This window comes from Sprattus sprattus, assembly GCF_963457725.1.
Source record: "Sprattus sprattus genome assembly, chromosome: 2".
NCBI lineage: Eukaryota > Metazoa > Chordata > Actinopteri > Clupeiformes > Clupeidae > Sprattus > Sprattus sprattus.
The window spans coordinates 18,980,814-19,052,902 of NC_137921.1; the positions used below are offsets into that span (position 1 = coordinate 18,980,814).

The 72,089-nt window shown below is 42.6% G+C and overlaps 3 protein-coding genes across 4 annotated transcripts; all 3 read left to right on the forward strand.

The window, feature by feature from the left end:
* Positions 1–13,332: 13,332 nt before the first annotated feature.
* Positions 13,333–14,703, forward strand: LOC308383113 (inactive serine protease 35-like; the record flags this gene model as incomplete). The annotated part of the gene is made up of 1 exon (XM_080860709.1): positions 13,333–14,703. One exon carries the CDS (start codon positions 13,333–13,335, stop codon positions 14,701–14,703), a length of 1,371 nt encoding a protein of 456 aa, XP_080716835.1.
* Positions 14,704–15,710: 1,007 nt separating this feature from the next.
* On the forward strand, positions 15,711–19,852 carry erh (ERH mRNA splicing and mitosis factor). Its single transcript, XM_080860535.1, has 4 exons — positions 15,711–15,829; positions 17,075–17,162; positions 17,495–17,615; positions 18,095–19,852. The coding sequence occupies exons 1-4, from the start codon at positions 15,827–15,829 to the stop codon at positions 18,195–18,197; spliced, it is 315 nt and encodes a 104-aa protein (XP_080716661.1). The 5' UTR covers positions 15,711–15,826; the 3' UTR covers positions 18,198–19,852.
* A 1,372-nt stretch (positions 19,853–21,224) lies between these two features.
* Positions 21,225–39,449, forward strand: smek1 (SMEK homolog 1, suppressor of mek1 (Dictyostelium)). 2 transcript variants are annotated; one of them, XM_080831897.1, is made up of 15 exons: positions 21,225–22,430; positions 22,962–23,017; positions 23,489–23,587; positions 24,133–24,750; positions 26,972–27,049; positions 28,938–29,054; positions 29,617–29,733; positions 30,116–30,247; positions 30,683–30,785; positions 31,199–31,357; positions 31,768–31,937; positions 32,597–32,739; positions 32,945–33,135; positions 33,398–33,651; positions 37,860–39,449. In XM_080831897.1, exons 1-15 carry the CDS (start codon positions 22,289–22,291, stop codon positions 37,977–37,979), a joined length of 2,499 nt encoding a protein of 832 aa, XP_080688023.1. In that variant the 5' UTR covers positions 21,225–22,288; the 3' UTR covers positions 37,980–39,449. The 2 variants fall into 2 exon arrangements, with proteins under 2 accessions (XP_080688023.1, XP_080688024.1); XM_080831898.1 differs by having other exon boundaries at positions 32,600–32,739.
* Positions 39,450–72,089: the final 32,640 nt, after the last annotated feature.

Consider the following 72,089-nt stretch of genomic DNA (forward strand, 5'->3'; position numbering starts at 1 on the left):
TGTAGAATCATGACTATAAATGTATCCATCATTGTTTATGATACAAATATTCTCGTATTCATTATTATTATACTTGTTTAAATCCTAGGATGTCTGTAGAATTGATGTGAACGCAATCATCTGATTTCTGCCCAAAGTCTTCATTTGCCTCTCCCTCCCTTCCATTGTTTCTCTTCTCCAGGGTGCGATTTGTCCAAAAACCAGAGGGGGGGATATTTTTTTTTTAATTTTTTTATCATGAAAAAAAAACAAGCAATACATAGGCCTAATTCTCTTCATATACATGCATCATGTCTATCATGATATGATAATCGCTGCTAGACGCTCAGTTCTTGTGCTCCCTCTCATTCACGTTGAAATACTGAAACCGAAACTGAAACTTTGAAACTGAAACTCAACTGTTTTGGACAGAACTCGCTAATTCAGTGAACAAATATTTTCATTTTCATTGTACATTAGCCTATACACGGAAATTAGCAAAGCCAGGGACTTCTGAGAATGCCGACAGTTCGGGAAAGGTGAACGTTAGTGCCAGCGATGTAAGCAAGTGTAAGAAAACGCTGTCACAACCTGTCTGTTTCTTCATTGTTTTTTTTAATAATTGAGGGTTATCCCCCCATGTATGAAATTCATCCAGCTGAGGTGGGGATGTAAAAACCAGAGGGGGGGTAAATCCCCCCCCATCCCCCCCGGCAAATCGCACCCTGCTCTTCTCCCTCCCTCTTTCCTTTAGTCTATTCATTCCTTCCTTCTTCTCTTTACTTCTTTTTTTTTCAATTATATTTTGTCTTTCTTTCACTATGTCTCTTTTTTTCTCTTTCTTTCTTTCTCTATCTGTTTCTTTTTTTTTTGTAATTCAGTAATTGTCTCTTTATAATTGTCTGTATAATTAAGACGGCTAATGACTGTAGCGAATGGTGCATGTTGCACAGCACTGGCTGTATCCATGTTTCATCTCTGTGTTGCCAGATTCCAGCGGCGCCCTCACTGGCTCATTACTTCCTGAACAAACAAACTCATTAGTGTAATTGGGCACTGCTAGTGCCGCTCATCAAGGTGTGAAACATATGCAATTGGTACTCTCTCTCTCTCACTTTCTGTCTGTGTGTTTGTGTGTTTGTATGTGTGTGTGTGTGAGAGAGCGAGAGAGAGAGAGAGAAAGAGGATGAGAAAGAAAGCGAGGGAGACAGAGAGAGAGAGAGTATGTATTCAGCTGTGGCATACACCCATCCGTTGGCTTGATGGGCTATGACGCCTTTTCATGATTCTGATCCACATCATGTGTGTAGCCTCAACTAAACCTGATTCATTTGATTTTTTTTTCATGGTGTAATTGGCTTCAGACAGCCACTGTGCATCTGGTTCCATGACTGTAAATCATCCAGACGTCCTTATTGAATTCACCTTTGGATGAAACATAACGATAGGGACGTGTTTACCATTTGAGGTTTTGCAGGATGCTGAACTTTACACACTCTTTCTCTCACAGACACACACACACACACACACACACACACACACACACACACACACACACACACACACACACACACACACACACACATTTACCCATTGCCACTGAACATCTGTTTCCTAAATGGTTATCAGCTGCTTTTGCTGAGTAAGAAAAAGAAGGGATCACAACCTTGAGACAGACAGAGTGAGAGAGCATTAGCAATAAAACAAAGAAAAAAACATATTGAACTTACAGAAGCAGAGGAGGCAGACTTGCAAGCTTGCAAAACAATGGGTCAGAGGGATACTGAGTAAACAAAACAAAACTGGAGAACGAGTGAATGTTGGAAAGAAAAATAGTGAGGGAGAGAGAGATAGATAGAGAGATAGATAGATAGATAGATAGAGAGAGAGAAAGAGAGAGAGATAATAACCACTGCCACCACTGTTTACTAGCTTTCATACAGAAATGAAACATCTGTGGGGTCTCCTGCCATGTAATTGGGACAATATCTGTAACATGTGCCTATGCTCAAAGCAGATGCAGAAAACAAAGCAGTGTGTTTCACTCAAGACCTGCCACACAGTTGGGTTTGGTTCTCTTAAGGAACTGACTGATAACATCACCCTCTTTCTTTCTTTCTTTCTTTCTTTCTATCTTATTTATTTCTTTCAATGTGAGGTAACTTGTAGATGGTTCATTGAAAGTGCTAGTTATTTAGCATTAGTCACAGCCCACAGGGTACCAAACTCTGTGCCACATCCAACTGAGCCAAGCTGTTTTCCAGCCTCTAAACACTCAAATAGCTTGCAAAAGATTGTACATGAAAATGACAAGTTAATCAAAGCCAACACCTTTTTGACTTGAGAGCTTAGTGGATTATGTATCTGGGATCCTCTGTACAGTACAGAAGTTAGCAATGTAGAAATATCGAAAATGCTAAAAAGGAAAAAAAGTCACAGGCAGATCAGGTGAGTTGGACTCGTAGGTGAACATGCAGAGTTCAGACAACCAAGTAGTAATAAGCCACTATATCATCTTTCCACTCCGAGCTGTCTCTTGTTCAGTCAGAGATTTGTCTATAGATTAAAGGGAAGACCACAGATGTGACAACTACTTTGAGAGGAGAAATAACGGCTTTGATTGCGGAAAATGACTTCGCTATTGTTGCATAGAATAGAATCTAAATAAATAAAATGTTGAAGGGGCAGGTAGAATAGGTGACTTGCACCTTGGGGACTGTTGTGGGATTGGAAACCAAGGTGACTTTGTAGCACAACTGCTTAAAGATGCTAAATCTGAATGTAAAAGCAATGACAGACCAGGGGCCGTATTCACAAAGAATCTTAGGGCTAAAAGTAGCTCATAAGTGGCGAATTTAGGAGAAACTCCTAAAAATAATGGGCGTGTCAGTCTTAAATGTAGGACTCCTAATTTTTTTTACTAAGAGCAATTCACAAAATATTTTATCCCTAAAAGTAGCACCTAAGTCTAGGACAGCTTAAAACTCCTCATGAGGACTCCTAAATCACTAAGACCTATTCACAAAAAATCGTAAGATGGCTGCAGCCGACTTGGAATTGATAAAAGACATTGCTTAAACCGTGAAGGTATTAATATTGTCGTAGAATTAGCGCGGGATGCAATGACGCCTTTAAACAACGATGTGTCCCGAAGTGAAATGTTTGGAAACATAAAGTCAGCCGTTTAATTCATCAAACTATCAACGCACTGTAGACCCCACATCATCCAACAGTTTATCCAGTTGCTTTTGGACAATCGCCGTTTACACAATATCAAAGTAAATTCCATGGCGATCGCAGGAATGTCCAGTGACGGGACACACATTACAATAATTCGTCCACCGTGGCCTGGATGTACCGATGACTAGTGCATTTCAACGGAGAGCGGTCGCAGGTTTTTGAGAACTTACCAGCTGGATGCCGCTGGGGTGACAGTGGCTATTGGTCCTGGGACCAGTAGGCTTTCGCCTAGGCTACGGTTCACGTTCGTTTCGCTTTGATCAATTAAGATTGGAGGGCTTGAAGGGCCGTATGTGCTGATATTTGAAGTGGTCAAGGGCTGGAAATATAGGCTAATAGCCTAACAGTTTGCTGGGTGCTTTAATTATTACTGCCTTGATTACATGCAATTGCCATATTATATATTGATCGCTTTCTAATTATCTTATCGTGCAAAGTGTCATTCCCGTTGGATGCACAAACTTGTCATCATGCGTGTGCATTCTGCTAACTGCACTGTCCATAACTATTTAATATGACTTAATTTGAAGCCTAGGTTATTCTCTTATTTTCAGTTGATATAGTGGGATTGTTAGAGGGACGTCACGAATGAGTTTTTAATGAGAGAGCCTGTCAACAACCAATCACCGTCCTCACCCCTTCTAAACTCGTGCATGAGAAGCGACGTCATCCATAGCAACGGAGTTTTTATCTTAAGCTTAGGAGTTGGTATTTTCCTTAGTATGAGTAGGTCTCAGAGCCGTTGTGAATCACTTTTAAGAAATTACTCCTACGTAAAAGGTTTTAGCGCGAGTTAGGAGTACTCCTAGTGGTAAGATAAAAGGCTTTGTGAATACGGCCCCAGGCCTACAAACCAACACAACATTTGATTCGGAGGATACACTACTGCCATGTCCTTGAGGAAATACTACATAAAGTATCAAGGATCCAAATCAGATCCAAATCTTCAGAAATGTCCTGCCTGCAGAGGTACTTTCTCCCCCAGAGTGAAGTTCGGACTCCTGCATCCAGCCAAACAGTGAGTGGTGGGACACAGCGGGACTTCAACTACATTTCATGGATCCAGAAGAGGCCAATCTCTGCACTTTGGACTTGGAAATAACCAACTGAAGGCTCTCTTATGGAGACACTCACATAATGAAGTGGGTCCAAATACTGGTGATAGAGAGATGCAGAGAGATAGATGCCAGTAGATGTGAGAAGGTACACAGACTCCCCTGTCAGACTGTCTTATCTTCCAGCAGCTGTCATAGCTCTGGTTTCCCACAGTCTCATTCTGTTGTATAGAGAGTGTGAGAGTGAGAGGAAAATACATTTCAGAAAATCTCAGTCGCTCTGACTTGTGTTTCAACGTAGTCATTGCCAATTGCCTGTTTTTTGAACTGCTTGTCTTGGCTTCATTTTTTATACAGAGCACTTACGCTGAGTAAATCCAACCAGCACTGATACACTCTTATCACAGTTCTTTATTATGATTCTGTTGCCAAGCATTTCTGTTGTTCTATCCTAGCCAATAGCAGGCACTGTGGCATACACTGACATAAGAGGCATCTGATACGTTAATTACATTTAATTGGGTTTGGATTGATCACTTGAGTTGTGCCAGCCAAAGTGAGTACGCTGAGAGCAGAGTAGACCCATAGGAGCCACCATTGCAGACGCTTTTATCCAAACCAGCTTACAGTACATTTTCATCAGTAGCCAAATGTGCTATCAGGGAATCAAACCCGTGATCTAGGTGTGGGTAGCACCTTACTCTACCAGTTGCTTTTCTAGTAAAGCCACAGGAACACAATAAAAAGGATCTTGTTTTAATATATGTAATTTATAATGCCTATATCAGGTGAGATGAGTGAGAGAAATCACATCAAGGTGTCTGATAGATCTTACGATCCCCAGAGCGGACGATGTAATTTTGGGTCATTGAGTTTACGTCAGTCAGGAGCACTGTCACACACCAGACACCCTGCAGGAGGTGATGAACTGAAACAGCAATTAACCCAGCTCAGAGTCTATGAGATGCCTTCCTTGCCGCCTTCGTGCTGATGCAGGGTCCAGAGGTCAAAGGTTGTGTGTCTACAGCTCTCTTCTGTGATTTTATAGGTTGGTTCAGATTCTATGGCCAGGTTGAGGTGTCAGCTGCGATTTCCAATTATCTCTTTAAGATTTACCATTGATTAAGTCTAACAATCTCTAATGAGTTCATCCATGTTTATATTATGGCCACTGCGGCGTCATGCAGGGCGGTCATGTAGTGTTTTTCAAAGTAGTTTTTTTTTAGTCAAACATTTCCCGTACCTAGACTTCACCAGTCCACATGGAACTTGGAATAGTTGTAGCCTCACATGTCTGATGTCTGAATTCTCACATTTTTATGCGGGCTTGCCTCTAGGAGACGCATTACAATGCATTTGTGGAGTGGCGCCACCTAGTGATTAAGGGTCAAAGCAAAACTCTTTCACTTCACTAGCCAATAACTTGTGATATAAAGTTTCAAACTTTACAAAATTTGACACCCTGCATCACTACAACATTCCTTGAAGGCATGTCAAATTTCGTGAACTTTTGTCCATAAAAGGCGCTGCAACTGACACATTTCAATATATCGAGATCCGCTAAAAGCTGAAAGTTTCAAACTTGGTATGCTTATAGTTACGTTCAGCTTGCTCGACAAAATGGCCACCAACGGCCAATCAAGCTTCAGCAGCCAATGCATGCGTGTGTGAATGGCCAATCTTCATGAAAGTTTGTAGGCTCATTCATAATGGCATATAGAAGATATTTACCATCCTAAAAATCAGCCATCTTTAAAAGTCACTTTGTCTTTACATCATCATGTAACATTTTTAAAATGTATAGTTATACATTGAAACTCAATTTGTTGCTTATGTATACATGTACATTTCACAAAAGGCTCACATTTAGCAAAAATATATACATCTGTTATAAAGATACATACATGTGTTTATGTGTTTGCGTGTGTGTGTGTGTTTGTGTGGGTGTTTGTGTGTGTGTTTGTGTGTGCTTTCCTCTGAACCCTTGGATGAAACTTTCTACATTAAAATCTTACTCAGACCACCAACCCACAGAACACAAAGGAAAACATTTTCTTTCTTATCTAATCTATCACTCAGCACCCCAAAGGAGTACTTGAAGGGAAATTATGACAAGTGTAAATCATGTGAAAATACCAAAGTCACTCAGATCAATATGAACTATAAACTCCGAATGGATTTGTGGGAGCATAATAATGTCAAACATATGGTATTTATATATGTATATAAATTAAACGTATTATCGCTGTAAGGACTGCTAACAGAACTATTCAGAGAAGCCATTAATCAGTGGTATATACAGCCCATGGTTAATTTAATTTCTCGGAACATTATTTCACAGACACAAAAAGAAGGACTCTAATTGAATTTGTGAACACAATATGGCAATAGAGATATAATCGTAATGTGTGAATATAATATATAGCTGTGATCCTCCTCAGAACCTTGTCAGAACCGGTGCAGGGTCCTTGAATTGTATCCTGAAGTTAGAATGCTGAACACTCCTGAAGGCTCTATCATGCACCAATGCACTGATGGAGAGGGGGAGAGACAGAAACAGAAAAAGGAAAATAGAGAAAGAGAGACAGACAGAGCAAGGGATAGAGAGAGAGAGAGATACAGAGAAAGGTTAGAGAAAGTGAGGGATATAGAGAGTGAGAGAGAGAGAGAGAGAGAGAGAGAGTCCAACCTACTTGATCACAGTGTCTGATACAAAACACTCCCATTGTTACTGCTTATTGTTTGTTTTATTTATTAATGTTTATTTCAATTATGTAATTTGTGTCAATATGCCTTGGCAATGTTGTATTGTATGTTGTCAGCCAATAAAGCATTTGGATTTCATTGAATTAAATTGTGTGAGAGAGCGAGAGAGGAAGAGAGAAAGAGAGAGAGAGACAGACGTTCTCTTCTGACACATACCGGAGTGAGAGTTATACAAAGCCATCAAAATGGATACATCATGGGGAATCCCCTACCTCCCCCAGTTTAACACGCACTCTCCTCCTCATATAACTCTGCTCTCATGAAAGTTTGTCTCAAATTCGAGATGATGTCAAGTACACAGAGGGGAATTTAATGGCAAACAGGAAAAACAACCATTATTTTATTTGAATGGTCCATTATGGACTATGACTAAATGATGATGACAGAGCCTCAGTTACTGTCCAACACATACGCAACATACTTTTCACCTCATTATGAACTGAACCTCACTCCAAACTACCCGTCAACTGTCTGCCAACTAAACATGTCCGTGATTCTAATCACACTCAAAGCACACCTCAAGCTGATCTCTAAGTCTCAATTTCACGCAGTGGTCTTATGACTGGCGCTCCACTTCTTTACTTTTTTTTTTTTTGGTTCTCTGTGCCCTTACTTCTCGTCCTTCTTGCATCTCTCTCTCTTCAACCCATTCCCCTTTTTAGTCACTGTCCTCTGCTTGTATGTTTGCAAATCAGTGCAATTGCTGTATAAATAAATCGATGTGTTTGTGTGTGTGTGTGTGTGTGTCTGTCTATCTGTCTGTCTATGTGTGTGTTTGTGTGTGTTTTATGAATACCTTCCTCCAGCTGTTCATTTGTGTGTGTCTGCTCTGCCAAGTCCCACAAGAGAAAGTACAAATTCTACCTCTCTTTCCCTCCCTCTTTCTTTCTCTCCTTTCTTCTCTGTCTGTCCATGTTTTGTTCTTTCCCCTCTGCTCTGAATATGCGACTCAGTTGTGCTCTTTGTACACCTCCAAGAACACGTGGCATGCATGTTCACGTTCATGTTCGCTCATTAGAGAGGGGGTTATTTGATTTGGTACATATAAACACTCCACTGATCACAGAAGCTGCCAGGAGGAAAGTAAATTTGGTAACACTTTATTTGAAGGTAGCGTCATAGTAGCGACATGACACTGTCATAACTGTGATATGACACAGTCATGAACGTGCCATAAACATTATGTCAATGTCATTAACGTTAATGACTGCTGTCATTAAGTGTCATTCGGGTTTTGTCATGACAAGTTGACATTATTTAGGTTGTCTTGATTATGACAACTTGACATTAATCAAAGTGACATGACCAGAAGTTGTCTTTGTCATGACAACTTGACAATACATTTGTTTGGGATGTCCTTATTATGACAACTTGACATTAATCAAAGTGACATGACCAGAAAATGTTTTGTCATGAAAACTTGATATTAGCAAAATATGCTAATATCTATTTTTGTGTTTATGGCAAGTTGACATAATGATTATTATAATTATATGTGCAAGGTTACAGACTAGTCCAACACCCAAACACTCTTTTTCCTCAGCCATGCCTTTGAAATCTGTGCTGAAGGTGGTTTTTAATGAATCATATGTTGCTCAAAAATCTCTATATACTTTTCAGCATTAATGGTGCCTTCACATAAGCATCCAGGAAAGGCCTAGTCCTTTAGAAGCAAAGATGGGTCAATGATAACCATGTCCAGAAGCGCTGTTGACTTCTTTTGGCACTGAGGCAAGTGGAAACGTGTATTGTGGTAAAAAAACTAAACATTATTTTTTGACCGTGTGTACATTTGAAAACACCACACAATATATTCAATACATCTTAGCCTAAGCTCAGTATAGTTCTATTAGTTTCTTATTAAAGTCTGGATCAAATCATTATTTTTTTTTTAATAAATGGATGCCGTGTGTTCCGGACCAAAGAAGAAAAAGACTATCCAAACTATCATCAGCAACAAGTCCAAAGGCCAGGGTCTGTCATGGTATAGGGTTGTGTCAGTGCCCTTTGCAAAGGTAATTTACACTTATGTGAATGCACCATTAATGCTGAAAAGTACATAGAGATTTTTGAGCAACATAATGATGCCTTAAAAACGACATTTTTTCCGGGGATGCCCATGTTTTTTTCAACAAGACAATGCAAAACCACATTCAGCTCAGATTTCAAAGGCATGGCTGAGGAAGAAGAGTGTTTGGGTGTTGGACTAGTCTGTAACCTTGCACATACAGTATAATTATAATAATCATTATGTCAACTTGACATAAACACAAAAATAGATATTAGCATATTTTGCTAATGTCAAGTTGTCATGAAAAAGACATTTTCTGGTCATGACACTTTGATTAATGTCAAGTTGTCATAATAAGGACATCCCAAACAAATTGATTGTCAAGTTGTCATGACAAAGACAACTTCTGGTCATGTCACTTTGATTAATGTCAAGTTTTCATAATCAAGACAACCTAAACAATGTCAACTTGTCATGACAAAACCCGAATGACACTTAATGACAGCAGTCATTAACGTTTATGACATAATGTTTATGACACGTTCATGACTGTGTCATATCACAGTTATGACAGTGTCATGTCGCTACTATGACGCTACCTTCAAATAAAGTGTTACCGTAAATTTTATTAAACATAGACTTCTGTTTACATGATTGGATATTTTCACTTTTGACAAAGACAAAGTATGCCAATCAAGCATGCCCCCCCACCACACACACACATATTTAGTCTCCATTGTGTTAATGGAACTACATACAGTTACTGTATAACTAGCATCTGATCCAGTCCTTTCCCTGATCTGTCCCCTGTAGTTATAGGTACAATTCAGGGGAATTCAAAAGGATGCCCCCCTCTACCTTGAAATGAAAGATTACTGTTGCAGCTCCAGGACCAGTGTTAGAGTGTTTATCTCTCTTTCTGTGTGTGTGTGTGAGAGAGAAAGAGAGAAAAACAGAGCTCAGATTTTTATACTGTATTAAAACTGGTTCTGTGCTGCCCAGAGAGGTTTGTGGGTGAAAGTGTGTGTGTGTGGGTGAGAATGTGTGTAAATGCAAATGTTTGCTTTCCTATTTCGTATCCAAAAAAATGTGTTTATTTGTGTGTTAGACCCGGCCTCATTGAGTTTAGATTTGATCTGGATCCCGTCTCTTAAGTCTCTCAGTGCGTCGGCTCTATCACTACTTAACCTGGTTCCTGAGGTCCAGAACCTTTTTATGCTGTGAGCCCAAACACAAGGCCTGCCCTTGGACCCAGAACCAAATATCTGTACCCATCATGCACAGCTCAGCTTCATAAATCACCCTCTCTGGTTTGTTTACCGACGCTGTAAACGATATGGTAATAATCTACAAGATGATAATCTCATTTGGACGGAGAAACAATTCAAGTCCACTTGGGGTTTGCTTCTTCCAAGAGTTAACAAAGGAAGCTATGGCATGAACAGCACTTCAGCTCGTGATAAACCAGGTTCAGTGATTTTAGCACAGTGATGGAGATGAAATTAAATGAGAACACACCATGTCTTCCTGCCACACATCAAATATCCCAGTTAAACCCAAACCCCAAACAGAGTCTCACACCCACACACAATCACACACACACACACAAACGCACACACACACACACACACACACACACACACACACACACACACACACACACACACGAACACACACACACACACACACACACACACACACACACACACACACACACACACACACACACAAACACACACACACACACACACACACAATCACACACACACACACAAACGCACACACACACACACACACACACACACACACACACACACACACACACACACACACACAAACACACACACACACACACACACACACACACACACACACACACACACACACACACACACACACACACACACACACACACACACACACACACACACACACTCACACACACACATAAAGCGTAGACAAAAGCCAAAACAATGAAGCTCTCTGATATATACAAATACTTGTAATTGTTTGCTGAGTGATCTACTGCAGTTGAATAGATACACTTGGTTTCATTAGTTTCATTGCATTTATTAAACTGCAGTAAATCACACATTTCACATATGAAAGTGGAGCAATTTTGAGATGCATGCTTCTCCTGAAAAACAGCGTATGGGTGTGTGTGTTATGTTCATGTGTGATTGGCATATTATTTTAAATGAAACTTTATTCACAAGATGCGTGTGTTTTATTTATTTTTGTTCTGTATTTGTGTGTGTGTGCGCGTGCATGCGTTCTAGTGTCTTTGGGATTGTTTTGGCCTAGCAGCCAAAATGTCTTCAAGCTAATTTCAGCATTTCTGTTTGTTTCTGTATGCATGTGTGTATGTGTGTGTGTGAGAGAGAGAAAGAGTATACACGTACAAAAATGAAAGCTTCAGTGTGTGTGTGTGTGTGTGTGTGTGTGTGTGTGTGTGTGTGTTTGTGTGTGAGAAAGATAGAGTAAACACATACTGTGCATGGTGTACGTGTCTCTGCCTCTCTCTCTCCCGCTCTCTCTCTCTCTCTGTTTTGCTCCCCCTGTCTAAGGTGAGTTAGGACCAGAGGATCCAATCTGACTCATGACCATGTAAACCTTTCATTTCAGTGGTCAGTCCTGTCAAAATGACTGAAAAACATCCCTGTGTCACTGCACATGATAATATGTCTGTGTGTGTGTGTATGTAGTGTAGTGTAATGGGTTGTGGAGAGCAGCCAGATAAATGGACTGGAGTTCGGCTGAATTTTTCTGCATTGTCTGAAAAGAAGCAACACTTGACCTGTTTGGTTGACAATATTGTGAAACAGAATAGTGTAGACTAGAGTAATAATGGCCAAATTATTCAGCTCTCAGCGTTAAACAGTGTGTGTGTGCACTGCGCGCAAGCGCATACACACACACGCAGGATTTGACATTTGTATAAGTTTAATTTTTATTGATTCTATTTAGTAAGTCATTTTAGCATTCCATTTTTTAGATGGAATGTCAGGGCCACTTCTTCAGATCAGATGACACATTTGCATCAGAGCAAAGCCTAGCTTAAATGTTCCTACAAAATTAGCAATCTTTACCAGGGCAGATTTTTGCCCACAGCATTTCCGACCACAGAATTTAGTATTTGTTGCTGACAATGAAAAATTATTAAACACTTCAGAGTTAACTCTGCGGTTGAATTTCTCCAAACCCTGCCCTCAATCAACCCTAGATGGAACCACTACATCGACCCCCCCCCCCCCCCCCCCGTGCTCCGTCTCTTCGGCGTGGTTTTGATGCTCGGACCAAGTAGAAAAAACAGATCTCCGGTTCCAGCTGGAACAGTGCTAGTGACATTGTGCGGCTCCTGGGTCGAGACGCAAAACAAACTCTCGGCAAGTTCTCAGCAGACAAATCCGAAACACGCTGTCGCCGTTGTAAAAGGTATTTTTCAATTTTTTGGGGATGTATAATAATGCTTTTTCTCTTCCATTTATCGCTTTTGTGAATAACATTTTAGGCTAGGATAAAATAGCATAACCATGAACTTGATATGAATTAACTATCACAGAAATATGTATTGAAATAATGCAAACAGAGGAGGATCTATTAATAATACTGCGATGTCATCATCATTAGGAAGTTTGTACTTGCAAAAAAGTTCGGCTTCATGACCTATGTGATCATTTATATGTATAATATTAATATAGCCTCCATTTATATTTAAAAATAATCGGCTATATGATATTACAGCCTCTAATTTTGTCTGGGCCTGTGAGGCGCATCTGATATATTCGCATTTATTGCTTCCACCGTATCTTCCGGCATGCGCACCAATTTTAAGTCGCACGAAGTGCTATTCTGTTCTGTATCCCCGAGTTGCGCTCGAAAGGACAATGATTGGCTTAATGCTCCCTCTAGTGGCGAAATGATCAAACTGACGCAAAATACAGAGAGTCTCCTTTATGAGAGAGACCTCTAAATTACTAATGCCTAGAAAACTGCACATTTTTGTTCGAGTTTAGCTGCAAACTGCCAGTATTCCACTAGAACATTTCTGAATGTGTTACAACAGGTTAGAGTGGCTATTGAAAGAGAATCTAGGGATACTAAGTAATTGGTGACTTAATATGAAATGTAATCACATAATAAACATATTTCTTTGTTTATATTTATACATTTAAATGAATAATAAGATAAAATGATTTTAATATAATATGTGAATATAAACTTATGTACTTACCCCTTCTTTTCTTACTGTTGATTCCACTCTTTTGTAGTCCCTTGACAATGGCTACAATGATGGGCAGTCTTCTGCAGGTTCTATTGGTCTATGTGACCATGCTGGACCTAGATGTGTGGGCCATCGGTAGTAAACATGGCAACCGGGGTGAGAAACACACCTGGCAGCGTGAATTGTTGCCTCTGGTGGTGGAGCGGAGGACGGTGCCCCTCAGCCAGCCTGTTTTCAATGCCACCCTGGCACAGAACCACCTGGGCATCGTCTGTGGGATCCAGTGCCAGCAGAGCCTCCCCATGCCCGACCGTGCCCGGCTGGAGCGACTTCTGGCGTACGAGACGGTCTATGCTAACGGCACGCGGACGCTCACCGAGGTCCGTCTGCAGGGGGCTAACGATGAGGCCACCCCCTCCAACGTCACGGCGCCACAGAGAGCCCTCGCCGCACAGGATCCGCCGCGACGAAACAGGAGGCAGGTGTTTGGCACGGATGGGCGCTTCGTTATCTCAGAGCGTCGCTTCACTACCAGCTTCCCCTTCTCGGCATCGGTCAAGCTGTCCAGCGGCTGCTCTGGCATCCTGGTGGCACCCAGGCACGTGCTGACCGCCGCCCACTGCGTCCACGACGGCCAAGACTACCTGAAGGAAAGCCGGGGCCTGCGGGTGGGAGCGATTAGGTCACAGTCCCCACGCAGTAAGGGAGGACGGAGGAGAGGAGGAAGAGGAGGAGGAGGAGGAGGAGGAGGAGGATATGTAGACTCACTCACTCATGACAGGAGTAATAAGGGAGCAGAGGGGGTTAAGGAAAGAAGAGAGTGGAAGAAAGGAAGAGGGAAGCGGAGAAGAGAAAAAGCTCGTGTTCGTCGTGGGGCTGCTGTGCCTGACAGAATGTCATTCCGCTGGACACGCGTGAAGCAGATCCACACGCCACGCGGCTGGATGAAGGACATCGCCCGCGAGCTGGCGGCTGACTACGACTACGCCCTCCTGGAGCTCAGGCGCCCTCTGGGTGCGACGCCCATGGACCTGGGCCTGGTTCCCGTTATAAAGGAGACCGTCCCCGCCAGCCGTGTCCACTTCACAGGCTTCGACCATGACCAGCCGGGCAAGGCCGTCTACCGCTTCTGCTCAGTGTCACAGGAGTCCAGCGACTTGCTCTACCAGTACTGCGACGCCCGAGCGGGCTCCAGCGGGGCAGGGGTGTACGTACGACTGCGCGTCCCCAGCAAGCGAGGTCCGAATGGGGGGAAGGAGAAGGAGAAGTGGACTAGGAAGGTGATAGGTGTGTTTTCAGGGCACCAGTGGGTAGACGAGAATGGAACACTGAGGGATTACAACGTGGCGGTCCGCATCACGCCGGCCAAGCTCGCACAGATTTGTCACTGGATACATGGCGACCCCAAACGCTGCCAGCAGCCCTGAGAGAGGGGAAAGGGTTAAGAAGTTCAGAGGTCAAAGGTCATGGAGGAGGCTCATGTAGAAGGCCTAGGGAGACTGAGATTAATGTTTGGACTGAAAAGACAAGAGAAGATGAAGAACTAAAACCTCAGGTCTGAGAAGAGAAGATATAGATTGAAGGGTAGATCTTAATTGGGGTTGAATGTACATTGGACATTGTGTATGAATGTAAGGGGGGGCGGACTAAAATCTCATTGTAGTTGAAAGTTGGATTGTAATATTTTATTAGAGGGACTCCTCCGCTGAAGGCTCAGGATCTGTTTCAAATGTTGCCCTTAGGAGACTCACATAATGTTGTCTTTTATGTGTGACATGCTTCTTCTTATTTTCCTAGTTCTCCTTCCAAGAACATGCTGTGCATTAGGCCTTTATGCCCCTTCAGTAGCACACCATTCACTTGAGCTCATCTACTTTAGCCATCCCTACTCCGAGAATGAGAATAGCTACGTTGCCAGCGTGTCTATATCGTACTTTTTGAATTTCCACTGTGTGTATTTCTTTGGTTAAATTAAAATAATAATAAAGGTGTCTTAAAAACTGCTAATTTCACTATGAGGGCATTCAAAGCCCACTACAAGAGAAAGATTAGATGCCCCCCTTCCCCTCCCCTATCTCTCCTTTCTTTCTTTTCTCTGTTTTGTCTTGCAGAATGGTTGAATGTATTTGTTTTGTAATAACCCAATATTTCTATAAATATATACATTCTAAATTCTCTCTTAATGTATGGACTTCTGCTAAATGGGGTAGGCTTGGTGGGTCTTATTGTTGGTAGGGGTATAGGCATTAGATTTGTGTAATTGTATAATTGTATTGATTACCCAAAAAACACTGTAAAAACTGTTAAACATAAAAACTGCTAATTTCAGAATCGTACACATTCCAGTTTCTAGGCCATTCCAGTAGGTGGCGGTAATGCATCTTGATCTGATAAACAAATAAAAAAATAGTCCTTACCACCGGAAGTACTTGTGAAATTGTTTGACTTCCTGGTTACAATTTGTTGGCATTTCTTCCATTGAGTTTTTTGGCCATCTGCAAATTGGAACGATCAATTTCGTTTCAATCTTAATCTGACAACACCACAGCCATGGTAAGTATTTTCTGCATGTAGAGAAAATATATTAGCAATATGTATTCTTGAGCTAAGTCATGACCAATTTAAACCGTTCAGTTCAGTAAGCAGCTATTAGCTGGATACCTTATGCTACATATCAAACATTCGCGTTGCGCAGGCAAATCAGGTTGATAGGTAGCTAACGTTATTCATTTGACCATGGATACTTGAGCCAGCCAAATAGGAATACTTATAATAATATTATTGGTTCAATATCTCATGCATACAGGGTCAGACTACTAGTTAATGATTCCATCATTCTGTGCTAGCACGGACTAACGCCAGCTGATACAATCAATCAATCAATGAATGTTTGGACAGCTAGCATAGGATAGCATGCTTGCTAGCAGGCGTTAAATACGATAACCCTTGAAATGATTTCAGAGGCGATCTTGCTGCCTTCTTGCCCGTTAGTCTGCAGCTCTACTGAACCTTACATTAGATGAGATTAATAGGGACGACCTTCTTTTCCATGTCAGTGGTTTCTGTGTATAAGTTACCAAATATAAAACATATACAGCCAACTGGAATGCCTACCTACCACTACTGTGCCATGACGATTACGACCTGACTACGTCGCAAGCCCAACAAATACACATAAAAGCAGTAGGCTACTATGTGAATAGTAAAATCAATGTGATGTATAACCAATAAACTATACAGATTTATGAGCCTGATACATTCATAAAAATAAACTCTGCATCGCCTAGTGGAACTAGTCTTCCCTGGTCTTTGCTGCACAGTATGGTCTTCAGAGAGCACCTCCCTTCCTAACTGGCACCTTGAATAATGCTTAACTTGCACTTCAGCAGTTACAGTCCCGCACTTCTTTTTCTTTCTATGTCGATTTCTATTTCTTATGTAAAGTAATATTTATTGTTACACCAGGTTTTTATTGCTCTTAGCTTGACGGTTCTCTCCCTTGTATGTGGCTTTGGACAAAAGCGTCTGCTAAATGACTAAATGTAAATGTAAAATCAACAATCCTCAGCTGGTCCACCCTAGGCTCCATGCAGAGCGGCGCCAAAGCAGATTGTTTCCAGTGTGTTAACAGCACAGCCACCTCTAGTCGGAGGATGTTTGTCTTCCAGCATAAACCAAGATTGCTAAACAAAAACAAGTTAACACTGGAAAAATACAACACAGTGCTGGGCTGTGCTGCTTTTTCACCAGTGATGTTTGCTTAATTTGATGTGAAATATTGTAATTGTGTGTCTGCAGTCTCACACCATCCTGCTTGTTCAACCCACGAAAAGACCAGAGGGGAGGACATATGCAGACTATGAGTCAGTTAACGAATGCATGGAGGGTAAGTCAAGACAAATTGGAAAATGTCACTGAAAACTCCCTGCATGTCAAGGTACTGCAGTAAGAATGTTATGATGTTTAATTTAGAAGAGTCAGTCCATTATAAAACTTGTCCCTGGGGTCACCATATTGTTGATCATTAAAAGATCAGCCATGTAGCAAATATTTTTGAAAAGATAAATGTTGGAAGAACAAGTAAAGATAACAAGGCCTTTGAAATGTTAGGAAGAATTTCCTCTGATGCCCAATTCTATCTGTACATTTGAAATGTTCTCATTGATCTCACTATCTCTTTGCCATCATATCACACACACACACACGCAACGCACACAGGTGTGTGTAAGATGTACGAGGAGCATTTGAAAAGGATGAACCCCAACAGTCCTTCCATCACCTATGACATCAGCCAGCTGTTTGACTTTGTGGATGACCTGGCAGATCTAAGCTGTCTTGTGTAAGTCTCTTCTTTCTTGCATTTGACCTTTGTGATGACGTTAAAGGATCATTTCAGTTCAGCGATCAAATCCCCATCACTTTACCTACAGACTTTCACCTACACAAAACTCTTGACAGTCCAGTAAACAATAACCATTAATGTGTATAAAATGGTTTTCTGTAAAGTAGCTTTGATTGTTGATAGTCAATTGCCCAAGATTTTGTTAGGTTGGTTGATGAATATTTGACTTACCTTTGGGTATGATGTGCTTAATGTCTGACATTATGTCTTCAACCTATATGTCTTAGAATTTGCATGATATTCGTTACCATTGCCGTATGTATAAGCAAATTCTTTGGTTTACATTTAGCCAGATTGCAGAGTGGATAATCATAAACCCAGTGGGAGTGCAATAATTACAACTCCTGTCAATAATGGCAACTCTTATGAGCCAATACTGCTGCCTTTTAAAAGACTTTTCCACTTGTCCCCCATAGTTATCGCGCAGACACCCAGACCTACCAGCCCTACAACAAAGACTGGATCAAGGAGAAGATTTATGTCCTCCTGAGGCGCCAGGCGCAGCAGGCTGCGAAGTAAGGGCTTAGGATAAGTGATTGACTCTGTGTGTGTCTGTGTGTGTGTGTGTGTGTGTGTGTGTGTGTGTGTGTGTGTGTGTGTGTGTGTGGGTGCTCGTTCTGCGTGATGACGGACGGACAAGCGGGGGGTACTGCTAGGGTACTGGAGAGAAGAGTGTAAAAAAGAACACACCTGCCTGGGTGTCTTCCTTGTAAGTTCTTTATCTCCTCCACACTTTGTTTTTCTTGATTGTACGTTTCCTCTAATAAATAATTCGTGGCCACTGCACTAGTAGATGCTGACTTTGGACGAGATCAAGAAGTGATATGTAGGGCCTGTGTCGGAGTGCAGCCAGACTTCTTCCAGTGTCAGCCTTTTAAGGTGACCGCTACCTTCTCTATGTCCTATTACTTTTGATTTTACGTAATTTGAGGTGGCATTACATCCCTTGTGGATCCTTCAAACACCTACCTGTCTCGTATCTGGCTATCTACTTGGTTGAAGTCCATGAATCGGGTCCAGTGGCATGGCTGCCAAGGTTTCGCTCAGCTACTGCACTCCTCTCAGGTTTTAGCTCTGTCTGTATCCGTGACTGACGATGCCACAGTCAGATAGCTGACAATGTCGGTGTAGCAGAAATGCTACAAAGTGTGAAGGAAGTTTAATGCACTGAAGGGAAGACACCTCGACAGCGAGAAATCTCTGTGCTAGTGACAGTTTGACTTAGCAATGGTTTGAACATGGAGAGCTGGGGAGTGAAATTGTGAATTTCTTTTCACAAGGCAACATTTATATCTCAAAATATCATGAAAAGGGGAGAGGGACGTGTCAAAGAATCACTGCCACCAAACTTTGTTCCAGACTGTGTTTTATGTCTCTTCTACGCTTTGTTGGATTCTGTTCTGTCTTTATATATTTCATAGTAGTGTGAAGTACATCAATGATGTTTGATTTCTACTGGAAAAGGATGAATGTAGCTAACGCATGCCTGTTTGTTATTGTTGTTTATGTTGGAGATGAGAGGGTTTTTTAACACGATTACTATGGACATGATTGACACATTTTATTGGTAGTTTTTTCTTTATTAGTTTTTTTTTTTACATATATAAAGTGATCTTCAACGTGTTATTTGGCCACTGGAAAAACAAACAATCTGAGCGTTACAGTGACATTTGTTGAAAGACATTTGTTTTTTGTTTTTTTTTCTTCTGCATGTGTGTGCTGTTGGTTAGGTGAGTTGTCAGAAAAGAACCAAGTTTTGTTAAATATTGAGTTTAGACCATTGGCTGTCTTTCTAAAACCGGAATGTTTATTCCTCTTGGTCATCCCAAGACACAGTAGATGATTCCATTTCCTCTGTTCTGTGCTTGAGTCGCTTTGAAATTGTGGTGAAATACAAAACCATAAAGGACTCAGTAACAACACTTTCATCCTAGTGTGTGTTTAACTGCTGGATCTAAGATGTGAAAATATCTTTTTTTATTTAAATAATGATTTTATGGTATTTTTTGGTTCTTTTTATATTGTTTATCCACATTGTATGAAGGGGTGGAAATGAGCTTTTTTATATATATATATAAAGCAGTGTGTTTTGTATATTACCTTGAATATTTGCCTTCAAACCAGTTTGATTTGTTGTGAAACCATTAAATAAAAATAAAGTTATCTTGTCAAAATGTGTGTTCTTACTTTTTATTGACTGATAATTTAAAATGTAAGTAAGTAAAAAGTAGGATGTTTAGGTTGTAAATTTGAATGGACAAATATTGTTTTAGGCCCCTGTACATTATACAAAATTGTTGGTACCCTTCAGTAAAAGAAAAACCCAATGGTCCTTGAAATAACTTGGAATCTGCCAAAAGTAATAATAAATACAAATTTACTAAAAAAATTAATTAATGAAAATAAGACATTGCTTTTGAATTGTGGCCATCAGATTAATAATAATAATAAAAAAAAAAAATGAAACTGGCCTGGACTAAAATGATGGCCGCAATTGATGACATTGAAAAGACGGATAATACGAATGGCAGCCAAAGAGCCCAGAACAACTTTCTAAGAGTAGGGGTGAGCTCCAAGGTCAAGGTACATCGGTGTTAGATCGCACCTTCCATCGCTGTTTGAGCTAAAGTGGACCGAGGAGGACACCACTGTTGAGAGCCAATCATAAAAAAGCAAGACTGAATTTTGCCAAACGCATATTGACAAGCCACAGGGCTTCTGGGAGAATGTCCTTTGGACAGATGAGTAAAAACTGGAGCTTTTTGGTAAGTCACATCAGCTCAGACGCAAATATTTGCTTCATCTGGCACAGGGTGTCTTGAATCATTGCAGGGTCCAATGAAACCTCAAGACTATCAAGGCATTCTGGAGCGTAATGTGCTGCCCAGTGGCGGAAAGCTTGGTCTCAGTCGCAGGTCATGGGTCCTCCAACATGATAATGGCCCAAAACACCCAAGAATGTCTAAGAGCAAAACATTTGACTATTCTGAAGTGGCCTTCTATTAGCCCTGATCTAAATCCTATTGAACATCTGTGGAAGGAGCTGAAACATGCAGTCTGGAAAAGGCACCCTTCAAACCTGAGAGAGCTGGAGCAGATTTCTCACGAGGAGTGGGCCAAAATAACCGTTGACAGGTGCAGAAGTCTCAATGAGAGTTACAGAAATCACTTGATTGCCTACAAAGGTTGTGCAACAAAATATTAAGTAAAGGGTACCATCATTTTTTTCCAGGCCAGTTTCATTAGTTTTTTTTATTATTACTCTGTTGAACCCCAATTCAAAAACAATGTCTGAGTTTCATTTGTTAATTTTCAGTACTTTTGTTTTTATTATAACTTTTGTCAGTTTCAAGTTATTTCAGTTACCATTGTGGGTTTTTCTTTCTTTAACAGAGGGGTAAACTATTATTTCCACGTCAGTTTTGAACTGACCCTCTCGGACTGATAACTTCCGACAACAGTTAATATGCACTGTTCCTTTAAATTGTGGCGGGCTGCCCTGTGGTTGCTGCTCAGGAAACCCCGTACTGGCTTTCTGAGGGGACCCAAGATGGCTGAAAACTCACAGTGGGGCTAGTGTTTATTCAAGTAAGATGCTGCAACCCTTGCTAAAACAGAGGTAGTTTATGAAATATAGCGATCCGGAAATATAAACGAATACATCGGTTCGACCCATTATATCTTGAAATGTGTATATGTTGATGAGGAGACAGGCTGGTCCCCCTGCGGCCCATAGCCAGAACATGGCGGAACACTTGGACAAAATATAGCAAGCTAGCTAGCCTGCTAGCTTATTATGAAAACATTACTCTAAATGCGACTTTGTCTACACATAAAAGTGCCGAAGGTGTTCCGATTGGGGAACTAGCGCTATCGGATTGTTGTTTTGTTTTTTTAACACGACTGGACATTACATATTTTAAAATGTTAAACGCTGACAGATAGCTCATTAGCTAACTTGCTAAGCTAGTTAGCCAGCAGGCTATAACGTTAACGTTATTGGTGGCAGCTGCAGCAAACTGAAGTGAAAGGGCATCTGATTTTTTTCCTTGTCGCACTCCGAATGTGTCCGGTCTGCAACGTTTACTGACTATAATTAACAACACCCAAGATATCTATGGTAAATGGTGACTAGCGAATGTGCGGGTGTAGTCATAAAAAGGTGTATCTTAATTGAAGGAGAATGCTTCCGAAAGTGCCACAAGACAAACACCACTGTACTAAGCAACAACAGTAGCTAACCTTAACAATTGTCACTGCGAGACATAAGTTACGGTGCTACTAGATAGCACACTTGGCTCACTGGTGTGTAAACATTTATTTTGATAAGTGTTGCAATATTAACAACTCTGACTTGCCACGATCACATCATCTGGCTTTGTTCCTTCTCCAAACAGCTCAGTTTCACCCCTGTAACAACACAGGTGACTTAAAGTGGTCTGCTGTTCAGTTAACATTAGCTAGCTAAGGAACGTTAGCTTCTTTCAAGGGAAACTTATCGGTAAGGACACCTAAGTGGCGCCGGGGAAGGAAAGTGTGGTCGAATTAACTTCACTACCGGTGAAGTGATCCCAGGTGTAATATTGGAAACAGCCAGACCGTCTGCAAGGATGACGGACACACGGCGGCGGGTAAAAGTGTACACTCTTAACGAGGACAGACAGTGGGACGACCGGGGCACAGGGCACGTTTCCTCGGGCTACGTCGAGAGGCTGAAAGGCATGTCTCTGCTGGTGCGCGCCGAAAGCGATGGTAAGCTTACGAAGAAATTGCTCATGTTCATTTAAAAACCTAAAGTTATAGGGATAAGGGATTAACAAAAACGTATCTTGGGGTGTGTTTATTTACATACTTCCTGGTGAGAATAACGAGCCACCACTAGAAATGCTGTTGCTTGTCAGTTAAAACTGAAAGTCACAACGGGGTTGAGTGATTTTTTATTATACATAGTTGCATGTACTTTGTGGAGTGGGGTAGTTCTGTTACTACTAAGCAGTGTGGTCTTGGAGACTGTGAGTTGTCTCCCGTCAACCCATCTGCTGCACAGGAACTGTCAACACCTACTTCTTATGTAACTGTCCAGCCCTGTGAATACTGTTAACAGTGGAGTCTAAACACAGTCAGAACCAAAGACAGATACTGAATGAAAATATTTTATTTAATTATATTTCAGTGAAAATCAGTGTAATCAACCAAGATGAAGACATGAAGTATTTTAGATCTATTACCGTTTGTGGTGCTGCATCTATGACTTGTTTTTTAACTGGGATTTTGTATGTGCAGGATCACTACTGCTGGAGTCCAAAATCAACCCAAACACAGCCTACCAGAAACAGCAGGTGAGTGGGAGCAGGTGAACCCAGGGGAAGGGGGGAGGGCCGGGCATGTGTACGTTGGATGAGCAGGACAGTATTGAGCTTTCTGCAAATGAGCAAAGCGTGAAAATATACATAAACTAAATAACTTGAGCACGTTGAGACTGTTTTTTGGCCTTGAGGCCAACTCTAAACTTATTTTGAAGCTGTGTCTATTGTTATTGGCTCTAAATAAAATTGAATTAATCACGGCTGGTTCAGTTTGACAGACAGGGGACTTGCTAGTTATGCAGAGTTAAGTGTTCAGTCCAGTCTAATGGCTTAAATCTGAAGCAGCTGCTGCTTGATCTTATCCTCATTTACCATTTTACAAGCTTGTCACCGTTTAAGCACTTACGAAAATAAGAAGTTGTTTACTCTCATGTTAGCAAAAATAATATCTCCAATCTCTGTCTCGCTCCCTTACCTTCTTCCCCCTATGTTTTTATTTCATAGGACACATTGATTGTCTGGTCGGAAGCTGAGAACTATGACTTGGCGCTCAGTTTTCAGGAGAAGGCTGGGTGTGATGAGATTTGGGAGAAAATATGCCAGGTGACTACATTTCCCACAACCTAACCCCCCCCCCCACAACACTCCCTGTCTCGCTTACATTTCACTGTGGCTGTTATCTCTGTGTTTCCATGATCACAGGCTGTGTACCCTTATGGCTTGGTTTGACTTTGTCCAGGGTGTCAGGTAGCCTGAAAAAGCCCCTCACAGTCCACTGCCAGTTATAGCTGGTAGTGGGTAATGTGTGTGTGTGTGTGTGTTTTTTTTTTTTTTTGTGTGCCTTTTGAGGTCTAAGCAATGCTCGAGTCTCAAGCACAAACAGGTTCACTTTTAACACTCTGGTGTGCGTGTGTGTGTTTATGTTTGAACAAGGCTGTGTTTTTATTGTTATGATCTATATGGATTTATGTATTTCTGTGTGAGTGTGTCTCCCAGTTTTGCTTTACGTGTGTGTGCGTTTTGTGCATGTGTTATAAAAGCATTGAATTGTATACAGTTTAGTTTCCTTTTGTCCTTATGCATTTCCATGTGTATCATTGTTTGGCACTCATTTTCTCTGTGTGTATTGTGTGTGTGCGTGCACGTAGGTCCAGGGCAAAGACCCGTCGGTGGATATCACACAGGAGCTGATCGACGAGTCGGAGGAGGAGCGCTTTGACGACATGTCGTCTCCGGGCCTGGAGCTCCCGCCATGCGAGCTCTCGCGTCTGGAGGAGGTGGCGGAGCTGGTGGCGTCGTCGCTGCCGTCACCGCTGCGTCGGGAGAAGCTGGCGCTGGCGCTGGAGAACGAGGGCTACATCCGCAAGCTGCTGGAGCTCTTTCGGCAGTGCGAGGAGCAGGGCAACCGCGAGGCGCTGCACCAACTCTACGACGTGGTCAAGGGCATCTTCCTGCTCAACCGCACAGCGCTCTTCGAGGTCATGTTTTCCGAGGAGTGCATCATGGACGTGATTGGCTGCTTGGAGTTTGACCCGGCACTGCCGCAGCCGCGACGCCACCGCGAGTTCCTCACCGGCACGGCGCGCTTCAAGGAGGTCATCCCCATCTCGGACCCCGAGCTGCGGCAGAAGATTCACCAGACGTTCCGCGTGCAGTACATCCAGGACATGGTGCTGCCCACACCGTCAGTGTTCGAGGAGAACATGCTCTCCACTCTGCACTCGTTCATCTTCTTCAACAAGGTGGAGATTGTGGGCATGCTGCAGGTGAGGGGAGCGGATACACACACACACACACACACACACACACACACACACACACACACACACACACACACACACACACACACATACATACACACACTCTCTTTCCTTCTCTCTGTTTGTCATTCACACAGGCACTCAAGCGTTCATTTATTCACACACAAACTGTACATGCCAAAGTGAGGTCTACTCCACACAGGTTCATCCATACCCGCTGGTTAGAACTGACACAACACGCCCCTCAGTTGCCAGCCATCTGCCTAGTGATCTATATATCTTGTGTATCCTATGATACGACTGATATTTGTAGGAGTACAAATGACCTCGGAGTCTCTAAGATGCATGCATTGTGGTGACAACACAGCTGTGGTCCTTCTGTTTGCGCATGTTCATATATGGCCCTCGCTCCATACTTGCTTATGGTAAGGATGTGTGTCTGGGAAGGGGAAGTGTGTTAGGAGAATGAAGACTACTGCACAGACTGAACATGCCCAATCACATATGCCAGTGAGACCAATCTCAACCTTAATGTTGCTGGAGTGTGTGTTTATTTTGTTATTCTAGTGTTTAAGATGCAGCAATGATAAGAAAAGCTTGGTGTGTGTGTGTGCGTGCGTCTGTGTGTGTGTATGTAATTGAAACTCATAATTTGGGTGTTTTGGTTTGTTTACTTTAATTTGTATATCTGATTGCTAGCTCCCGCTTTTATCCGTCAGCCTGTGTGTGTGTGTGTTGACAGTCGACAAGAGTGCGAGCAGGGTTGCTACGGTGAGACAATGTTGTTTAGGTGCTGAATGAATGTGCCACAGGGTTGGCTCTTTGATTGGGTGTGGGGGAGGGAGGACTTGAAGAGGAGGGATCTGATTGGCTCTTGCTTGCTGTCAGGTGACATTTGAGGCACGTTCCAGCCTGGAAAGAGAGAGGAGGAGGAAGGGAAAAAAAAGAAAATAAAGAATTGAGAGGGTGGTGGTGTTTCTATGGAAACGTATCAAGACTGTTTTCAACACTAGACTGTCTCCCTCTCTTTCTCGCTTTTGTATTCTTCTGCTTCTTGAACAGAAAAGCTCAGTGGCGAGTGCTAGACGCTTTCTCATACACACACACACACACACAGATTTGCAGATTCACACAGATTCTAGCTTGAGTTAGTAGTTCCACAGGAGACTGTTTTTACCATTGAAAGGTCAGGACGGTCAATCATTAACCAGACACAAACACAACAATAGGAGAACAAATGAAGATGGAAGAGAGAAGGCTGCGACAGAAAAGAGGTAGAAAAATAGAGTGATGTAGAGAGGATGGGTAAATAAAACGAGCAATAATATTTAAAAGAACCATACAACTAACAAAAACCAGAATGTGGAATGGTGGCAGAGGGAAAGACAGGTTCCCTCCATTGTTGAACCTGAAGGAGGAAGAAGCTAACTGAGAAGTGGAGGCAGAGGAAAAGCTAGAAAGAGAGAGAGAGTGAGGGAGGGATGGATGGATGCATGGATGGAGGGAGGGAGGTAGAGAGAGAGAGAGAGGGTTGGTCTGTAAGAGAGGTTGAGGGATGTAGGGAGAGAGGGATAATCTCTGTGTGAGAGAAAGAGGGATGTTGTGTGAATGTGTGTGTGTGAGAGAGAGAGAGAGAGAGGGGGGATGGAGAGAAAGAGGAATGATTTGTGAGAGGGGGAGAGAGCAGGATGGGGAGAGAAGTATGGAGAGAGGGTAACGTGCCTGTGTGTGAGAAGTGGAGGGAGAGAAGTGTAAAGTGGGAAGCAGAGTGAAAGCTAGTTTACTGCTCACATGTGACCCCATAGATGAAATGCACCATAACTCATCCCGTCAGAACTCCTTTTCACGTTTACAGCGCAGATGTGTAAACACCAACACACACACAAACACACACCCACACACACACGCCCACACACACACACGCCACACACATACATGCACGCACACATACACGCACGCACAGGCTGAACCCACCTCTCTGATTGTAGAATGCCTAGAGGTTTTGTGTGTGGTATGATTTTTGAGCTACTAGAGGGAATCAATATTTCTTGAACCAATGCTGTGTATGAGACGTTTTTTTCTCAGTTTTGCATCCCCCTTTTTTCCATACATTATATGGAAATCTCTCTCTTTACAACTCTGCACACAAAGCCTTGGTTGCCATGACTGTATTTTGTACAATATTGGTAAAGCGCTGAACATATTCTCTCCCCCCCCTTTTCCTCAGGACGATGAGAAGTTCCTGACGGAGCTCTTTGCTCAGCTAACGGACGAGGCCACGGACGACGACAAGCGGCACGAGCTGGTAGGGTGACATCAGCTGGCAACAGAGCAAACAATAGAGATTTGCGGTCTTGACGGCTGTCAAGGATTGGGCATATGACAAAACGGTTTGTCAAAGCCTGTTTCCCTGTGGACTGAGACTCTACACAGATGTAGTAGTCACTCAAGCCTCATAAGGGAACAGGCCACCTCAAAGAATTTTCACAGGAATTTCACAGATTTCTTTGGGTGATAAAGCCATAATGATTTTGCATGTATTGGGAAGTTTCAAGATGCCTGTAGGACGTTAGGTGACTGTCACAAATATCTGTTTAAAGACAAACACACTGCCTGTTTCCTCTCACATTAAAAAGCCATTATGCTGTATTGGCATCATGTGGGAGTAGGAGCCCATGTTGTGAATCCGGCAGATTAAATCCATCTTTCTTCCCTCTTGCAACCTAGTAACAATAATGGCAATCCTATGTCAAAGCATAAGTGGGAATGCAAGCACAAGATTCCAGTCTTTGTGAAGGTAAAAGTCAAGTGGAGGGGGGACGATTCCCTTTCATGCACGACATTGATATCAGAGGAAGCCCTTGCACTGTTGATGTTCCTTTATTTCTCTCGGGACTGTCTTATGGCCATGTGGAGCCATATTACATCATCGGCAAGTGGTTGGCCACACTTTGAGCCCAAGGCTGTCTGTCTAGCTAGCTAAGGAAATTAAATAACCTCAAAGGGTTTAAATGGTAGAGTTGCTTTTGCATGAAATGATAGCTAGTTATATAGCTGACATTACAGTTGGCTCAATTGTACTATAATATTATAGTAGGAAAAGAAACAATCTTGGATGCTCGAGCTCAGTATTCCGTAAGATGCTATTTCATGTGGGAATGAAGACAGACAGAACTTTGCTGTGATTGACGGCAAAGTGGAAATGGCAATTTGTTATCGATTACAGGTTGTTTTTAATCTGGCGTTGTTACGGATTGTGAAAGAAGCTGAACTCGAACTGTCTTTGACCCGGGTGCAGTTTGATTTGCTGTCACTACTACATGATGCAATTACCTTGTTGGGTTGTTCATGTCTTCAGAATGAGTGCAGATTGCTTACAAAATCCAAAACTCCATTTTCATTTGGGTTCTAGTCTGGACATGACGAGTTGATAAGACGGCTTGTTTTCTTGTGTTCAACCCAGTAGGGGAGTAGTTCAGTTTAGGTGATGACTGAGAGAACCTCCTTTCGTATCAGATGCTGCTGTGGCCATGTTGAACATATATTTAGGAACACTTCTACATTTAAATGGGGCACTATCGGCACTTATGTGGATTCTCCAAGTCTTGGAACCTGAGCAGGTTGTATATTGTATGTTGCATGCCTTCCTTTTTTATGCCTTATTATGATTAACCTTAATGTTAGATTTGTTTAATGTTCTCCTGTTTTGATTTCCGGTATGCAGCATTTATGAATTGGCCTTCTTGCAGATCCAGTCTCTTTTTTTGGGGGAAATAATGAAATATTGTGGATCCACGTTCATTAGCTATGTCTGCAGCCCAGTTTGAATCCAGTGCAATACAAAATACCACCATGGATGAAGGATAGGCAGAATATGGCTATGGGAATTTTTATGCCGATTGGAAGACTGATTTTAGACTCATGTGTGGTTCTCAGACTGCCCTAGTAGATATGATGTGGATGGCTCACACAACCATCTTGTCTTGCTGGCGTTACGTGTGTGTGTGTGTGTGTGTGTGTGTGTGTGTGTGTGTGTGTGTGTGTGTGTGGAAGCTGCAGGGCCCTTGTGTAAAGTAACATGCTTCTGTTGTCTGTGTGTGTGTGTGATATTAGTTTTGCTTAGTGTGTGTGAGAGAGCTCTGCGATATCCTTGTGTTAAATAACACGCATCCATTGTGTGTGTGTGTGTTCAGGTGAACTTCCTCAAGGAGTTCTGCGCATTCTCTCAGACGCTGCAGCCTCAGAACCGAGACGCCTTTTTCAAGACACTCTCAAACATGGGCATCCTCCCCGCATTGGAGGTCATACTGGTGAGGGAAGCTCTCTCTCTCTCTCTCTCTCTCTCTCTCTCTCTCTCTCTCTCTCTCTCTCTCTCTCTCTCTCTCTCTCTCTCTCTCTCTCTCTCTCTCTCTTTTTCTTATTTTATTTCTTTCTTTCTCTCTCTTTCCTGTTGCCCATTGGAGGTCATACTGGTGGGGGAAGCTTTCACTCTCTCTCTCTCTCTCTCTCTCTTTCTTTCTTTCTCTCTTTCTTTCTTTCTCTCTCTCTCTCTCTCTCTTCTCTTTCTCTCTCTCTCTCTTTCCTGTTGCCGATTTGTCCTTTCCTTTATGTCCTTTGTTGTTCGCTTTTTTACACCCATGTATCGGTACAGAACGTTAATATCATAGTTAATATGGCTAATACACTCCCCAACTGTGACGTAACTATGACTACTATGAAGTGTTGTCACCTTCAAAAAACAAAGCAAGGACATTGAAAATGTAAATGTTTTCTATGTTCTGTAGTAATAAACCTTGAAATGAATTTGATCTGTGTGTGTGTGTGTGTGTGTGTGTGTGTGTGTGTGTGTGTGTGTGTGTGTGTGTGTTGCAGGGTATGGATGATGCACTAGTGAGGGGAGCGGCGACCGACATCTTCTCGTACCTTGTGGAGTATAACCCTTCTATGGTACGAGAGTTTGTCATGCAGGAGTGCCAACAGAACGATGACGTGAGTGATAGGACACACACACACACACACACGGAGCCTGCAAATGTGCAGACACACACACACACACACACACACACACACATACTTTCACCTGACTTTCCATTGTCTCAAATGTTATCTATTCATTGAACTTCTACTGCATTGACAGTCTTCGTTGATATACCCAGAGTCCATACTTTATTTGCCAGTGAAGAGCATTGACTGATGAAATCGGTGTGTGTCTGGTTCTCCTCACAAACACACTCATACTCACTAATCTCACCACTGGTGTAAGGGTGAACCTATTCACTTGAATTGTCTGCCTGTATTCATACATTTTCTTCCTCTGCCCCCTTCCTCTCGCTCTCCCTCTCCTTCTTCCTCTCTCTCTCTCTCTCTGTAGGATATCTTGCTGATCAACCTGATCATTGAGCACATGATCTGTGACACAGACCCAGAGCTAGGGGGCGCTGTGCAGCTAATGGGGCTACTCAGGACACTGGTGGACCCTGAGAACATGATGGCTACTGCCAATGTGAGAGAACACACACAAACACACAAACACACCCACATATACACACATATACACACACCATGCATCATGGAGCTCATTGTGCTCCTAAAGTCCCTGGCGCACCCTGCAAACATGATGGGACACACTCACACTCACACTCACACTCACACTCACACTCACACTCACACTCACACTCACACTCACACTCACACTCACACTCACACTCACACTCACACACTATTGCATTGACCGAGTTAGTTGTCAAGTAATGATTTGCAGATTAACTGCTGTTGCCTTTTTGCTGTGTGTGAAAAATATTCTAAAGTGTTTCTCTTCTCCCCTTCTTTCTCCCTGCTTATCTCTCTCTCTCTCTCCATCTCTGCTTTCTGCCTCCCTCTATCCATCCATTCATCTCTCCATCTCTCTGTTTCTCTCACCCTTCATCTCTCCCAACAGAAAACGGAGAAGACGGAGTTTCTGAGTTTCTTCTATAAGCACTGCATGCATGTGCTCTCCGCTCCCTTACTGGCCAATACCACTGAAGACAAACCCAGCAAAGGTGTGTGTGATGTTTGTGGTGTGTTTGTGGTGTGTGTGTGGTGTGTGTGTGTGGTGTGTGTGTGTGGTGTGTGCGTGTGGTGTGTGCGTGTGCGTGTGTGTGTGTGTGTGTGTGCGTGCGTGCGCGCGTGTGTGCGTGCACGCGTTTGTGTGTGTGTGTGTGTGTGTGTCCAATACCACTGAGGACAAATCCACCAAAGGGATGTGTGTGGCCCATACCACCGAGGACAAACCAAGCCCAGATGAGAGAGAGGGAAAGAGAATGAGAATCATTTGTCTGGTTTTGGGCTGGTGTTTTGTGTCTGCGGGATCTTTAAACATTGTTTGAGGTTTATTCTTTCTTTCCTAACCTGCTGTGTGTGTGTGTGTGTGTGTGTCTGTGTGTGTGTTTGTGTGTCTCTGTGTGTCTCTCAGATGACTTTCAGACGTGCCAGCTGCTGGCTCTGATAGTGGAGCTGCTGACGTTCTGCGTGGAACACCACACGTACCACATTAAGAACTACATCATCAACAAGGACATACTGCGCCGAGTGCTCGTCCTCATGGCCTCGCAACACGCATTCCTTGCTCTCTGTGAGTCGTTGTGTGGCCATTTAGATTACAACTGGGTTGCAAACTGGGATAACATTAGATAGATACACAAACACACAGACACACAGAACATTGCACAGGTATGCACACATTGCGTTGTGTGTGTGTGTATATGTATGTGTATATATAGTGTGTGTGTATATATATATATATATATATATATATGGCCCACATGTCCTAGTTACTGGGGCACATTTTTTTTTAATATTATGTCTGGAGTTCGAGTAGACAGAAAAAAAATTGATTAAAATCCTGATTCGTCCACAACACTAGTAACCAGTGGATTATGCTTAGTTATCAGTGGTTAAAAGTTATCTGTTTGTTCTTAGTGTCTATTTCTTATGTTATCCTCTCTCCCTTCCCCCTCTACAACCCCCCCCCCCCCCTTTCAGGTGCCCTAAGGTTTATGCGTAAGATCATTGGGCTGAAGGATGAGTTCTATAATCGCTATATCATGAGGAACTTCCTGTTTGAACCTGTAGTCAAGGCGTTCCTTAACAACGGCACGCGCTACAACCTCATGAACTCCGCTATCATTGAGATGTTTGAGTATGTCCGAGTGGTGAGTATTAAGACATGCACGCACACATGCATACTCACACTCAAGTCTAACACACACAAACTCAACCATCATCGTTTCAGTATGTTCGTATGGCGAGTATTAAAAGATGCACACACTCAGCCATCATTTGTTTTGAGTATGTCGAAGCTGTATTAACACACACACACACAAACACACACACAGCAATTAAGAGTTCATGAGGATGTTGTAGTCTGTCTGTCTGTGTGTGTGTGTGTGTGTGTGTGTGTGTGTGTGTGTGTGTGTGTGTGCTTTGCTCTGAAGCCAGTGCTTGTTGGTGTTTGTCATTGATTGAGTTTTCAGCCAGCCGTTGTAACCTGGGTTGGTCTTTCTACCTCTCTCCCTCCTTTTATTATCTCTTCTGCTCTCCCTCATCCCCCCATCTCTCTCCGTCTCTCTGTCAATCCTCCTGTCTCATACTCATTTATCTGTCTGTGATTACCATTGCCTCTCCCTACCTTCCTCTACCCCCCCCCCCCCACCACCACCCCCCTCACATTCTCTTTCTCTTTCCGATTCTCTTACTCCCTCCACCCCTCCTTTGTCACTCCCTCACTTACTCCAACCCCCCCCCCTCCTTCTCACTCCCTCCCTCTCTCCCTCTCTCTATCGCTCCATCTGTGCTGTGCCTCCCCCACTAGGAGGATGTGAAGTCTTTAACCGCTCATATCATTGAGAGTTACTGGAAGGCCCTGGAGGATGTGGACTATGTGCAGACCTTCAAGGGCCTCAAGCTGCGCTTCGAGCAGCAGAGAGAGAGGCAAGACAATCCCAAACTCGACAGGTGAGCGCGAGACACACACACACACACACACACAGACACACACACACACACACAGACACAGGCTTGCACTGTTGCACACTCTTTCAGCCACACACAGATACTTGCACTCTCCCTCACTTTAACACACAGACAAAGACATACCTGTATTTATGCCTGTGTGTGTGTGTGTGTGTGTGTGTGTGTGTGTGTGTGTGTGAAACGGCAGCATGCGCTCCATCCTGCGTAACCACCGTTTCCGGCGGGACGCGCGGACGCTTGAGGACGAGGAGGAGATGTGGTTCAACACGGACGAGGACGAGCTGGAGGACGGGGAGGCCGTGGTGCCGCCCTCTGACAAGAGCAAGAGCGAGCAGGACCTCATGGAGCCCATCAGCAAGTTCATGGAGAGAAAGAAACGTACGCAAAAAAACCCTCACCGTTCTTTTCTCCGTCTCTTCCTCCCTATCCCCTCTCTCTTTCTATCTCTCTACTGTCTCGCTGTTTTCTAATAGATCTGGCTCTATACATACATGTTTGAACCTCTCACTCCCCTCTCTCTCTCTCTCTCTCAAATTCAAACAAGCATTTTTGGCATGACCGTGTAACAGTATTGCTAAAACAATGCAATGGGCATACAATACAACAAAATGTAAATAAACGTATTTTTCTCTCTCTCCAGTTAAAGACCCAGAGGAAAAGGATGTGTTGGCCAAGTCCAGTATGTCGGGGAGGCAGAGCCCCAGCTTCAAGCTGTCCTTCTCCAGCTCGCCCAAAGGCTCCAGCCTCTCCTCGTCCTCATCCTCGTCTTCGCCCTCGCCCACCTCCCACCCGGGCTCGCCAGGATCTCCCGGTTCGCCAGGGTCGCCGGGCACAACCGCTCGCAGCTCCTCGCCCGCCGCTGCCGCCACCACCACGACCACGGTCACCACCAAGGTCAGTGAACTTTGACCCTTTAACCTTTAAGAACGTACGGACACACTGGTGTGACGGCCGCTGATTTTCCGTAAAAGCGTACGGTCACACCAGTGTGTTTAGAATGTAGCTACACAAGTATTCCAATGGGTGCGCAACAATGACTGTGTGTGGGCTAGCACTATGGGTCAGTGGCGGAGTGGCCATCGGGAGCACCGTGACTTTTCGGTCGGCCAATGAACTTACGTGAAGCAGCCTGCAAGCCGGCCTTCGCAACCGTGTTGAATTCATAAGCGGCCTATAGCGTTGACATGCACGTCAACTCTTGGTCGCGTGAAAAGCACCAAGTTCTCCGAGAGTTACTCATCGTAATGGTCCAACCAATATTTAAACCACTTTTTGTCTCTCTATATTTCACTCATGGTGGGTGTTCAACTCACTCTCAATAATCTAGCCTACTGTTTTTGTTTAGCCTCCTATATTGATGTAATTCTTTTTATTCAGACGCTACATTACTTTCATGACCACAAATATAAATTGGCCAGCGATTTAATTAGTCTTTTTTGCTCATAAATTAACGTACAATAGTCGGAGCAAGGCCTCATGGGAAATGCGTATCGTTCTGCCTTTATCAAGTGAACGTAGGGAGATAAATTAGCGGCTATCAGGGAGAGACAGCAGGTGAAGCTGACCTGATGGAGGGACATAAGAGAAAGGAGAAAGGAGGGGCTGAAAAGGGCAGACTGAAAAAGAGGCGGATGCTGGAGGAGAGTGCATCAAAATGTACAAGAATTACGGATTTATTCAACCAGCCGTCAACTAGTGATGCGAGTGAGTTGACAGGACACATTGTTTCGAATTAGCATAACATTTGAGCCAATACGGGACGTATTTGTTCCGTATTTCCATAAATGTACATATACAAATACACATGTCTGTCACCCACACATCAACACGAAATCTAACAATAATTGTTTGTGAAGTTGATATATGGGAGGTGGAGGGGATGGGTTGGGCACGTTGTGGGCCGGTGCAGTCAGACTAGTCCCGGTGGATTTTTGTGTCCCACCCCGCCCCTGCTATGGGTCAATTGCTAACACGAGCTAACATTGACTGAAGAAGAACAATCTCTCCACATGATCTTGTTATCATTTTGTTTACTCGGTGTAACTTTTGTAGTGATTACAAAAGTTACACCGAGTAAACAAATTAATGCTTGTGTGATACTCGACTATGCATGGCAAGTGCTTTACCTCGAGGGAGTTCGCTGGTTTCATAGCCGCCAGTGTCTTACCACAGTACTGGTAGTCCGTCATTACCAAGCACAATAAAACAGTGAAACGACTGATTTGTGTTACATTACTTAGCATCAAGGGAAATCTCACGTCCAACGAGGGTTCGTAGGATTAAACATTTCAGCCAAATGTGGTACGTAGAATAGCTGCTAAGTACGCCCTAAGATGAGCTCTGAATTTCGCGTGCTCTGAATTTCGCGTGCTCTGAATCAGATGTAATGCTAAATCCACAAGCTACCTCACTCTGAGCGGCTTCCAACTGACAGCTCAGTAAACTTTACTCCCTACATCCTCCGTATCATTCATGCACAATAACTACGCAGACACCTTCAACTTGTCCCATTATAATTGCAACTTTATTTGCGCAATATGAGCGCATCCACAGTTTGAAGCACAGCGACTGTCACATACCGGGCATCTCATTCATTCATTCATGAAACAGAATAAACACGAACATAGTAGCTACGCAAACGTTATCTAAAGTAATTAATAAAACAACATAGATTAATTTATAGAAAGTGGACATGTCCGGAAGACCAAAAAGACGCTAGCTCACGGACGAGGAAATCCACGTGTGTGGCTGGCTCAGACCATAGATATCTATAATAAAGGCTAGATATCCTGCCTGCGTTTGTGGCCGACGGAGTCGAATGTCCGCACATTTCGGCCATTTTGAGGACAGTATCGCTCACTCCCCTTAACATTGTGTTGGTAGTGGACTTTTTAAATAACCAGAACTTGCTCAATTTTCAACCGATTTTCAAACAGGTTGGTTTGTTATAAACGTAAGATATTTCTTATGGCACTACATACTTATGAAGAATTATAAACATGGGTTTTCATATGAAAATAACATTGACAGGTCTCTGACAGGTCTCGTTTCAAGGGAGTGTTCAATAGAGCAGGTTGCACAAAATTCTGGCATCTTCATTGGCAATAGTCAGCAATTTCCTGTCGAAATCATAATGTAAGATGTTTAACAAACCAACCCGATTGGAAATCATGTGCAACTTCAGTTTTATTATGTGCAACTTAAGTTATATTGAAAAGAAAGAACAATTACTCGCCAATTGATGTAAAATGACTGATACACAATAGCCGTGATACACAATTAAGCTGCACATTTCAACATGTTCAAGCATCCAGAATTATTACGAAGGTAATGACGATTGTAAATCAAGTCATATGTAAATCCGTCAAAATTTCCGCGAGATAAGAGTGTAAACGATTGTGAAGATCACTGACGTTACCTAACGTACCACTGATCCCTACCGGAAGCATACTGTCCTCAAAATGGCCTCCTGTGCGGACATTCAAGAGTCCGCCATAATCCATCTAGCCTTTATCTAAGATATCTATGGCTCAGACTGCCACGACGTTGTCATCGTTTCAAACGTGCACGTACCAGTTGGCCTACGTTGTTACGATGACGTCACACGATTGAGAAAGAACCACTTGTTGATTTAGTCTGATATTAGTAAAATATTTTAGCGAATGCACTGCTGATAAAAACGTGAAGGTAGCACATCAGATCAGGCATTTATTTATAATTTCCTTGCAGCCTTGACAATGACTGTAGAATGTTCCTGTAGAACATTCTGTAGAACATTCGTGAAGGAGCAAAAAAAAAACTCACCCAGCTGAGTACGTTGGAAAAATTTAAAACCCACGTTAAAGGTTAAGGGCACTGGGAGGTCCTTTAGGGATCATTGTGTTTGATTACTGAGAGAGACCAAGAGCTCAACATAAAAACTAATTTAATGCTTTGCAGTGATGCCAACTCGTACGAATTGATCCATACTAATACGAAAATGGGGTGTAAATACGGCGATACGAATATAATGACTCATTCAAACGAATTTGGGGTCAACTTGAAATATTATTTAAAGAATAGAATATTTGTGGTAACTCGAGAAATTAGCAAAAATGTGTCATAATTTGGCCTCCTTCTAACCAACGCGGAGGGCGCCATTCTTGTTTACATTGACTGACGTGATACGCTTGCGCTGATTGGTCGATATTATAGCTGCAGCGACACGTAAACCAATAGGAAAGCTTGGTTCATTGTAATCTATTTAAGAGCGCACAAGCGATTGGGAATGTGTTTTATCGCTATATGAAGACTACCGGTATTTACTTTTAACGTTGATGGATAAAGTTACCTTGTCGCATCTCCTCTTAGTTTACAAACGGCCGATTTGGGTACGTTTCTGTGATTTCTGTTTATCCACTACTGCTTAATATGGAACCCCAATGAAAGAATATTAAACTAATGATCAAGAATAAAACTTTCTTGACTCGAGCGATATCTTTTTCTAACACAAATACGAGTGGTTAACGCAGGATTTCCATCGAATCAAGGTATGGGAAAAGACTGAAGTTGTAACAGACCGCATTTGTTGTCATACCCGTGGCAACAAACTGACACAAGCACTGCTGCTGTCACTGTTCTTGTAGGCGTTGTCGAGCAGTACTTTACACGTGACTGTATTCCGTCTAATCAAGCTCCTTTCTTTTTCAGCTCAATCTTTCTGTTATTGACGAACAATGACTCATTTTGCATGCAAACTTTATAATCTAAAATTATGGCTGAACAAAAGAATAAGACATTTCCTAGGAAACCGATTTTCTCCCAGAGTTATACCAAGGAATACACTTGAATTAGTTAAAGTCCTGTGTCTACCAGTCATGCATTTTTAGACACACCACAGACCATTGTTTGACCTCTGACCTTTAGGGGTTCTCCCCCGAGGCCGATGTGTGTTGTTTGGCCTTGTGCGTTGTGGATGATTTACTTATCTCCCTCTTGATCTCTCTCTTATGGACATTCTCTTGTATTATGTGTCTGGAGGGTGCAGTAAATGATGAATGCTGCTTCAATAAACAAGTCTTTAAACCTGTCTCTCTCTCTATCCATCCCAAACACACTCTCAGGGTACCCTGGTGGGGTTGGTGGACTACCCCGATGACGACGAGGATGAGGACGACGATGAAGATGACTCCGAAAGCAAAGAGGAGAGTCCGCCCCTGTCGAAGAAGTCAAAGCTGGGCTAGTAGAGTGCCCCCCCCTCGCCCCGCCTCCCAATTTTCCACCCCCCCTCGCTCTCCTCATTGCCACGGCAACATGCCCCTCCCCCACAGGGGTTGCCTGCCGATGGACTATTTTGTTGAACTTTGTAGAACTAAAAATAAACAGACAAACTGATTTAAGGAGACAAAAAAAAAAGAAAACAGGAATGAATGAGAGAATGAATGCAGAGGTCCCTCCCATGGGAGGAAGTGAAAGGAACGGAGAGTGAATGAGAGAAAGAGTGAGCGAGAGAGAGAGAAACGAGGGAAAAAGCACGGAGGACAAAAAAAAACTAAAGACATGAAAAGCAAAAGGAAAAACCTCTTTGTGGATGTTGCATGAGGAACCTTCATGTTCAAGTGCCAATTGGAGACGGGAGTGAGGGACTGGCGTGTGAAAGAGTGATGGAGAGAAAGGAGAGAGAGAGAGAGAGCGAGAAAGAGAGCTGAAGACTGTTGCTGTGGTTGAATGAGATAATTTTTTTTTTTTTAAGATTTAATGACTTTAAAAAAAAAGACCTGAAAACCAACAAAGCTAAAGTACTCTTGGGGGAGAAAAAAAGACACACACGCAGACACACACACACACACACACACACACACACACACACACACACACGCAGGCATGCACATACACACTGGCACACACACACACACACACACACACTCACTCTCTCTCTGACGCAGAGACTGGTGCCCCACGTGGCGTGCAGGGCTCGGACCAGAACCACACACACTGCCCCCCGTCTCAGGGAAGGAGAACGCAGTGACCCGAAGCGGGCCAGCCAATCCAGAACCAGAACCACAACCATCACTCCCCTTCAGTGACTCCTCTGTTTCTTTCTCTCTTTCCTGTACTCACACTCTTTCTTTTCCTGTTTGTTTCATCACTTTTGGTTTTGTTGTTATGTCCTTTTCCTTTTGTTTTTCTTTTTTTAATGTTCAGTTTTTAAGACCAGACGGGAGACTGGAAAACACAGAAAAGGTGTCTTGGTTGTCGTCGCTTGTTGATGATGTCATCTTCGTCATTGTGGCTCTCTATATCTCTTTTTTTCTTTTCTTCTCGCCCTTTAATGGTTCTTCCTCTGTTTTCAATGCCAGCAGTGTCCCTAGACTGTTTCAGATTCTGATTCTCTCTCTCTTTCTCTCTCTCTCTCTCTCTCTCTCTCTCCCACTCCCTCGTTTTTTAAATCATCATAAAGAGGCCTGCCTTCTGGAGTTCAGGTTGTTTTCAGTCAAACTTGATCTGGTTTTAAAAACGTCCCTTCGAGGAGACAGACAGAGAGAGAGAGAGGGTTAAGCCCTCTACTCTAATTGTTTTTGTTTTGCCCTTTGAAACTGCAGATTTTTTGGGAAAATTTGTAACCCTTCCCCCTTCTCCTCCCCCTGTTTTGATTAAAGATTGAGTGGAATTCTAGATGTGATGGATTTATTGTCATATCTTATGTTGTTTTCCCCCCCCCCCCCCCCTCCTCTCTTTTTTTTTCTTTTACATGAGTGTAAAAGTTAGTTGTGCGGTATATTTGGGACCATTAAAAAGATCTTTTGCTGTAACTTTGTCTCTTCCTACTGTGCAGACTGTGCAGTTCTTATGCCACTGTTGATGGTGTGTTCTTTAGCTAAATGTTCTAGTTCTTGTAGTCTCTCCAACAAAACACTACCTGAATGAGAACCAGCACTCTGTAAGTACCAGAAATTATTTTATGCTCCGGAACAGTTTGATCACCAAACCTGCTGTCATGCAGCACACATATTTGACTGCCACAACTGGCGTAGTACAGTATCTATCCACTGGAGGGAGTAGCAGTATCGGTGAGTACTGTTGTATCTTCTGAGGGACAGCTGTTGTACTAAATGCTTTTAGTCAACTGATTTGTTTTTGAGCCCATAAAAAATTATACTTCTAAAAGCCGTTTTCTACTGAAAGGCCAATTGCTATTAAATGAAGAAATAAAACTACTAAAAAATTATAGTGCAGAAAAAAAGGTAGAACTAGTCTATATCAGTTGTGGAGGTGCCACAACAGTGGCGTGAAAAGCGTTATGGATGTGAGATTTACAAGGCTCCTGCTTCCTGAATTCTGATTCACTAGTAAATGAGATTGACTGCAGTTAACATCCATAGTTTATTTGTATGTAGTGGAGTATGGAGGACTAAACATGACATAAGTATAAATAAATAAATACGTAAATAAATGCATAAATAAATAAATAAATCCGTAAATAAATGCATAAATAAATAAATAAATGCTGAAATAAATGAATAAATAAATAAATGCATGAATAAATGTATAAATGCTTTATATTTATTTTTACATTTCTACATTTCTACATTTATTTATTTCTACATTTCTACATTTATTTATTTCTGTATTTCTGTGTCCATATGTAAATGAGGTAGGAGGTCCTAACCTCAGTCAACAGCATGATTGGTTACAGGAGTGTGCTCGATTCGGGTCTACTAGTTCTGCCTTACTGACGGAGCAGATTCGTGTGCAGGGGTCGGCAATAGGCAGACCGAGACACAAGAATCGGTTTTAACAACTGATGTTTGGGTGACTTTTATAAACCATAACCATAACCATAACTTTATGTTTTTGTTTAAACGTTATAGTGCCAGTAGCCAATCAGATGATAGCCTACTACGGGCTCGCTTTTAAAGGACTTCTTCCGCACAAAGCGAGCTGTGGGACTGGTGCACGCACAAGCTGCAGACAAATTGACTGAAGAAAAGTGTGCGTGTGAGTTGAGAGGGAAAGCAAAGCTAGATTCATTGCAGTTCGCAGTTGAAGAGAAACATGACATGCTCTAAGAAGAGAAAGGAAGACAGCGAGAACCGAGCTTTCAAGGAGGAGTGGACAGACGTGTACATGTTCATTCTGCCTGCGCGCAGCTGTAAGCCTGTGTGCCTGATATGCTCTGAGACGGTGGTACTCGTCAAAATCAGCAACGTGAAACGCCACTACGATATGAAGCACAAAGAATTTGATCAAAGTAACCCTCTCAAATCCGAACTGCGAGCACAGAAAATACATGATCTTAAAGCCCAGTATGCCCGATCTTCCATCATCCTGACTAATTCATTCACTGCCCAACACCGAGCAAATGAGTACTGTAGCTGAAACTTTGCTAGGTTATATGCTGGACACTATGTTTAATGTTAATATGGAAAAACACAATAAACACTGTTGAAATATTATTGAAATGTAGACCTTCATTTGATCTGATAGTCAGTTGTTGACCAAACAGACACTGATACTACTAGCGCCTAAAGTACTTATATTGGCTAAATATGCCCCTGAATCAGAATGCACACCTTGACTGTTGGTACATAAAACACACGCAGTCCTATATCAGTGAAATCAACGGTCATAAAAAATGAGTGATAGACCTCCGGACCCAAGCTTGAGGAAATGTTTTGAAACTGGAAACTTTAATTGGATACCCCTGGTGTACAGGAAAGTTGTTGGCTAGCAGCTCGCCCGCTCAGCTAACCGTTAGCTGCAGTTGTTGACATTTGTTAATGATGCAGCTCTGGTTTAGGAATGGCATTTTTTTGTACGAGCGATTGCAAATGAATTTCGATCATTAGCGAACGATTTAGAGAAGCATGCAACCGATTATGTTCAGTTTCGTGTGGATAGATTGATGAATGACTTGGCTCAGCTTGGCTCTTGCTTGGTTTGCAACATTACAGGGAGGAAGCCTTGGGATCGGGAATCGTTTGCATTTGTCTGGCTTTCCGATTTGACCAATCATGCTGTTGACTGAGGTTAGGACCTCCTACCTCATTTACATATGGACACAGAAATACAGAAATAAATAAATGTAGAAATGTAGAAATAAATAAATGTAGAAATGTAGAAATATATATAAAGCATTTATACATGTATTCATACATTTATTTAGTTATTCATTTATTTCAGCATTTATTTATTTATTTATGCATTTATTTACGTATTTATTTATTTATTTATGCATTTATTTACGTATTTATTTATTTATACTTATGTCATGTTTAGTCCTCCATAGTGGAGGGCGCTGATGAGATGGAATCGACATGCGGTCATGGGAAACGCATTCTGATTGACCTACAGCTTGTCAAATGCTTCAACAATTAATGGGAGTGTATTGTGCTTATTATTTAATATCGTAAGTGTTGACTATAGACTTTTCCATCAAATGCGTATGCGTCAATGAGCTATCTGGAACTGGCCATGACCGTCCATGAAAAGCTGATGGAAAAGGACATCCTGGCATCGTCAACCTACATTCACTGCCTGGAAACATTCAGTTAGATTCCAGTAGGGCTAAATTCTCGGAGGAGTGTTAGTGTAGATGTTATTCAAAGTCACTAGCTTGCAGCTCACATCTCAAACACTTGGATAATACTAACAGGCGCAGTCCGCGATTCTTATCCATTTCATCTTTTGTCAAATTCAGCAAATAGCTCCTCACAATCCTACCGGTCCTTTATGTGTGCTACAACGTGTTGATTGGCTAGAATAGTGAACAGCTTGGTGTACAGCCAATTTGTTTGTTTACCCTTTATAGCCAGTGTGTAGGAACACCTTTTTTAATCCACACACACAAACACAGATACACAGAACAGACAGCTTTGGGGCCGTGAAGAGCAAAAACCAACTACGACTGGCATGGACCCTTGAGCTCAAATACCAACAGCTAGACTGTGCCTTTAAAAATGAATACAATACTGATGGTAAATAACTTGCAAACATTCAGAAAAAAATATAAACAACTAATGTATTTCCTAATATGTTATTATAAATGTTTTCTATTATTAATATTTATATAATAATATTTGATACGTATAAATATAAAATGTCTTGCTGTAAATCTGAATCATCACAGTGAGACAGTCAGTAGGCCTACTGATAATGTGCGGCGTACTTAACCGGAGAGCTAACTGCTATACTGCATGTGGAATTTACTCAATTTATTTACAGAATGAACAGAAAGATCAAAGCTAGGTTCATGCATCAGCCTGTGTTCTTTATTATCATCAAGCAAAGACAGTGACATTTGTGATTTTACCCACATCATTTGTAACCGAATCTCAAATTGCATGCTTCGTGTTCTTGATGATCCAATCCTGGTAGCTACAGATGCTGGAGAACTTGATGGGGGCTGAGCAGGAAGTCTTAGTTCTGCCCTCGACCACTCCATAGAGCAGGTCATCAAAGATCATTGCACCACCAGAGTCCCCCTGTGTGTGTGTGTGTGTGTGTGTGTGTGAGGGAGAGAGAGAGGGCATTAAAATAGGATGAATGGAAGAATAAATCTTATTATAAATGTGATTGAACTAAGTGAGTAATTATACTGTATATCTCAACATCTCTGTGTGTGTGTGTGTCTTTGTGTGTGTGTCTCTGTGTGTATTTAATATCCCCTCCAGTGAAAATCATGTTTTCAACCTCGTTAACATGTCTGTTTGGTGTTTTTTATATAATAAATTACATATCATGGGCAAAATAAGCAGCCAGTCATGTCATGTCATGGCTGAATTTTTCCGCCTTGGAACTGAAGTGTATCAATGACTGAAAAAGATGGAATCAGACAGCCTGGGTTTCATACACACACCTAAGGAACCAATCCTGTCAATTTGAGGTGTGGGGCTTTCCATGTCATTAGCATAAGGCTACATCGAGCGATCAGAGGAGAAGCCAGGTGCGTCTTATTTGCATATTCACAGCTTATCAAAATACTAAAAGAGGCAAGCATTTACAGTTACATCCAAGCCATTTCAAGGCTGTTAGGGGATTGTTGTAAAGAAAAAAAGTCTAAATCTGTAATATTGAGGGACACAGATGAGTTATAGGGGTTAAATCATTAAAAGGCGTTAGCCACTTACGCTACAGGGATCATCATCTTCAGCTCCAGCATACACCAGATCAGGACTGGTGCCAGTCACCTTCAGGGTCCGACACTGGGCACCGGGAATGTTGCCTGTGGGAGTGGGGGTAGTGTTAGGCTTCAAAATGTAACATTAGCCCCTTATACATGCGTCAATGTAAAGCTGTTACATCGCGTCTGCACCGATAGAAACTCGCGAACGTGTTACAATTGCCTCATGTATAAGGGGTCTAGATGTGAACTGTTCGTTTTTCCGCCGATCGTCTGAGCCTTTCGAGAGAGGTGGTTTACCACGATCGTTCGGCTCAGAAAAGGGCGTGTCAAATCAGGCCGATGTGTCATGGGGGAGTCGGTGCGTGACTGGGGGAGACGGTGACAGGAGGCTAGAAAGTTAGAGGCTAGAAAGTTCTTGCCTGTTCTTGAAAGGAGACTGATCCAATAGGCTAGTAGGCCTACAATTTTTTATCAGTAATAAAACGCAATTTGGTACACCATTTTAATATGGTAATATAGCCTACTGTTTTTTGCAAAATGAAAGAAAGCATATTAAGGAAACGCCGACTCAGCCTATTAATTCCGAAATTTCACCACATTGTAGGCTATATAGGCTACTGTAACAACCCCAACACTTGCCTGCTTCCCTTGCAAATCAAAGTTCTCCGACTATTTTTCTTACCTTCTTTCTTAGCTGTTAAGAAGTTTAGAGCTAGAAGTTTAACTTGTTCTGAACATCTCGCGCTGCCAATGGCCAATGTCACTTCTGAGTCAAATCACTCCATCATCTCTTTGAAATTCCTTATTCCACTTTAAAATATAACTAATAGCCTAACGAAACAAAATAGGCTAACCCAGGCAGTTTCATCTTCGAGACGTTAAGGCTTCTTCCAATACTGACAGCTGACTCATAGCTTGCAGGTTTGTCACCGTTGTCCCTCCCTGTATCTGCTCCAGCCACACCATTTTACTTGCAATGTGAATCATTTAATTTAAATATGCTTATTGCCATTTGTTGCACCTTAATCATTTTCTACAAACATGATATGCTATGTAGGCTATGGTGTAGTAGACTGAGACTCTATTCACTACTGCACAAAAACTAGACACGTTTGCAAAACTAGACGTTTGCAATGAAGTAGGTAAAACAACTTTCGCCAATATCTCCGTAAGGGAGATGGGTTGTGTGCTTCCTGGGATCAAAGAAGACGTTAGTATTCATGTGCCAACTAAAAATCACGTCTCAGGATTGCTGCGCATGCAAGTTATTTCGGGTGTCTCAACTGTAACTAAAACCACTGTCAAATGAGTTCAGTAAAAGACGGAGCAAACACAGTTTTCTACCGTTGTTGAAACACATCCACGCGTAGGCTCGTTTTCTTTCCATCTGGGAGTGGTTATTCAAAGAAAATATTAAGAACTATAAGCTGATAGAAAGAAGGGAACTTTAAGCCACTACACTGCCTGTGCACGATGCGGATCCATGTTGATGTTGTTAGTAAACAAACCAGGTGGGAGCACATCTCCGTGGTCTTTGCGCATGCCCAAAGCAATGTAATTGCACATGTAAACACGTAACGACAAGAGCCGTTTCCCTTGAAAATGTTCACACCTACACGCGAATACGATAAGATAAACTGTTCTGATCACATTGGCACATGTATTAGGGCCTATTGAAGTGCACCATGAACAAAGCTAACAAGCCTAACACTACAGGCTTGTCAGCAGTCAAGTAGAAGGCTCATAAGGCTATTATTGTTCCTGTTTGCAGACCTGTAGGCAAGGTGCTAACAACACTAAAGTCAGGGTTTTTTGTTATCGTCTAGGCGGGATCACACATACGGAAAAGAATTGATATATTTGTCTGAATCTGTTTTTCAGGAGAAAAGTGATTGCTAAATGACTATATGTATATAAATGTAGAACAGATAAAGTGTGTTACATAGTAGTCTTGTTTAGCTTAATGTGATTTCAAGTCTTCAGATTATGTTATATGATGGCAGTGCGATAAAGCATGCTCTATGAAGCCAATCAGAAACCATTGAAGCCTGACGTTCTTGCGGAATTTAACTCCCAGCGAGGTTCTGATATCAATTAAATGGATCTGGATGAATTAACTGCTGCGCATCTCAGAACTCAGTAGCTGTGACTCCACTATCAGGCAGGTGTGAGCTAAGCCATCTTCGGGCCAGTGAGTGATTATGGCTTGAGGCCTCAAGGCGCGACAACAAAAACATTGAGGTTAAATAAAAATCCATATATTGTGTTCATTTGAGTTTTGTACAGAAATATTTCAGTAATTTGTACTGTAATATAAGATGCATCATTACACACACTGTTAAAATTGCACTGTTTCTATAGCATATACTTGCTTCGTCAACTTTTTTGTGACTTTCTAACCATAAGTTGTTATGGGTAGAACCAAAAACATTATTTTCAGCAATACGTATCTATCTTGCCGACTGGTTGGTAAACATCCGATTCCATGTAGCCTCCCTACTCCAACAACTTGTTAAAGCGGCTTGCTGTTAGGCTGTGTGTTGTGCATGTGTGCTCTCTCTCTCTTTCTTTCTCTATCTCTCTCTCTCTCTCTCTCTCTCTCTCTGTGATTTATTCACCGTCATCTAGTGCTGTAAGCTCTTCGCCTGGTAGTTTGGCTTCTTTCCAGCTCACAAACAGGACATCGGCACCTGTCGGAGGCTGGCTGCACGTCTTCCCGGTCGGCAGGCTGATGACGGGGTACTTGTACTTGGGGATGATGATCAGAAGTCTGTTCAGCCTCAGCAACATGATGCCATTCACACCGCCCTTGTCATAGTTCTTCTTTTTGCTGATCTTGATCACTTCATGTTTACTGAATGTGTGGTCTTTACTGAGCACTGCTACCAGATCCCTTCATGTGGGAGGGATAAATTAATTGTTTCCTTTAATATCTGTTAGGCTAGTCACTTACATAGAAACATCACATAATGAAAAACAACAACAATAATAGTAATTGTATCATATCAAGTTAAAGTTAAACTGAGGTAACATATACTGTATAGCTTCCTGTACGTACATACGTTACATATTGGTTTCTCCCATGACATGATCGGAAAAAGACAGATGAAAAGATATGGGGCTATTCTTCTATTATTCTTGTTTTTGTAAAAGAAATTTGAAATCTGTGGTTATTCACAAAATATCTGGGGCTGTAGCCTCGGGCACCCATGCCTAACGATGCCCATGCCTCCCAACATCCTTCCCTCCCTCTGTCTCTCTTCCTCACCAAGCACACATTATTTTGTATCTTCTTTTTTTCCCCTTTCTGATCTCTATTTCTCCCTCTCCATTCTCCCATCATCCATCCCTCCATCTCTCCACCCCCCCCCCCCCCCCCCCCCCTTACTTACGGATGGTCGCAGTGGGCAGCAGTCAGTACCCAGTGTTGGGTGATCAGGCTGCCCCCGCAGCGGATCTTGGTTGGGGTCTTGCTGTGGCGAGGCTGCAGCATCAGGAGAACTTGGTGGCTCGCCTGCATGGCAGTGCAGGGTTTTCTGCCTCCATCTGGCTTCATCGCTCCTCCATCCTCTACCTTCTTGGCTTCATCTCCGCCACCTTCTTCCCCCTGTTCCTCCTCCTCCTGCCCCAGGACACACCCTGACAGGCAGGGAGAGACAACAGAGACCAGGCAGCGTCAGAAATGCTTCAGTATTCAAAACATGTGTAATTGAGCAACACAACTGGTTGTAACTACTCAACTCTACACCCACTGAACATGAAAGGTTTCGTCAGGATTCAAAACTAAGCCGAGGAAGTCCGTGCATCCTCAACCATAGTGACACATCACAGCCCTCACCTTCGCGAAACAAGCCAATGCCCTTCACATCCACACCGGGACACACGGGTGTCCCTCACGCTTCCCCCTACCATAGTCCTCCTAACCCAGGGTGCCCCATACACTAATGCTTCATTAATCTCTGGGGTCCCTCACGTAAGGGTCCACCTAACCTGCGGGTCCCTCGTATTTTTTTCATCGGGTACACACCTCTGAAGGTCCACGACAAGCCATTACACTTCTTCCATTTGCAGTGAAGGGAGAGAGCAGTCACCCCACCCAGCCTCGACCCAGGTCCCCGTGGTAATAAAGCCAAAGGCTGGGTGACTGCTGTCTCCATCCACTACACAAATCAATGACGTTCTCCTCTTCACTGCTGACCTGCTTAGCCTCATTCTGCTCACTCTACCAACAATTAAACACCTAAAAGGTAAGTGTATCCTCTTGCCAAGAGAGAAGATTAATGTGTCTCTTACCTGCAAGCACCAAAGCCAAGACAACGCACCTCTTCACTGAAGCCATGTTCTTTCTTTCATCCGATGAGAGCGTCTGCTTACAGTGTCAGAATACTGTGAATATAAAGACCTCAATATTGCTTTGTCCATCACTGTCCAATCAACGATTCACACACCTGTCAGTCCTCCCTCCTCTCGTTGGCTGGACAACCTCTCTTTGTGTGTGTGTGTGTGTGTGTGTGTGTGTGTGTGTGTGTGTGAGAGTGTTTGTGAGTGTGTTAGAGAGAGAAAAAGACGGCGACAATGAGAATGATGGAAATTTATGATTAAATATGTGACTGAAAAATGTGAGTGAAATTGGTTTATAGTTGACAGTTGAACATTGTGAAATTGCTATTTGAACATTCACTTCTGTCGGGAAATGTCTTAGAAAGTGATTCCTCGGAGTAATTAATTGTTTTACTCTTCACTGAAGACATGTTCTTTTTTGCATTCCATTAGAGCTTCTGCGGATAGTGTCAGAATACTGTGAATATGAAGACCTGAATATTGTTTTATCCACCACTGTCCAATCAGATTCACAAACCTGTCAGTCCTCCCTCCTCTCATTGGCTGGACAACCGCTCTTTGACACGTTTCAATTTGGGAGGCATACACATGGTACTGCCCTCAGGTGTCACACACATTCACGTAATGCTTCTGGCTACTGATACTAAGTGATATGGTTGTCACATCGTTATGGCATTTAAGCCAACTGCTGGGCCATTATAATTGTTAACTGCATAGGCAAATCATATACAAATTAGCTCTTATCTAGACAGGCTCTTCACTCAGACATTGTGTATCATTGTAGATAATGGTTAGGTTGTTAATTATCACATATGGAAATAACTAACTGACATAGTATTCGTCTTACACTCCCTGGGCTTGTGAAAAATGTTCCATTCACTTTTTCAGGTTTGCTATTACAGTTTTTCTCAATTGCTTACACATATTTTTTGAAAGCATACCTAATTTTCTCAAAACTTTAAACACAAATTCAAAAACCACACACACAAAAAGCAAAACCCTACATATCTCCTGCAAAATGCTACTTTGTTAAGTTGTACAATGTTATGTCTCCTCAAAATGGTATTTTGTGTTCAAATGACACACACAGACCATCATATGAGAAGATATTTCTAAGCAATCATTGAACACTAATGTGCTTAATGGAAAACACTACTGTGAATTGTAAAACACCAGTATGAAGGCCTTATCAGGAGCATTATGCCTTTTCATGTTTGGTGTTACTGTACGCGTACTCCTATTGTAAAATATAACTGTATAATATTTTTACTCCAATATAAAACAACACACAAATATATAGTAACAACAAAAAAATATATACAGTATTTTTTTTTTTTTCAAAAGTGCTGTAGCCTATACAAAACAGCAAACACAACTGGATGTGTAAATTATTTACACAGAACAAACAATACAAAAAAGGCCACTTATTTGTTTGATTGTTTTAGCATTATTTTCGCAAACCATATTGACTATTGCAGTCACCAGTTCAGCCGGCGAGACATGCTCCCTCCCACCACGCTGGGGTAATCTTTCAGCTCTGCAAAAAAAACAAATACAGAACAATGTATAATACTCTAAATACAAAAATGCTATGCTCCTGATAGAGCATTCAAACTAGTGTTTTCCTGTCATAGTGTTTCTTACCTATTCTCTCTTCTGAATGTCCGGAGAATAGATGCGACTGATAAGCGACTTGTGTTGAACCCTGGTTGAACCCTGGCCAGCCTCCTGCATGGTCGAACCATGGTTGACCACATGGTCGACCATAGTGGCCGAATCTCATCAGAGATAATGGCTCTCCTTCTTGCTGTTCCTCTTCCTCCTCCTCACCTGTAGTCCTTAAATTGCTAAAGTGTTGCCATTTGAATGGCAGTGAGTTCTGTCTGAACACAAGGAGATTTGGCATTGATGAAGTGTGCAAAAAAAAGAGAAGATTGTGAGTAGTGTTTTGAAGAAAGTGTGGTTCAGAATTGAAGTCTGGGTCTAAAGCAGATCATTGTGTGTAGTGTTTTGAGGAAAGTGTGGTTAAGACTTGAAAACTTGGTCTAAAGCAGAACAAAATGTGTTTATAGTTCGGCAAAATTGGTTAAGGGAACTGGCACATGAGTAAAAGGTTGTGCTCATTGTGTCACACATTTTTGTGTGTAAACAATAGAGTAAAACTGTAATGTTGGGTTTTTAGCATCTTTAAATTTATTTTTATGGTTTTATGATCACGAGATGGAGAGATGAACACACTCTTCACAGTGTAGTTTTGCCCTCCAGGTCAGAAAGCCACAAAAAGGTGGAAACGGCATTTAAAGCACAATTTGGTCGGTGCCGACTGGGCTGTTGTTGGTGTTTGCACAGCAAAAACGTTTTGCTGTCTAGCTTGTTAGCAATGCTCCTCAAATGTTCTTCAACATGGACTTAAAGCACTAAGCATGAGATGCTTCTAATACATGCAAAACAAATTAATCTACACAGATTGAACAGAGAGACTAAATCGGTGTTTCATTCTTTATTATTACCAAGCAAAGTGATGTTGACGTGCATAATGGAAGCCCTCATTTTTTCCATGTGTTCTGGTGAGTCCAGGCCAGGTAGGTAAGGGGCGAACACTTGGAAACCTGTACAGCGTGAATCATAGATTATAACGAAGCCAGCATCGCCTTATGTGTGTGTGTGTGTGTGTGTGTGAGAGAGAGAGAGATGGAGAAGAGGGAGGGGCTAAAAGTCAGAATGATAAAGGTGTGGTTCGCGATGTGATGTGATTGGTCAGGGTGGCGTAATGTAGGGTAATAAATTGATTGTCTCAAACCTAGAGAACCAAAGTCACAGCTGGAGGAGTCAAGCAGTGATGAAGCTCGACATGAAGGGATCCATTGCCTTGCTCTTGGTGGTGGCCGCCGCCGGTAAGTTGAACATTATAAGAGTAGGGAGGAGGTTCAGGGCATGGATGATGTAAAGCTCCTTAAGACTATGTCAATAGCAAATGCCACTATATAAGTTAATATATTTGAATTTAATTAAATAGCATAGAGTGAGTTTATCTGTTTTTATAAACACTACTGTCGTTTAAGACATTCAAAGCTTTGAGAAACCTTCAGTGAGGAGTGTAGGGTTTGACTAGCTGCGAAATGCAAACCAGTGACCTCACCCACGTTGTTACAGGATATGGGTACACTGAAAATCTTGGTATAATGTCTGAATTTAACCAACTTCATTTGAAAAAAAAAGAATTAAGGTCATACGTGTCATTAGTTAAAGTGATGTGCCAATCCAACGAAGGTAGAGTAATGCACATTATAATAACAAGGTAGAGTAATGAGCATTATAATAACAAGGTACAGTAATGAGCAGGGCCGTGCAGAGACCTTTGGAGGGGCAGGTGCTCAAAGTTAAAAAGGGGGCACATGTAGCACGGATTCGTAAAAATGTATTTATCTAGGCCTTTTCTATAGCCTATGTCCACTGGTGTGACGGTCATTTCCACCAGTGTGACGCTGAGTTCATTTCACACTATAGGACAGTGTTGTCACAAGGGGTTGGTTTATACCCCCAGACACATTACAGTGTCTCCACAGCTGCCAACACACACACACACACACACACACACACACACACACACACACACACACACACACACACACACTGTACATCCATTTCACAAACAGGTGCATACTCACTTGTTCTGAAACTACATTCAACCATCCAGGTTTATCCATGTTGTTGTGGAGAACGAGAGTTGCATCAATAATTAAAACTTCACACTCCTTACATTGGACATATCAAACAGCCTAATTAGAATCTGCATTGTCTACTAAGCAGAAATATCTCCATACAGTAGAAGTAAAATTAAATTATAAACAGTAAGCTGCCTTTCAGCACAAAAAAGTTCTAGCCACCAAACATTTTGTATCGCATTTCAGTAGCCAAGAGAAAATAGTCCCCCTTTGTGTGGCTGGATATCGCCACTAACTTGCGTGTGAGAGCTACGTGTGTTTCAATGGATTTTTGGTCTAAGCGTTAGCAGTCACCTACAAATAATATTCGAGACTTTCAGTTAAGACTTACAATACTCTGCAACATTCGTGTAGCACAGAAACAACTAACCGAGTCAATGTAGACATATAAAAAGTTGTGTAGATAGCTTAATTCACATGAAACATTCCCCACTACATTCCCCACAACACGTCGCCATCTTGGTTAGATATTATTTTTTTGAGTGCGCACTGATATGGAACGCTCAGGTAGATGAAAACAGGTTGTACAGTTACTATATCGTTGAATATAGCACACCCCGTGACTCACAATCAGAATGGTGGATTCCATCTACCCGTGTTATAAATTCTAATAAGGAGATTATTCAAAGCTGGGAACTCCTCTTCTCTCCCTCCCTCCTGTGCAGGTACCACACTGGGTGCCATTCAGAAGAGGGCCATAGGATTGCACTGTCCCGATGATATAGGCCTCTGGCATGTGATCATAAGCTCTACTAGTGACCTACTAGGACTAGGACACTGTGGTGGATCCCTGCTCAGTTCTGAGTGGGTCATTACAGCTGAACACTGCAACACAAGGTAAGAGACCTGCAACATTACTGTCTTTAACACTCAGCGTCTCGTAACATAAGAGAACATAAAACAAGTTATTTTATTAAATTATATTAGTCATTCAATTATATTATTATCAATTATATCAATAGTTTATCAAACAGTGTATTTATGACATATATTTATTTTGTGTATGTGTGATGTGAAGATGTTATTTCATCTTGTAAATACTGACATTAGCTTTTTATGAACACACATGTTTTTTTACAGTATTTCTCTGTTCCTAAAACACATTTTTTCAAAACATGCCTCGGTTTCTCTGAACACTAAACCCAAGTGCCAACTCCCTAAACCAATTCTGCTAAACTTTAAGCACAATTCTCTGCTTTAAACACAGATTTCAATTGTTAACCGCACTTTCTTCAAACCACAACACACAATTCTCTGCTTTAGACACAGTTTTCAATTGTTAACCACATTTTCTTCAAAACACTAAACACCATCCTCTCTACTTTGCATGCTTCATCAATGCCAAAACCTCATTGTGTTCAAACAGAAAACACTGCTAATCAAATGACAAAACTTCCATTTCCAAAGCTGTTGTGCAATTTGAAATCAAAACTTTAGATCCTAGTTTGGAGAACAATTTATGGCAACATTGAAGTGAGTGGTGATCAGAGGGGCAGAGGAGTGAGAGTAAGAGGAGGAGGAGGAGGAAAATGATGAAGAGGAAGAGCAAGACGGAGAGCCATTACTGTATCTCTGATGAGATTCAGGCCAATGTGTTCAACCATGTGGTCAACATGGGTTTGACCATGCAGGAGGCTGGCAAGGCTGGCCAGAGGGTTCAACCAAACATAAGCCGCTTCTCAGTTGCACCGATTCTCCGGACATTCAGAAGAGAGAATGGGTAAGAAACACTACTATGACAGTAAAACACTAGTTTGAATGCCTTACTGTATCAGGAGCATAGTATTGTTGTATTTTACTGTAGAATATTTTACATTGTACTGTATTTGTAAAATTACAGTATACGTAAACAAATACGAAGTGCAACTATTGATGACCAAGACATATTCCTAAACATCAATACAAAGAGCCTAGCCACAGTGGACCATGTTCTAAGGCAGAACATCTCGAGAATGAAGCAGGAGTACAGGGTGCCTTTTGACAGAAACTCTGATAGAGTCAAACAATTACAGTATGATATGACTATGTGCAAGTAAGTCATATACGTTTCCACAACTGATTACGTCCTATCAGCACAGAAACATTACTGTACTGTATTGTAATCCAATCAAATGTTCAAATCAAACTGTATTTTCAGATGTTTCACAACACAACAATTGTCGATATTGTCTTGAGCAAGAACAGGATGCAGTCTAGTTTTTTTGTCCTTTTATTATTTTACATTTTTCTTTCATTTTTGAGTTAAAACATTATACAGTTACAATATTTTACAACAGGAGAAAGCGTATAGTAACACTGGAGATGAAAAGGCATAATACTCCTGATAAGGCCTTCATACTAGTGTTTTCCCATTTCATAGTAGTGTTTTCCATTGAGCACATCAGTGTTCAATCAATGCTTAGAATGTCTACTCAAATAATGGTCTGTGTTTGTTGTTTGAAAACAAAATGCCCTTTTGAGGTGATATCATAGTGTTTTGAAACCAAAGTGTCATTTTGCAAGAGGTATAAAGGGTTTTGCATTTTGTGTGAGTGGTTTTGGGATTTGTGTTTAGAGCTAAGAGAAACCGAGGCATGCTTTGAAAAAATGTGTTTTAGGAACAGAGAAATACTGTAACATACTGTATGTTATTTTTTAAGCATGCCATTCAGTGTTAATGAATCTGGTTTAAAATCTTTAAGGGGGTACCCTTCAACTAAAGTGTTCATGAGAATCATATTAAGACAACATCCACAGGGGTTGTTTATTTTTTTAGTCATACCCTCACCACAACTACATCTTAACACTATGCGTTTTAGACCAAACAGTTGTAAGGATTCATTGGTCACCTTTGGACGAGAGGAACTTTTTCATAGTTTTTCAAACTGTTTTTAGGATGTACCACCATCTTTGTGTGTACGCTTTTCAGGAACTAAGAATGATCATAGTTCCTAGAACGCCGTTTTGAGGGACTTTTCTTGCTCCTACTTCAGGGTAGTTCCTCTCCTAGCACAGAAGCATTAGTTTAGTAGGTAAATGGTGATATGTCAAACTTATAGTCAGTGCAGCACTTGCACCTGCCATTTTTTAACACCTTTGTAAAATGTAACCCATGTGTAATACAGCAGGGCATGTACGTGTTTTAAAGCTTGATGGTGGCATTACTTGACTTTTGGGGGTGTGTTGATAAAGCCTTTGCTAACAAAGACATTGAGGCGAGATTGTCAGGTCAACAACCAATCCTGCCACTATGAACTGCTGACCCCTGCTTAACTTTGTTAGCAAGCTGTCTACTTTGTGGGTAATTAGCTTTCTAACGTGCTAACCTTAGATAGTTTGCTGGCAAGTCACTGTCGTGTCTACGCGACTACTTATTAATGCAATGCTCCATGCCACACAGCCAGGCCAGTAAAGGTGTGGATGGAGTATCACCAGATCAGGACCCTGTCATGGCCAGCCCAATTTCGAGACCTGAATCCCATAAAAAAAACTCTGAAATGTGATCAAGAGGAAGATGGATGGTCACAAGCCATGAAAAGAAGCCGAGCTGCTTGAATTCTTGCGCCAGGAGTAGCATAAAGTCACCCAACGGCAATGTGAAAGACTGGTGGAGAGCATGCCAAGACACATGAAAGTTGTGATTTTAAATCAAGGTTATTCCACCAAATATTGATTTCTGAACTCTTCCTAAGTTAAAGCATTAGTATTGTGTAGTTTAAAAATGAATATGAGCTTGTTTTCTTTGCATTACAGTATTTCTCTGTTCCTAAAACACATTTTTTCAAAGCATGCCTCGGTTTCTCTTAGCTCTAAACACAAATCCCAAAACCACTCACACAAAATGCAAAACCCTTTATATCTCTTGCAAAATGACACTTTGGTTTCAAAACACTATTATATCACCTCAAAAGGGCATTTTGTTTTCAAACAACAAACACAGACCATTATTTGAGTAGACATTTTAAGCATTGATTGAACACTGATGTGCTCAATGGAAAACACTACTATGAAATGGGAAAACACTAGTATGAAGGCCTTATCAGGAGTATTATGCCTTTTCATCTCCAGTGTTACTGTACGCTTTCTTCTGTTGTAAAATATTGTAACTGTATAATGTTTTAACTCAAAAATGAAAGAAAAATGTATAATGATAAAAGGACAAAAAAAACTAGACTGCATCCTGTTCTTGCTCAAGACAATATCGACAATTGTTGTGTTGTGAAACATCTGAAAATACAGTTTGATTTGAACATTTGATTGGATTACAATACAGTACAGTAATGTTTCTGTGCTGATAGGACGTAATCAGTTGTGGAAACGTATATGACTTACTTGCACATAGTCATATCATACTGTAATTGTTTGACTCTATCAGAGTTTCTGTCAAAAGGCACCCTGTACACCTGCTTCATTCTCGAGATGTTCTGCCTTAGAACATGGTCCACTGTGGCTAGGCTCTTTGTATTGATGTTTAGGAATATGTCTTGGTCATCAATGGTTGCACTTTGTATTTGTTTACGTATACTGTCATTTTACAAATACAGTACAATGTAAAATATTCTACAGATACAAATACAAGAATACTATGCTCCTGATACAGTAAGGCATTCAAACTAGCGGTTTACTGTCATAGTAGTGTTTCTTACCCATTCTCTCTTCTGAATGTCCGGAGAATCGGTGCAACTGAGAAGTGGCTTATGTTTGGTTGAACCCTCTGGCCAGCCTTGCTAGCCTCCTGCATGGTCAAACCCATGTTGACCACATGGTTGAACACATTGGCCTGAATCTCATCAGAGATACAGTAATGGCTCTCCGTCTTGCTCTTCCTCTTCATCATTTTCCTCCTCCTCCTCCTCTTACTCTCACTCCTCTGCCCCTCTGATCACCACTCACTTCAATGTTGCCATAAATTGTTCTCCAAAATAGGAGCTAAAGTTTTGATTTCAAATTGCACAACAGCTTTGGAAATGGAAGTTTTGTCATTTGATTAGCAGTGTTTTCTGTTTGAACACAAGGAGGTTTTGGCATTGATGAAGCATGCAAAGTAGAGAGGATGGTGTTTAGTGTTTTGAAGAAAATGTGGTTAACAATTGAAAACTGTGTCTAAAGCAGAGAATTGTGTGTTGTGGTTTGAAGAAAGTGCGGTTAACAATTGAAATCTGTGTTTAAAGCAGAGAATTGTGCTTAAAGTTTAGCAGAATTGGTTTAGGGAGTTGGCACTTGGGTTTAGTGTTCAGAGAAACCGAGGCATGTTTTGAAAAAATGTGTTTTAGGAACAAAGAAATACTGTATTCGAGATCTGAAGACACGGCATCTTTTTTGCTATTTTGACCAATTGTCATTTTTCTGCAAATAAATGATCTAAATGACAATATTTTTATTTGAAATTTGGTAGGAATGTTGCCAGTAGGTTTTAGAATAAAACTAAAATGTACATTTTACTTTAACACATACCAATAAATAGTAAAACCAGAGAAACTGATAATTTTGAAGTGGTCTCTTAATTTTTTCCGCGGCTGTATATCTAAATAGAAAGATAGGTGGACAGATATTCATTTACAGTATTTCTCTGTTCCTAAAACACATTTTTTCAAAACATGCCTCCGTTTCTCTGAACACTAAATCCAAGTGCCAACTCCCTAAACCAATTCTGCTAAACTTTAAGCACAATTCTCTGCTTTAAACACAGATTTCAATTGTTAACCGCACTTTCTTCAAACCACAACACACAATCCTCTGCTTTAGACACAGTTTTCAATTGTTAACCACATTTTCTTCAAAACACTAAACACCATCCTCTCTACTTTGCATGCTTTATCAATGCCAAAACCTCATTGTGTTCAAAAAGAAAACACTGCTAATCAAATGACAAAACTTCCATTTCCAAAGCTGTTGTGCAATTTGAAATCAAAACTTTAGATCCTAGTTTGGAGAACAATTTATGGCAACATTGAAGTGAGTGGTGATCAGAGGGGCAGAGGAGTGAGAGTAAGAGGAGGAGGAGGAGGAAAATGAGGAAGAGGAAGAGCAAGACGGAGAGCCATTACTGTATCTCTGATGAGATTCATGCCAATGTGTTCAACCATGTGGTCAACATGGGTTTGACCATGCAGGAGGCTGGCAAGGCTGGCCAGAGGGTTCAACCAAACATAAGCCGCTTCTCAGTTGCACCGATTCTCCGGACATTCAGAAGAGAGAATGGGTAAGAAACACTACTATGACAGTAAAACACTAGTTTGAATGCCTTACTGTATCAGGAGCATAGTATTGTTGTATTTTACTGTAGAATATTTTACATTGTACTGTATTTGTAAAATTACAGTATACGTAAACAAATACAAAGTGCAACCATTGATGACCAAGACATATTCCTAAACATCAATACAAAGAGCCTAGCCACAGTGGACCATGTTCTAAGGCAGAACATCTCGAGAATGAAGCAGGTGTACAGGGTGCCTTTTGACAGAAACTCTGATAGACTCAAACAATTACAGTATGATATGACTATGTGCAAGTAAGTCATATATGTTTCCACAACTGATTACGTCCTATCAGCACAGAAACATTACTGTACTGTATTGTAATCCAATCAAATGTTCAAATCAAACTGTATTTTCAGATGTTTCACAACACAACAATTGTCGATATTGTCTTGAGCAAGAACAGGATGCAGTCTAGTTTTTTTGTCCTTTTATTATTTTACATTTTTCTTTCATTTTTGAGTTAAAACATTATACAGTTACAATATTGTACAACAGGAGAAAGCGTACAGTAACACTGGAGATGAAAAGGCATAATACTCCTGATAAGGCCTTCATACTAGTGTTTTCCCATTTCATAGTAGTGTTTTCCATTGAGCACATCAGTGTTCAATCAATGCTTAGAATGTCTACTCAAATAATGGTCTGTGTTTGTTGTTTGAAAACAAAATGCCCTTTTGAGGTGATATAATAGTGTTTTGAAACCAAAGTGTCATTTTGCAAGAGATATAAAGGGTTTTGCATTTTGTGTGAGTGGTTTTGGGATTTGTGTTTAGAGCTAAGAGAAACCGAGGCATGCTTTGAAAAAATGTGTTTTAGGAACAGAGAAATACTGTAACAGAGACTTTTGCATTTTCCAACCCCGGAATGTTCTTCCTCCAGGACCCCAGGAGCAGTGGGTAGCTTTAAAGCGCCGGGGACCAGGTGAAGTGAACCGTTCATCTGGGTCAGGGACGGACAGGAGAGTGTTCTGTTCTTTTGCATGTTTTTCTGTTGGGGTTTCTTAGTGGAGGAAACCCCTTGTGAACACGGGGAGAACATACAAACTCCACACAGAAAGGCCTAGGAGATAGCCAACCTGAGCACATAGAGTCTGGGGAGGACCTGCCCCTCAGGAATCGAACCGATGACCTTCTTACTGTGAGGCGCCAGTGCAAGCACCTGAGCCACGTGCCACTCACATCATATGAAGGACTACAGCATCAACAAGGACATACTTGCCTCACAACACGTTTACCCTCTGAGTCCAAACACACACACACAGGGTAAATGTCTCTCTCTTTTTTTTTACATAAGTGTAAAAGTTAGTTCTGTGGTATATTTGGGACCATTAAAAAGATCTTTTGCTGTACCTTTGTCTCTTCCAACTGCAGACTGTGCCGTTCTTATGACACTGTTGATGGCGTGTTCTTTCACAAAATGTTCTAGTTCTTGTAGTCTATTCAACAAAACACTACCTGAATGAGAACCAGCACTCTGTAAGTACCAGAAATGATGTTATGCTTCGGAACAGTTTGATCACCAAACCTCATGTCATGCAGCACACATATTTCACTGCCAGAACTGGCGTAGTACAGTATCTAGCCACTCGAGGGAGCAGCCGTATCAGTGAGTACTGATAACCTCTGTATCTTCTGAGGGACATCTGTCATACTGAATGCTTTAAGTCAACTGTTTTCTTTTTAGCCCATACAAAATGATACTTCCAATAGCTTCTTTCTACTGAAGGCCAAGCTGCTATTAAATGAAGAAATAAAACTACTAAAAAAATATAGTGTGTAGAGGCTCCTGCTTCCTGAATTCTGAGATTGACTGCAGATAACTTCCATAGTTGAATTGTATGTAGTGGAGGGTGCTGATGAGGGGATGGAATCTGCATGCTGTCATGGGAAACGCATTCTGATTGACCTACAGCATGTCAAATGTTTCAACAATTAATGGGAGTGTATTGTGCTTATTATTAAGTGTTCACTATAGACTTTTCCATCAATTACCCATGGGCGTCGCGACAATGTAATTGGGGGGGGACAAGACCCTTCACTTTTAAAAACAAGTCGTTTCGACCCCCCCACTTTTGCAGTCAAAATATCAGTGCGTGCGTGACTGCTGGTCTACTAGTCCAGCATTCTTTCCATTGCTTCACAATTAAATCCGTTCCACTTTATCAGTGGGGAATACCCACAGCAATCATATATCCGCTAGCGTGTTACATTGTAGAGGCTCAGCATGGTGACCTGTTAATGTATTTGCTGGTTCTAGTCTGTTAAAAGACCCACGATTACCAAAACAGTATTCTTTATCTCCCTTTAATGTGCATTCATCAATATCAATTACATGACGATGCATGTGATCCTACATGAGTGTCTGCAATGAGAATGGGGACTGCACTGAATTACTTTAACAATTACAGTACAACTAACATTACTCGATACATATAATTGTGGACATTACACTAGGCAACATGAATCTCATTCATAGCTCATCCAGTCGAAATCTTAACAGGATGAACCCATCTTTGTTACAGTGAATCAACATCAGAACATAACTAAATCTCCGCTTAGCATGCTAAACGCTACTAATAGCAACCTGCACTCATAATACTCTACCTATCACAGTCGTAACTTAATGAAACCCCTTACATTCATTATGTACGCACACAATGCCTCACATACATGTCGAACAATGATGATTTAAGCATTGGAAATGTATAAGGCACAACTACTTTGCCACTGATGGGCGACGAACTGAACTTGTCACTATTCACTGAAAACTTAACTGAGCAGACAGCGTTGCTAGGCAACGTCACTATCAACAGAGAGTTTTTCATACAGTTAACGTGTGGGAAGGCTTTTTATGCCTGGTCTCTGGATTGTCCGCCATCGTGCAACCCTAAATCTTTGAATGTGAGTGTTTCAATATAATAAAAGTCAGTTTAAAACAATGATACCGGTGCTTGATATGAATTAAACAAAGCATCGATGTAAATACATAAAAATAAACATAAAAAAAAAAAATGTATATAGATCGGCCCATTGTCACCGATACCCGATCTAGAAATCGGTACCGATACCGATACAAATATCGGATCGGTGCATCCCTAGTTCATAGAGCCACGCACAACCTCTACACTGTCTTTAAGTTTGTGACTCAACCACTCAAATAAGACACTGGTCAGACCTGTGAAAAACAGAACCTGCACTGCTTTACTCTTGATAGAGCTAAAGGAAAATTGAGTATTCATGAGTGTTGCCTTGAGTTCCTCATTCTCAGTTTTCAGTTTGTCGATCTCCAAACGCAGGTTGACACAATCTGTAGAAAGTTGGCTGTACTGGTGTTTCAGATCATCTTGGAGAACCTTTGGGACTGTGGCTTCTGAAATAGATATTAGATAGTAATAGACTTAAGACTTAATAAAAGAAGCACTGTCACCATCAAGTTGAGCTTTCCTTAATATTTTTTAAGGATGTTTTCAAACAGCATGTGCTAAACAGAATAATGATCAATGTCATTAACAACACAGTTATGCTGTATTAAACAATATATAAACAAAACCTGATTCATCCTAATAATGACTGCCCTACATTAGTTAAGGTATTATAAGTTCTTACCAGTGCATTGATCAGCACCAGGCTCGATTCTGCAGTCATCTGAGGACAGGCAAGCTCCAGAAGCCTCATCACTAGCTTCTTTGGACCGCTGTACATTATCTGGTGGTCTGTGGATGGTTTCTTCCCTTTTTCTTTTCCTCTTAAATCTGATACACAGAGATGAAGGCAAGTCAGTCCAAAACAGTGTAGTTGCTTGGTAGATCATAGGAGGTTATCAGGTAGGCCTACCAAAACCAAGTCAAGTGTAAATTACATAGCATAGTTTAACAGGGCTTCACAAGACAATGCAGACATTACAAAAATCTGGTCTGACAAATTATCTAAAAACTATCTGACCTTACTTGCCATACATTCTCTGCATTTTGATGCATGCAATGTGATTCCAGTTAGCAACTAGAATGCGTTTCGTGAACGAACTGCGAGAGTGTGCTTGCTCTGTGACAGAGAGAACAAGTGCCTATGAATTAACATGTATTTACATCTACTCAATCAGTGTAGTGGGGCCTTCTTCCAATATATTTTAGCAAGCAACCAAGCTCAACCATTATATTTTGGCTCCACTGACATTTAGACATATGAGGGTATCTCAGAGTTTCGTTATACTGACTTACTGAGCTAAGTGAATTGTTGAAATTGCTATTTGGTAAAAGGAAACATCTCTGCAACAATATTGGAATGAATGCGGTTACATAGCCAGCTTTACTTAAAGTTTATTGTAAGATAGGCCTATATGTTAGACTTAATGCAGTTAGAGTTAGACTGTAGGTCTAGTATCAAACGTAAGCAACACTTTTACTGTATAGCTAGAGAGCACGTGTATCACATTGGTTTATAGTCTGTCAAATTAGTTCTAGTTATTGGTGTTCGTTGGCATAAAAAGTTAGTCTTCTCTTATAAGCCTATAGTACATCTGATTAGAGCTAGCAACCATGAAAAACCTCTTCTGAAACTAAGAAGGATAACTATGACTAAATGTGACTAAAACTAATATGCATTTTTGTCTTAAGACTGAATCTAAAATAGCTGCCAAAATTAATACATCTCAGTGTTCATTTTGGCAGCTATTTTAGATTCAGCAGCTATTTTAGATTCAGTGCATATTAGTTTTAGTCACATTTAGTCATAGTTATCCTTCTTAGTTTCAGTCTAGTTTTCGAAAACTGAGCACACTACAACAGCTACATCCTCAAACGTTTTTCAGTTAACCTAATGATTCAAGGTCTCTCATGAATCATTACTCCCAGGACACGGGTTAATGTTAACTCACGCTATCGGCCACAACAAGTTAACCATTCTTTCAGTATAAGCAACTTTTGCATAGCCCCGCACAGCCACGATAGCTCACGTTACCGTAGTAGGAATACAAGCCTTAGCTCACTATATACACACAACTAAATTCATGAATTACTTCACAGGTTTACTTAACAACTTGAATTAAGGAAAATGATCCCCCGTTACGGCTAGCTGAAACTGCCAGTGGATACTCCCGTTACGTAGTGTTAGTTAGCCTTTAGCCCCGTACTCAGATGTTACAGCTGCTTAACACAGCTAGGATAGCTCTGCTTAACACAGCTAACGTTACCGTAGTGGGAATACAAGCCTTAGCTCACTATATACACAACTAAATTCATGAATTACTTCAAAGGTTTACTTCACAACTTGAATTAAGGAAAATGGCGTCTCCAACGTTAACGTAACGTTAATTTATATGTTAGCTGCTACGGCTAACTATCAGTTTCCATTAAAATGTCAGTCAGTACACTGAAAATGCTGCCATTCAACTCACCTTAACGAAGTGGAAATACGGTAGCTAGGTTAGAAACTGTAGTTACTCTTATTCTTTCTCAAAGTTGAATTGAGAGGGACAGAGAAATACGGTTCCTCTTATTCTTTTTCAAAGTTGAATTGAGAGGGACAGAGAAAATGCGGTTCCTTGTCGTAGTAACCTACGACAGTACAGATGGGACGTGACATCGTCACGGCTCCAATTCGAATACACTATTCATTCACGCCGGAAGGCTGAAATATGTCAATCATCTCCTGAGCCCGCCCCCTCAGGAGCGCATATAAAAGGCAGCGCTTGACATATGATCACCCTCTTTTCCAATTTCGACGTTAGGTATCCGTACCTAACCTCACTCTTCGTTACGCTCAAAAAAATTGCTACTTGCTAATTTATCCTCGTGTGCTTAAAACTCTTTGTAGCCGGTGAGTTGGGTTTATCCCTTTCACTAGCTCTGGGTGCAACGAGTTTATTGGCTTGTTTATTCTGCTATTCTGTCGAGTCGCTGTATTGTAACGTGTTACTAGCCAGTCGCTGACTAGCTTGCTAATCACCTGCTAAGTGCTTGTTACTTTACTTCACTCGCACTAATTTCTGTTCTCTACAGTTATGTCCTCCAGACAGGTGTACCCGGACTGCGGGCACGCCAGAGAGAAGGGGGACCGTCATCACATGTGCCTTCGCTGCCTGGGCAAGGACCACGCAGCTGCTGCCCTTGGTGAAGACGACCCCGCATGTGAACTCTGTGCCAAAATGGATTTGGCCAGAGTCAGGAAGCGCCATGCGTTCTGGCAACGCAGCGGCTCTGGTGCGAGTGCTCCAGCGCCGACTGGGGGGGCTCCCCCACTCGGCCCTCGTGCTCCGTCGGCTTCCAGCAGCGTAGTGTGTGGCAACCGCCCTCGTGCCGTTGCCTCATCCGCTAGCCCTTCCCCCTCGCCCATATCTCCCCTCGCCCCGCTGGTGGCCGAGGACCGCGAGGCGGTGGAACTGCCCTCCTGCTTCGAGGAGTTGCCTGCCCTCGAGCTGGATTTCGGACTGGACACCGAGAGCCTGCCCGAACTCGAGGAGCTCTCGGATGAGAGCGAGGAGATGGACGTGACCGAGCAGCTGCCCGTCACCTCCAGGGCCCTGGGCCAACAACTGCACGAGGTGGCGCTGAGGGCTGCGACCTACCTCGGTCTCCCTCTCCCGTCACCTCCCGTCGTGCAGCCTTCCCTGCTGGACGGCGAGTTCTACGGCGGCCCTCCAGCCTCAGCTCCCAGCCCCCTCCCCTTCTTTGCGGAGGTGCACAGAGAGCACACAGCGACCTGGGCCACACCCTATTCTGGACGGGCTCCGGTCCCAGGCTTCGCCGCCTACCTCCACCTCGACCAGGCAAAGGAGAGCGGCTACCTCTCCGTCCCTCAGGTAGAAGACGCGGTGGCTGCATACCTCTCGCCCTCTGCTCCCACAGCGCGTCTCGGCCAAAAGCCCACCCTGCCGTCCCGGGTTTCCCGTCACCAGGCTTCGTTGGCTGAGAAGGCGTACCTGGCGGCTGGGCAAGCCGCCTGCTCCACCAACACCTCTGCTCTCCTGCAGCGCTATCAAGCAAGGCTGCTTACTGAGCTAGCCGCGTCGTTGGGAGGCGAACACCAGGTGGTATCCGAGCTGCGCCGGGCTACTGACCTCTCTCTCCGCCTTACCCGCTGCACAGCGCAGGCACACGGGAGAGTCATGGGCGCCTCTGTCGCGACTCTTCGCTCGCTCTGGCTGTCTCTGGCGAGGCTCAGCGACAAAGAAAAGGCCCCTCTCCTAGACTCGCCACTCACCACCGACGGGATCTTCGGTGAGTCCGTGGAAACGATGGCCGCCCAGTTTGAGGCAGAAAAGAAGAGCAGCGAGGCTTTCCGAGCCTGGATGCCACGCTCTACCTCTGACCAACGCTCTTCTGATCAGGCGACACCAGCCACGGGGTCCAAGCGCAGCGGCTTCCGCTCACCAGCGCCTCCACCAGCTAAGGTGCAGGCTCGCCGTGGATGGCACAGACACCCCTTCCGTCTCCCGGAGCAGCCCGACTCGCATCAGCCTGCTCCGCGCCAGACGCAGAGCGCACCCCACGCCCCACACCAGAAGGCTGCCAAGCGTGGTAAAGGTCGCGGATTCTCTCCAGTCTCCTGATCCAAGGCTGAAGAAGAGGAGAGGGGGAGAGGTGGAATCCTCACCACCAGGGAAATTGGCCCGATACTCGCATGCAAAACTCATGCCAGCAACGGTTTGTCATGTTACACCAACACAAAATATCTCTGTCCCAACTGTCCCTTTAGGCACAGCGCTTCGACATGTAAATGTAACTCCCCCCGCAGTGTCCCCACTGCACATCACACATTTTTTATTCAAACTGAGGGGGCAACCCCAGATCTCGTCCCCCTCCTCAGTCGGAGCGGGCACAGATCTAGACTTAATCAGATTGAATATGAGCGAGCTAGTGCTCGACCTATTGTTTCTCTCTCGGCCCAACCTGCACGGTTGTGTGGAGAGCTGGCGCGCATGCGCAGTGTCACCCTGGGTTCTAAAAACCATTTCAGTGGGTTATACGCTCCAGTTTGCCCGCCCCCCCCCAAGGTTCAGGGGCGTAGTTCAAACGATAGTGCCACGGCATCAAGCGGTCTTCCTACAGGAGGAAATAGACTCCCTCCTGAGAAAAGGAGCTATTCAGTCTGTTCCGCTCGGAGACGAGAACAGGGGGTTTTTCAGTCGCTATTTTCTAGTTCCAAAAAAGGACGGAAAATATCGACCGATCTTAGACCTCCGTATTCTGAACAAAGCCCCATGACGATGAAATTCAGAATGCTGACCCCTCGTCTATTGATTCAGTACATAAGATCAGGAGATTGGTTCACCTCCATCGATCTAAAAGACGCATACTTCCATATCCCGATTCACCCCAGACACCGACAGTTTCTGAGGTTTGCGTTCGGAGGGAAGGCATATCAGTTCTGCGCGCTGCCTTTCGGTCTAGCCCTGGCACCAAGGGTATTCACGAAATGCGTAGAAGCAGCCATCGCCCCTTTGCGGAGACAAGGCTTGCGTATTCACAATTACTTAGACGACTGGCTCATTTGCTCAAAGTCAAAGGAAGCGGCGTTGCAGGAGTGCCATCTAGTGGTGTTGCACCTACATCGTCTGGGCTTCGTGGTGAACGTGGTGAGACAAAAGCGTCTTAATTCCCAGTCAATCCGCTCTCTTCCTGGGCATGGATTTAAACTCCACCTCTATGACAGTTGGTTTATCTCAGGGAAGAATAGAGGCAATCAGGTCGTGTGTGAGTCAGTTCAAACTGAAAAAGAAAGTCTCATCCCTTCTTTGCCAAAGGCTAATGGGGATGATGGCTTCGGCCGCTATAGCGTTACCTCTCGGAATGCTACACGCACGGCCCTTCCAATCGTGGTACCTCTCTCTGAAACTCAGTTCCGCCAGGAACAGTTACGAGAGAGTGACAGTAGATGCCAGGTGCCTGAAAGCACTGGCGATCTGGAGAACGCCACACTTCCTCACGGCGGCAGCGCCGATGGGCATAGTGACACGTCGCTTAGTGATAACCACAGACGCTTCCACGACAGGGTGGGGAGCGATCTGCGAGGGGAAATCAGTGAACGGCCTTTGGTCTGCGACGGAGGCCGAGTCACACATAAATGTCTTAGAACTCAAGACGATTTTCCTGGCGCTGCAGCACTTTCTGCCCATGTTAAACGGTCAGCACGTACTAGTCAGGACAGACAACACGTCAGCGATCGCCTATATCAATCGCCAAGGGGGTGTTCGGTCGCCGACTTTGCATCACCTGGCAACCCGCCTGCTCATGTGGGCGTCAACTCGCATCAGTTCCCTCAGAGCAGTTCATGTTCCGGGCCACCTCAACTGGGGCGCGGACTTGTTGTCGAGGGGCAATCCACGGGCGGCAGACTGGTCTCTGCACCCTCAAGTGATCGAACAGATCTGGCTGCGTTTTCACAGGGCTCAGGTGGACCTGTTTGCCAACAGGGAAAACACCTGCTGCCCTCTCTGGTTCTCGCTGGGGGGAGACAACCCCCCATTAGGTGTGGACGCGCTGGGCCACCAATGGCCGAACAGGCGTCTTTACGCTTTTCCCCCAATCCCTCTCCTTCAGCAGGTGCTGAGCAGGATAATGGACGAGGGCAGAGAATTGATATTAGTAGCTCCCCATTGGCCCAATCGACCATGGTGCGCAGATCTCTACAGGATGTCAGTGCGGCCTCCCTGGGTGCTACCTCTACGGAGGGATCTCCTGACGCAGGCGCACGGCACGATATGGCATCCACGACCGGAGCTGTGGCGGCTCAGTGCCTGGCACCTGAAAGGAGCAGGCTCATAGCTTCGGGTCTGTCTGATGCAGTGGTGTCCACGATACAGAGTGCTCGGGCTCTGTCGACACGGTCCCTCTATACGCTGAAGTGGCGCAGGTTTGATCAATGGTGTGTCGCGCGTCAGTACGACTCCATCAACTGCGCTTTGAGCGTCATTTTAGAATTCCTGCAGCATTTATTTGACGAGGGGAAGGCTGCTTCCACTCTCAAAGTTTACCTGGCGGCTATTTCAGCCTGTCATGCAGGCATCAATGGTAAAACCCCAGGTAATCACCCTTTAACGTCACGCTTTATGGCTGGCGTTAGGCGTCTCAGAGTGCCTGATAGGCACTTGGTGCCCTCATGGGATCTACTGGTGGTTTTACGCGCTCTTACAGGGCCTCCGTTCGAGCCCCTTGAGGAGGTAGACATGAAATTTGTCTCTTTTAAAACTGCGCTTTTACTGGCCCTTGTGTCAGCCAAGCGCGTGGGCGATTTGCGCGCTCTGTCAGTCAGCGCATCTTGCCTTCAGTTCGCGATCGCTGGTGATAAAGTGGTTATGCGACCTAATGCTGCCTACACGCCCAAGGTGGTTTCAACTCCTTTTCGCAACCAAGTAATTGAATTGGCAGTATTTTCGCCTCCTCCTTTCGCTTCAGCGGATGAGGAGCGCCTGAATAAACTATGCCCAGTGCGCGCTCTCCGATGTTATACGGAGCGCACGAGTGCTTTCAGAAAAACTGACCAGCTGTTTGTCTGCTTTGGCGCACAGGCAAGGGGCAGACCTCTTTCAAAACCGAGCCTTTCCCGTTGGATAGTGGAGGCTATCGTTTTGTCTTATAAGAGTTTATCCTTAGAGCCCCCAGTGAAGTTGCGTGCGCACTCCACTCGGGGAGTTGCTTCCTCCTGGGCCTTGTTGAAAGGCGTCTCAGTCGAGGAAATATGTAAGGCTGCGAGTTGGAATTCTCGCCACACCTTCATAAGATTCTATATGTTAGATGTGTCGACCCCCTCCTTCTTGCAGGGGGTCTTGCACGCTGAAAATTCAATAGCCCCACAGAGCCTGTGAATGGTTTCTTAAATATGAACGGGTGTCAGTCCTTTTTCATGGTTAAATGCTGACATTCCGGTATATGGGGATATCGTGTAGACATACGATTGGAAATCGTTGTAGTCTACATGGAATGGTTATTAAAAATATATACTACGTGTTCATTAGCTTTTATGGTCAAACGCAGATGAACCGTTAACCACCAGCTGCCGTGTGTGCCTCTTGGGAGGTCAGAAATACGAGGAGCTGGTCAAGGCTGATTGACACTGTATTTTTCACGCGTGAAGGGATACGGTCCCATCTGTACTGTCGTAGGTTACTACGACAAGGAACGTCTCGGTTACTTACGTAACCTCGGTTCCTTTAGTCGGAACCGTAGACAGTACAAAGTTTGCGTGTACAGTGTCCATTCTTCTTGGAGTGGGTGTGTTCTTATGTTACGCTCAAAATTGTCCAAGAGGGTGATCATATGTCAAGCGCTGCCTTTTATATGCGCTCCTGAGGGGGCGGGCTCAGGAGATGATTGACATATTTCAGCCTTCCGGCGTGAATGAATAGTGTATTCGAATTGGAGCCGTGACGATGTCACGTCCCATCTGTACTGTCTACGGTTCCGACTAAAGGAACCGAGGTTACGTAAGTAACCGAGACGTTCCTTAGATTTGGCGGTGTCAGTGAGAAGCACAGCTGCAAGCCAGTTTAATGACCCTATTATGACGTCATAATGGCAGAGACCGCTGCCATGCAAGTCTATGGAGAAAAAAGGGGATGAAAAAGAGGGATAAAAAAGGAGTGGCATGGGGTACCGCCACGAAAAGTCATAGCAGCTTGCACCGGATCGGGACGGACGTTTTGGTGTTTGAATGGCGTCTCTAGCTCAATCGGGCGAGGAGTAGTTAGCTGCAAGAAAAACGTACGGAATAAATAAATAAATAAATAAATAAAGAAACTAGAATGCGTTTCGTGAACGAACTGCGAGAGTGTGCTTGCTCTGTGACAGAGAGAACAAGTGCCAATGAATTAACATGTATTTACATCTACTCAATCAGTGTAGTGGGGCCTTCTTCCAATATATTTTAGCAAGCAACCAAGCTCAACCATTATATTTTGGCTCCACTGACGTTATGAGGGTATCTTTGTTGTTCTGTTTTTGTTTGTTTGTTTGCTTGTTTATTGTGAAAGGGTCTAGTGTGTTACATTTGGTCATAGCCTGATAGTTCCAGAGTCTCGTTATACTGACTTACTGAGCTAAGTGAATTGTTGAAATTGTTATCTTGGTAAAAGGAAACATCTCTGCAACAATATTGGAATGAATGCGGAACAGCCAGCTTTACTTAAAGTTTATTGTAAGATAGGCCTATATGTTAGACTTAATGCAGTTAGAGTTAGACTGTAGGTCTAGTATCAAACGTAAGCAACACTTTTACTGTATAGCTAGAGAGCACGTGTATCACATTGGTTTATAGTCTGTCAAATTAGTTCTAGTTATTGGTGTTCGTTGGCATAAAAAGTTAGTCTTCTCTTATAAGCCTATAGTACATCTGATTAGAGCTAGCAACCATGAAAAACCTCTTCTGAAACTAAGAAGGATAACTATGACTAAATGTGACTAAAACTAATATGCATTTTTGTCTTAAGACTGAATCTAAAATAGCTGCCAAAATTAATACATCTCAGTGTTCATTTTGGCAGCTATTTTAGATTCAGTGCATATTAGTTTTAGTCACATTTAGTCATAGTTATCCTTCTTAGTTTCAGTCTAGTTTTCGAAAACTGAGCACACTACAACAGCTATGCTGTGTGTACATCCTCAAACGTTTTTCAGTTAACCTAATGATTCAAGGTCTCTCATGAATCATTACTCCCAGGACACGGGTTAATGTTAACTCACGCTATCGGTCACAACAAGTTACTTGGGATATGCTACCTCATAGTTAGCTAACGTTAGCTAGCTAAACGTTTACAGAGGCTAACGTGAAGCTTCAATCAAAAATGATTAGCTAGCTTTCCAAGCTAGCTGACACAACCTAAACACTCGACTGCCCCTTTGAAGTCAACTTAACGTTGGCTAATATATTCTAATAACTAGTTATCATTGACAGTTACAAGCTAATTTACCAAACTCCTTTCTGTCCTAAATTGAGCAGTTGCTGGTGTGAGCTACAATATGGGAGCTAGCAAAGCCATTTCTAGCTCTACTTCACAATACTGCTGCCTAGTGTAATAAGTTAACGTAAAACATAAATGTTTATAAAGTATCAGACATAAACAGGATACAACACACCAGTTACCAATTGATATTATGTGTTTATATATACCGAAAATGTCAGTAAATCCAGATGATGATTATGCTGCTGCTGCTGTTGGTCCCGTCGATAACCCTGGAGTCGCGACCCTGTCAGTTGTTTCCATGTGAAATCAATGGAATGCTTCACTTTTTGGCGCCGTATTGACAACTGTCTGTCACTCGCACACTGTGCTTGTAAATTATTTTTCAAGTTTGCACGTACCTATTTATGTGAGTGAAATACTCGCACTGTAGAGCCCTGGAAGGTGTCTCTTAATATTCCTACAGTTGAATGGAGAACGACTGATAGAGCGGGTGACGTCACAATGGCTCAACCTTCCCCATGTTAGTCAATGAGAGAAAAGGGGGATGAAAAAATGGAATAAAAAAGGAGTGACAAGGAGTACCGCCACGAAAAGTCATAGCAGCTTGAACCGGATCGGGCCGGACGTTTTGGTGTTTGAATGGCGTCTCTAGCTCAATCGGGCGAGGAGTAGTTAGCTGCAAGAAAAACGTACGGAATAAATAAATAAATAAACTAGAATGCGTTTCGTGAACGAACTGCGAGAGTGTGCTTGCTCTGTGACAGAGAGAACAAGTGCCTATGAATTAACATGTATTTACATCTACTCAATCAGTGTAGTGGGGCCTTCTTCCAATATATTTTAGCAAGCCACCAAGCTCAACCATTATATTTTGGCTCCACTGACGTTTAGACATATGAGGGTATCTCAGAGCTTCGTTATACTGACTTACTGAGCTAAGTGAATTGTTGAAATTGCTATCTTGGTAAAAGGAAACATCTCTGTAACAATATTGGAATGAATGCGGTTACATAGCCAGCTTTACTT

Coding starts and splice junctions, on each gene's coding strand:
- smek1 (XM_080831897.1), top strand. CDS start 22,289: ATGACGGACACACGGCGGCGGGTAAAAGTGTACACTCTTAACGAGGAC. Junction 30,786..31,198: donor TGAAGACAAACCCAGCAAAG/GTGTGTGTGATG, acceptor TGTGTCTCTCAG/ATGACTTTCAGACGTGCCAG. Junction 31,938..32,596: donor TGTTTGAGTATGTCCGAGTG/GTGAGTATTAAG, acceptor CTCCCCCACTAG/GAGGATGTGAAGTCTTTAAC.
- erh (XM_080860535.1), top strand. Junction 17,163..17,494: donor AGTTAACGAATGCATGGAGG/GTAAGTCAAGAC, acceptor CAACGCACACAG/GTGTGTGTAAGATGTACGAG. Junction 17,616..18,094: donor GCAGATCTAAGCTGTCTTGT/GTAAGTCTCTTC, acceptor TGTCCCCCATAG/TTATCGCGCAGACACCCAGA.